Here is a 72,089-nt window from a genome sequence, read left to right on the forward strand (position 1 = left end):
ACAGCATTTTGATGCAAATGCAGAACAATTATTGCTCAATTTAAACATTTAAACTATCATAAATGTAAGCACAACTAAGTAAAATCAACCTACAGTAAAATTCTACATGGCACCTAGGAGTCTAATGACTCATTAATTCATTCCTGGTTTGCTGTCAAGCGCTGTTAATAGCAGTTTATGCTCTTAATAGCAGTTTCAAATAAGTAATTATTCATAAAAGCGATATTTGGCAGTGGCAAGGAATTTTGCCGCGCATCAGAACAAGATCTTAATCTCATTCAAACAGCACCGTCTAAAACAAACACAATTTACATATCAATAAATGGCCGCTTTCTCCTCTACTCTTTTGATCGACCCTGTTATTGATGAAAATCATTAAAGGATATGGTATTGATGTCAATAGTAACTTTATATCCCCACTGGAAAATATATGCCTATCCATGATGTTTGGTTGAGTTTGCTGCATTATTTTATGATTTATTTTTAAAGAATGTTAGACAGACTGCCAGGTAATAAATTAGGTGCAAGTCTGAAGTCTCCCAAAAATGTGACATTATAGAAATCATTTGAAATTTCAAAAACAACTATTGAGTATGTGTGTTTTCACACCAGGAAACTGAATGAAATTCTGACTGCAACTATGAATAGATGACTTGACTTGTTAACATTTTGCTGACAGGCAGATTTGGTCGAGTGGTTTTGGACAACACTAGCAACAATGGTCAAACTTTTATGGGATTAATTTGCTTGCCACGTAAATAAGGCCAGTCATCTATATAGTATTTTACAATAAATAAACTTTTGTGATTTAGTTGTCTTATGTAAGTAAGTAGTATGTTATTTTTTACATTCTGTAATTCGACGAAAGTTCTCCAAAAGAAAAACACACTAGCTAATAGCTATGTTGACTAGACAGACTGTAGAACTGGACTGGCGTCCAGATCTCGATTAACCTAATCAACTAAAATCAGACTTCTACTTGACACATTTTCATTTGTTTTAGGCAGCTTGTAACTTATTGCCAAAGATTTTTTTAGTTACTAATGTGGTAAAGAAAACATTCTGATTCTGATATTCTTCTCAAGAACGCCGGCAGGATTTAGTATTGTGGGTAGGCAAAACACTCCGTAATATTACTTACACATATCACGAACTGTTTTATTTAACTGATAATTTCAAGATAAATATAAGAAGACCTTCGTATGAGAAATATTGTGGAGGGCAGTCTCCCCTCCCCTCACTTGTTGGTTCCTCCTCGTTTTGTATACTTGGTCATGAAAACGTGGTGATTTGTTGTATAGTGGAAACACGTTAAAGTTTTAATACTTTACAAAAATAATTTGAATGAAACGAAAAATAAGTTTAAATTATATCAATCTCACACAAGATCTCGTTTAACACAATAATAATACTTAAAATGTTTATAAAAGGATTTATTACAAAGATGAATTAAAGTAAACCAAAATTCTCCTTTCTCGTAGATATTTTCACAATAAAAAAAATAAGAATAATTATTTGTATGTCATCATGAAATCAAATGAAAAAAAGCGCTACTGAGTAATAAATTCCTTGTGTAAAACTTAATCTAGGTCTGTGAATGAAAACGCTTCAAATCCATATTAAGCATGATTGTTCATGATCTATTCTTCTATCTTGTCCATGTCATAAGGAAATGTTTCAATGTCTTATGTTTCGTTTCGTTCTTGGCCGTTTGCTGAGAGAAAGCTTGGACGCGTTATTGTAGAGGTTCCCCTGGAATATGGAGTGAAATGGCTGAAATCAGGAGGAGTAGGGAACGGATTTACTGGCTGCACTGGCTGTGGTGAAAACGAGGGATAAAAATATGGATTGCAGTGGTTATCATTGAATGGATTATGCCATATTAATGGATTGGCAATCACCACTGACGAGGGAGTTGGTAATGATGGCGGTGGTGGAGGCTCAAAGAGATTACGAGGGTTACGAGAGCGCAAATTCTTTAATATCAACTGCACGAAAACATCGTTATCACCATCACAAGATTCATAGATACACTGGAGATCACATATGTCTTCGTCAGGAAAGATATCAATCAGCTGCTGTACATCTTGTGGCGTTATTGTACTTCTTGTGTTGGTTAAATGGCGTCCAACAGAACCTCTACCTCTTTTGGCTTCTGGCTGTTCCCACTGTACAAGAAAATCTCGTCTTCTTTTCTCTGAAAACATACACCAGGGTCAAACATTAGTGTTTATTAGTAATCGTGGGACACATTTTGAGCTGAAAATCTATTTATAATGACTGACTAATGTTTATTTGGAGTAAATTTGTAATAATATCGAAGCTTTAGTGTAATTTTAAACCTTTCAAAACTTTGGGTTGAGATTTCATCGAAAATTTACCGATATATTACAAAATTGGTGTAGTGAGATAAGCGCACAATGTACACAAGCCCGATAAAGAAAGGCAAAGGAGGTTATACCTAGGGCCTCTTAATAGAATTTTTTTAAAGCCCGAAAAATGCAAATTTTCGTCTTGAAACATGTGCACACAAAATGCGCAAAGCATTCACTACTCTTTCTTACACTTTATGAGTTTTAGAGTCAGTGTTTTTCATGGGATATCCCATTACAAAGGATCATACAGCGGTTTTATTCATTATTTCTTTCATTGTTATTAATGTCCGCGTTATTGTTTAGTTTGCTAAGTTAAAGACGTCAATACTCAAAGTCGACAATTTCAGCAAGATCATATTCATAAATTACATTAACAATGTTTTTGTTAGCACAGTTGAAGTTTATACATACAAATGAAGAACAAACTCTGTTTGGTTTAAAATTTACGCGAAATAGAGCGTTGAGTTTATTTAAAGCCTTCGATATGAAGTTATTTCATAAAAACTGCATGACATTCATGTATTTTAGGTTCGATGTTAAAGTCATTAGAAAATAGAAAACGTTAACTGTCGAAAATTTACAGCAGTATCGTCTAACGAAATATCTTTACAATAATTTTCCTATTATGCTCGCTTTTTATAAATAAGATATTTCAAACCACATACCAGAAGTTTTAAAACGACTTTGAACGCAGGAAGAAGAGTTAACACCGCGTGTTTTTACAGTTGCCTTTTAAAACAATTGTATTGCAAGCAACTTGATTGTAATCATGAAATGATGCTTACACAAGAATATAGTTGTACGACATTGCTAAATAAATGTATCAATATCCAAATATGTAAGAGTACCTGATCGTCTAGGTGAATTCATTTGCAATCCACTCAATTCAGGGACATGTTCTTCGTCATAGCCATCGAACATTGGCTCAACAATTTCTTGCTCGTCTCTGTGTTCGGCAACAGGCTCTATTGAACGTTCTCTCGTTGGCCGTCTCGACACAATTTTGCATTTATTGCAAGGGCAATCTTTAAATTGACAGAATTTTTTGTGATTTCGTAGTGGCTTTATAATGCCATGATTGAAGCATTTAGCGCAATTATGTGTTCGTCGACCTGAAGATGAATTATCCATATCTGAACTACTCATCTTCTCTTTCTTTTATTAAGTGAAATTATACTTGACCGTCTTCCAATTAAGATCTTGCTGTGAGTAGCACCAAGCACATGTGTGGTAGATCTAGACGCAGTGCAATGTTATATCATCTTCCTAATTACGGAAGTTGCTTATGCATTGTGTTAAATTTAACATTATGACAGACCATATCATCAAACAGCGTCAGTTAACTTGATGTTGGAGGCAAAAGCCGAAATATTCATTGTTTTACATGATACATTTTACAACAAAACGCGTCATTTATACGCATCAAAACATATATTTAACAATCCAACGCTTTAATGGTATTATGCCAAATCTTGTATTTCCCGCATTCAATAAATTGATTGGTTCTTTTGCAACATAATTGCTTTTAATGGCGGGCGTACGTCGAATGTCAATAGAAAAATTACTTGCGAATTTATCAAAACTTAAAAGAAATCTTTATATTTTACAATTTTGTTCATCAAAATAACACATTGTAAAGAACTGCAAACATACACGCTAGAAAATTTACATTAGATTTTTGAAAAATTGAATCCTGTTCATTGATGGTTTTGATTATTATACGTACGAAAATGTATTCAGTAAAGTAAATGGTTCTCAAGACACTTCGCTAAAACTCTAAAAAACAGTCGCTTAAGTTAAAGTTTTTCCTTATTGAAAGAAGACACGCGTCAGCTTACAATAGAACAAATGGTAAAATTCAGAAGTAGGTAGTAACTAGAATCAACAACAATTATAAAATATTAGCAGCCTTTGTAAATGCAGAACAATTATTGCTCAATTTAAACATTTAAACTATCATAAATGTAAGCACAACTAAGTAAAATCAACCTACCGTAAAATTCTACATGGCGCCTAGAGTCTAATGACTCATTGATTCATTCCTGGTTTGCTGTCATGCGCTGTTAATAGCAGTTTATGCTCTTAATAGCAGTTTCGAATAAGTAATTATTCATAAAAGCGATATTTGCAACAGTGGCAAGGAATTTTGCCGCGCATCAGAATTAAGAGCTTAATCTAATTCAAACAGCACCGTCTAAAACGAACACAATTTACATATCAATAAATGGCCTTTCTCCTCTAGTCTTTTTGATCGACCCTGTTATTGATGAAAATCATTAAAGGATATGGTATTGATGTCAGTAGTAACTTTATATCCCCACTGGAAAATATATGCATATACATGATGTTTGGTTGAGTTTGCTGCATTTTTATGATTTATTTTAAAGAATGTTAGACAGACTGCTAGCTAATAAATTAGGTGCAAGTCTGAAGTCTCCCAAAAATGTGACATTATAGAAATCATTTGAAATTTCACAAACAACTGTAGTATGTGTGTTTTCACACCAGGAAACTGAATGAAATTCTGACTGCAACTATGAATAGATGACTTGACTTGTTAACATTTTGCTGACAGGCAGATTTGGTCAGTGGTTTTGGACAACACTAGCAACAATGGTCAAACTTTATGGGATTAATTTGCTTGCACGTAAAGAAGGCCAGTCATCTATATAATATTTTACAAAAATAAACTTTGTGATTTAGTTATCTTATGTAGGTAAGCAGTATTTTATTTTTACATTCCGTAATTCGACGAAATTTCTCAAAAGTAAAACACATTAGCTAATAGCTATGTCGACTAGACAGACTGTAGAACTGAACTTGGCGTCCAGTTCTCGATTTACCTAATCAACTAAAATCAGACTTCTAATTGACACATTTTCATTTGTTTTAGGCAGCTTGTAACTTATTGCCAAAGATTTTTTTAGTTACTAATGTTGTAATGAAAACATTCTGATTCTGATATTCTTCTCAAGAACGCCGGCAGGATTTAGTATTGTGGGTAAGCAAAACACTCCATAATATTACTTACACATATCACGAACTGTTTTAACTGATAATTTCAAGATAAATATGAAAGACCTTCGTATGAAATATGGAAAGCATTCTCCCCTCCCCTCACTTGTTGGTGCCTCTTCGTTTTGTATACTTGGTCATGAAAATGTGGTGATTTATTGTATAGTGGAAACACGTTAAAGTTTTAATACCTTATAAAAATAGTTTGATGAAACGAAAAAAGTTTAAAATATATTAATCTCACACAAGATCTCGTTTAAACAATAATAATACTTAAAATGTTTATAAAAGTTTATTACAAAGATGAATTAAAGTAAACCAAAATTCTCCTTTCTCGTAGATATCTTCACAATAAAAAAATAATACTTATTTGTATGTTATCATGAAATGAAATGAAAAAAGAGCTACTGAGTAATAAATTCCCTTGTGCTAAAATAGTTAAAGTGCTATTGTGTAAAAGTTAATCTAGGTCTGTGAATGAAGCAACTTAAAATCAAATTAAGCGTGATTGTCCATGACCTATTCTTCTATGGTGTCCATGTCATAAGGAAATGTTTCAATGTCTTGTGTTACGTTTCGTTCTTGGCCGTTTGCTGAGAGAAAGCCTGGACGCGTTATTGTAGAGGTTCCCCAGGATATGAGGGTAATTGCTGAAATCAGGAGGAGTAGGGAACGGATTTACTGGCTGCACTGGCTGTGGTGAAAACAGAGGTAAACATATGGATTGCTGTGGTTATCAATGGATGGATTATTCCATATCCCTGGATTGGCAATGTCCACTGACGAGGGAGTTGCTGATGATGGCGGTTGTGGAGGTATAAAGACATAAGGTTATGAGAGCGTAAAGACGTTGTTATCACCTGCACAGCAAACATTTATATCCATCACAAGCTTCATAGATACACTGGAGCACATATGTCTTCGTTAGGAAAGATATTCATCATCTGCTGTACATCTTGTGGCATTATTGTGTTTCTTGTGTTCGTTGGTGGAAACTGACAGGGCTTCTGCCTGTTCTCCTCTTCAAGAAAATCTCGTCTTCTTTCTTCTGAAATTAAACACAAATTGCAAACATTAGTGTTTATTAGTAATCGTGGGACACATTTTGAGCTAAAATATCTATTTATAATGATGCTGACTAATGTTTATAACAAGTAAATTTGTAATAAAATATAAATGTCGAGCGTAAATGTAATTTTAAACCTTTCAAAACTTTGGGTTGAGATTTCATCAAAATTTACATATATTTGCAAAATTGGTGTAGTGAGATAAACGCACAATGTACACAAACCGGATAAAGAAAGGCAAAGAGGTTATACCTAGGGCCTTTTAATTGAAATTTTTAAAGCACAAAAACGCAACTTTTCGTCTTAAACATGTGCACAAACGCTGCGCAAAGCATTCACTCCTCTGCTTACACTTTATGAGTTTTGAGTCAGTGTTTTTCATGGGATATCACATTACAAAGGATCATACAGTGGTTTTATTCATTATTTCTTTCATTGTTATTAATGTCCGCGTTATTGTTTAGATTGCTGTTAAAGACGTCAATACTCAAAGTCGACAATTTCAGCAAGAATAAATCCTTTCAGCAATGTTTTGTTAGCACAGTTGAAGTTTATACAAACAAATGAAGAACAGACTCTGTTTGGTTTAAAATTTACGCGAAATAGAGCGTTGAGTTTATTTAAAGCCTTCAATATGAAGTTATTTCATTCATGTATTTTAGGTTCGATTTTAAAGTCATTAGAAAATAGAAAACGTTAACTGTCAAAATTTACAGCAGTATCGTCTAACGAAATATCTTTTATAATCATTTTCCTATCATGCTCGCTTTTTATATATAAAATATTTCAAACGATACATCAGAAGTTTTAAAACAACTTTGAATTGACGCAGAAGAAGAGTTTCTGCACGTGTTTTTAAAGTTGCCTTTTGAAACAATTGTATTGCATGCAACTGATTCATCATGAAATGATGCTTCTGCTTGACACAAGAAATATAGTTGTACGATATTGCTGAATAAGTATGTCAATATCCAATCATGTAAGAATACAAAATATCAAACTCGATTTACCTGATCTTCTAGGTGAATTCATTTGCAATCCTGCAAATTCAGCGACAGGTACTTCGTCATAGCCATCAAACATTGGTTCAACCATTTTTGCTCGTCTCTGTATTGGACAACAGGATCTCTTGAAGATTCCCTCCTGGCTTGTCTTGACAAAATTACGCATTTATTGCAAAGGCAATATTTAAATGGACAGTAGTGATTTCGTAGTGGCTTTATTGCCTGATTTCATGTTCTTCTAAGATGAATTTATCTCCATCTATCTTTTCATGTGAAATTATTCCGTCTTCCCATGTGTAGACCACATGTGTGTAGATCTAGAAGTTATTCATATTCCTAATTACACTATTATTGCATTATGACAGACCATATCATCCGTCAGATTGATGTTAAGGCAAAAGCCGAAATTATTTTTTACATGTACATTTTACAAACAATCCATTTATACGCAAACATCACATTATTTCAACCAACTTTAATGGTATTATGCCAAATCTTGTATTTCCCGTCATTCAATAAATTGATTGGTTCTCTTGCAACATAATTGCTTTTAATGGCGGGCGTACGTCGAATGTCAATAGAAAAATTACTTGCGAATTTATCAAAACTTAAAAGAAATCTTTATATTTTACAATTTTGTTCATCAAAGTAACACATTGTAAAAGGAACTGCAAACATACACGCTAGAAAATTTACATTAGATTAATTTGAAAAATTGAATCATGTTCATTGATGGTTTTGATTATTATACGTACGAAAATGTATTCAGTAAAGTAAATGGTTCTCAAGACACTTCGTTAAAACTCTAAAAAACAGTCGCTTAAGTTAAAGTTTTTCTTATTAAGAAAAGACAAGCGTCAGCTTACAATAGAACAAATGGTAAAATTCAGAAGTAGGTAGTAACTAGAATCAACAACAATTATAAAATATTAGCAGCATTTTGATGCAAATGCAGAACAATTATTGCTCAATTTAAACATTTAAACTATCATAAATGTAAGCACAACTAAGTAAAATCAACCTACCGTAAAATTCTACATGGCGCCTAGGAGTCTAATGACTCATTGATTCATTCCTGGTTTGCTGTCATGCGCTGTTAATAGCAGTTTATGCTCTTAATAGCAGTTTCAAATAAGTAATTATTCATAAAAAGCGATATTTGCAGCAGTGGCAAGGGAATTTTGCCGCGCATCAGAACAAGATCTTAATCTCATTCAAACAGCACCGTCTAAAACAAACACAATTTACATATCAATAAATGGCCGCTTTCTCCTCTAGTCTTTTTGATCGACCCTGTTATTGATGAAAATCATTAAAGGATATGGTATTGATGTCAGTAGTAACTTTATATCCCCACTGGAAAATATATGCATATACATGATGTTTGGTTGAGTTTGCTGCATTTTTTTATGATTTATTTTTAAAGAATGTTAGACAGACTGCTAGGTAATAAATTAGGTGCAAGTCTGAAGTCTCCCAAAAATGTGACATTATAGAAATCATTTGAAATTTCACAAACAACTATTGAACATGTGTGTTTGCACACCAGGAAACTGAATGAAATTCTGACTGCAACTATGAATAGATGACTTGCCTTGTTAACATTTTGCTGACAGGCAGATTTGGTCAGTGGTTTTGGACAACACTAGCAACAATGGTCAAACTTTTATGGGATTAATTTGCTTGCACGTAAAGAGGCCAGTCATCTATATAATATTTTACAAAAATAAACTTTTGTATTTTAGTTATCTTATGTAGGTAAGCAGTATTTTATTTTTACATTCTGTAATTCGACGAAATTTCTCAAAAGTAAAACACATTAGCTAATAGCTATGTTGACTAGACAGACTGTAGAACTGAACTGAGTCCAGTTCTCGATTTAACCTAATCAACTAAAATCAGACTTCTAATTGACACATTTTCATTTGTTTTAGGCAGCTTGTAACTTATTGCCAAAGATTTTATTAGTTACTAATGTTGTAATGAAAACATTCTGATTCTGATATTCTTCTCATGAACGCCTGCAGGATTTAGTATTGTGGGTAGGCAAAACACTCCGTAATATTACTTACACATATCACGAACTGTTTTATTTAACTGATAATTTCAAGATAAATATAAGAGACCTTCGTATGAAATATGGGAGGCAGTCCCCTCCCCTCACATGTTGGTTCCTCCTCGTTTTGTATACTTGGTCATGAAACGTGGTGATTTATGTATAGTGGAAACACGTTAAAGTTTTAATACTTTACAAAAATAATTTGAATGAAACGAAAATAAGTTTAAATTATATCAATCTCACACAAGATCTCGTTTAACACAATAATAATACTTAAAATGTTTATAAAAGGATTTATTACAAAGATGAATTAAAGTAAACCAAAATTCTCCTTTCTCGTAGATATAAGAATAATTATTTGTATGTCATCATGAAATCAAATGAAAAAAAGCGCTACTGAGTAATAAATTCCTTGTGTAAAAACTTAATCTAGGTCTGTGAATGAAAACGCTTCAAATCCATATTAAGCATGATTGTTCATGATCTATTCTTCTATCTTGTCCATGTCATAAGGAAATGTTTCAATGTCTTATGTTTCGTTTCGTTCTTGGCCGTTTGCTGAGAAAGCTTGGACGCGTTATTGTAGAGTTCCCCTGGAATATGGAGTGAAATGGCTGAAATCAGGAGGAGTAGGGAACGGATTTACTGGCTGCACTGGCTGTGGTGAAAACGAGGGATAAAAATATGGATTGCAGTGGTTATCATTGAATGGATTATGCCATATTAATGGATTGGCAATCACCACTGACGAGGGAGTTGGTAATGATGGCGGTGGTGGAGGCTCAAAGAGATGACGAGGGTTACGAGGCGCAAATTCTTTAATATCAACTGCACGAAAACATCGTTATCACCATCACAAGATTCATAGATACACTGGAGATCACATATGTCTTCGTCAGGGAAGATATCAATCAGCTGCTGTACATCTTGTGGCGTTATTGTACTTCTTGTGTTGGTTAAATGGCGTCCAACAGAACCTCTACCTCTTTTGGCTTCTGGCTGTTCCCACTGTACAAGAAAATCTCGTCTTCTTTTCTCTGAAAACATACAGGGTCAAACATTAGTGTTTATTAGTAATCGTGGGACACATTTTGAGGTGAAAATCTATTTATAATGATGCTGACTAATGTTTATTTGGAGTAAATTTGTAATAATATTGAAGCGTTAGTGTAATTTTAAACCTTTCAAAACTTTGGGTTGAGATTTCATCGAAAATTTACCCATATATTACAAAAATTGGTGTAGTGAGATAAACGCACAATGTGCACAAGCCCGATAAAGAATGGCAAAGGAGGTTATACCTAGGGCCTCTTAATAGAATTTTTTTAAAGCCCGAAAAATGCAAATTTTCGTCTTGAAACATGTGCACACAAAATGCGCAAAGCATTCACTACTCTTTCTTACACTTTATGAGTTTTAGAGTCAGTGTTTTTCATGGGATATCCCATTACAAAGGATCATACAGCGGTTTTATTCATTATTTCTTTCATTGTTATTAATGTCCGCGTTATTGTTTAGTTTGCTAAGTTAAAGACGTCAATACTCAAAGTCGACAATTTCAGCAAGATCATATTCATAAATTACATTAACAATGTTTTTGTTAGCACAGTTGAAGTTTATACATACAAATGAAGAACAAACTCTGTTTGGTTTAAAATTTACGCGAAATAGAGCGTTGAGTTTATTTAAAGCCTTCGATATGAAGTTATTTCATAAAAACTGCATGACATTCATGTATTTTAGGTTCGATGTTAAAGTCATTAGAAAATAGAAAACGTTAACTGTCGAAAATTTACAGCAGTATCGTCTAACGAAATATCTTTACAATAATTTTCCTATTATGCTCGCTTTTTATAAATAAGATATTTCAAACCACATACCAGAGTTTTAAAACGACTTTGAACGCAGGAAGAAGAGTTAACACCGCACGTGTTTTTTTACAGTTGCCTTTTTAAAACAATTGTATTGCAAGCAACTTGATTGTAATCATGAAATGATGCTTACACAAGAATATAGTTGTACGACATTGCTAAATAAATGTATCAATATCCAAATATAAAGTACCTGATCGTCTAGGTGAATTCATTTGCAATCCACTCAATTCAGGGACATGTTCTTCGTCATAGCCATCGAACATTGGCTCAACAATTTCTTGCTCGTCTCTGTGTTGGGCAACAGGCTCTATTGAACGTTCTCTCGTTGGCCGTCTCGACACAATTTTGCATTTATTGCAAGGGGCAATCTTTAAATTGACAGAATTTTTGTGATTTCGTAGTGGCTTTATAATGCCATGATTGAAGCATTTAGCGCAATTATGTGTTCGTCGACCTGAAGATGAATTATCCATATCTGAACTACTCATCTTCTCTTTCTTTTATTAAGTGAAATTATACTTGACCGTCTTCCGATTAAGATCTTGCTGTGAGTAGCACCAAGCACATGTGTGGTAGATCTAGACGCAGTGCAATGTTATATCATCTTCCTAATTACGGAAGTTGCTTATGCATTGTGTTAAATTTAACATTATGACAGACCATATCATCAAACAGCGTCAGTTAACTTGATGTTGGAGGCAAAAGCCGAAATATTCATTGTTTTACATGATACATTTTACAACAAAACGCGTCATTTATACGCATCAAAACATATATTTAACAATCCAACGCTTTAATGGTATTATGCCAAATCTTGTATTTCCCGCATTCAATAAATTGATTGGTTCTTTTGCAACATAATTGCTTTTAATGGCGGGCGTACGTCGAATGTCAATAGAAAAATTACTTGCGAATTTATCAAAACTTAAAAGAAATCTTTATATTTTACAATTTTTGTTCATCAAAGTAACACATTGTAAAAGAACTGCAAACATACACGCTAGAAAATTTACATTAGATTAATTTGAAAAAATTGAATCCTGTTCATTGATAGTTTTGATTATTATACGTACGAAAAATGTATTCAGTAAAGTAAATGGTTCTCAAGACACTTCGCCAAAACTCTAAAAAAACAGTCGCTTAAGTTAAAGTTTTTCCTTATTAAGAAAACAGACACGCGTCAGCTTACAATAGAACAAATGGTAAAATTCAGAAGTAGGTAGTAACTAGAATCAACAACAATTATAAAATATTAGCAGCCTTTTGATGCAAATGCAGAACAATTATTGCTCAATTTAAACATTTAAACTATCATAAATGTAAGCACAACTAAGTAAAATCAACCTACCGTAAAATTCTACATGGCGCCTAGGAGTCTAATGACTCATTGATTCATTCCTGGTTTGCTGTCATGCGCTGTTAATAGCAGTTTATGATCTTAATAGCAGTTTCGAATAAGTAATTATTCATAAAAAAGCGATATTTGCAACAGTGGCAAGGAATTTTGCCGCGCATCAGAATTAAGAGCTTAATCTAATTCAAACAGCACCGTCTAAAACGAACACAATTTTCATATCAATAAATGGCCGCTTTCTCCTCTAGTCTTTTTGATCGACCCTGTTATTGATGAAAATCATTAAAGGATATGGTATTGATGTCAGTAGTAACTTTATATCCCCACTGGAAAATATATGCATATACATGATGTTTGGTTGAGTTTGCTGCATTTTTTATGATTTATTTTAAAGAATGTTAGACAGACTGCCAGGTAATAAATTAGGTGCAAGTCTGAAGTCTCCCAAAAATGTGACATTATAGAAATCATTTGAAATTTCACAAACAACTATTGAGTATGTGTGTTTTCACACCAGGAAACTGAATGAAATTCTGACTGCAACTATGAATAGATGACTTGACTTGTTAACATTTTGCTGACAGGCAGATTTGGTCGAGTGGTTTGGACAACACTAGCAACAATGGTCAAACTTTTATGGGATTAATTTGCTTGCACGTGAAGAAGGCCAGTCATCTAGATAATATTTTACAAAAAATAAACTTTTGTATTTTAGTTATCTTATGTAGGTAAGCAGTATTTTATTTTTACATTCCGTAATTCGACGAAATTTCTCAAAAAGTAAAACACATTAGCTAATAGCTATGTTGACTAGACAGACTGTAGAACTGAACTTGGCGTCCAGTTCTCGATTTACCTAATCAACTAAAATCAGACTTCTAATTGACACATTTTCATTTGTTTTAGGCAGCTTGTAACTTATTGCCAAAGATTTTGTTAGTTACTAATGTTGTAATGAAAACATTCTGATTCTGATATTCTTCTCATGAACGCCTGCAGGATTTAGTATTGTGGGTAGGCAAAACACTCCGTAATATTACTTACACATATCACGAACTGTTTTATTTAACTGATAATTTCAAGATAAATATAAAAAGACCTTCGTATGGGAAATATGGAAAGCAGTCTCCCCTCCCCTCACATGTTGGTGCCTCTTCGTTTTGTATACTTGGTCATGAAAATGTGGCGATTTTTGTATAGTGGAAACACGTTAAAGTTTTATACTTTACAAAAATAGTTTGAATGAAGCGAAAAATAAGTTTAAGATATATCAATCTCACACAAGATCTCGTTTAAAACAATAATAATACTTAAAATGTTTATAAAAGGATTTATTACAAAGATGAATTAAAGTAAACCAATATTCTCCTTTCTCGTAGATATCTTCACAATAAAAAATAAGAATACTTATTTGTATGTTATCATGAAATGAAATAAAAAAGAGCTACTGAGTAAATTCCTTTGTGCTAAAATAGTTAAAGTGCTATTGTGTAAAAAGTTAATCTAGGTCTGTGAATGAAACAGCTTAAAATCAATATTAAGCGTGATTGTCCATGACCTATTCTTCAATCGTATCCATGTCATAAGTAAATGTTTCAATGTCTTATGTTTCGTTTCGTTCTTGGCCGTTTGCCGAGAGCTTGGACGCGTTATTGTAGAGTTCCCCTGGAACATGGAGTGAAATGGCTGAAATCAGGAGGGTAGGGAACGGATTTATTGGCTGCACAGGCTGTTGTGAAAACAAGGGGTAAAAATATGGATTGCTGTGGTTATCGTTGGATGGATTATGCCATATCATTGGATTGGCAATCACCACTGACGAGGAGTTGGTAATGATAGGCGGTGGTGGAGGCTCAAAGAGATGACGAGGGTTACGAGCGCAAATTCTTTAATATCAACTGCACGAAAACATCGTTATCACCATCACAAGCTTCATAGATACACTGGAGCACACATATGTCTTCGTCAGGAAAGATATCAATCAGCTGCTGTACATCTTGTGGCGTTATTGTACTTCTTGTGTTGGTTAAATGGCGTCCAACAGAACCTCTACCTCTTTTGGCTTCTGGCTGTTCCCACTCTACCAGAAATTCTCGTCTTCTTTTCTCTGAAAACATACACCAGTGGCAAACATTAGTGTTTATTAGTAATCGTGGGACACATTTTGAGCTGAAAATCTATTTATAATGACGCTGACTAATGTTTATTTGGAGTAAATTTGTAATAATATCGAAGCGTTAGTGTAATTTTGAACCTTTCAAAACTTTGGGTTGAGATTTCATCGAAAATTTACCGATATATTACAAAAATTGGTGTAGTGAGATAAGCGCACAATGTACACAAGCCCGATAAAGAAAGGCAAAGGAGGTTATACCTAGGGCCTCTTAATAGAATTTTTTTAAAGCCCGAAAAATGCAACTTTTCGTCTTGAAACATGTGCACACAAAATGCGCAAAGCATTCACTACTCTTTCTTACACTTTATGAGTTTTTGAGTCAGTGTTTTTCATGGGATATCACATTACAAAGGATCATACAGCGGTTTTATTCATTATTTCTTTCATTGTTATTAATGTCCGCGTTATTGTTTAGTCTGCTAAGTTAAAGACGTCAATACTCAAAGTCGACAATTTCAGCAAGATCATATTCATAAATTACATTAACAATGTTTTTGTTAGCACAGTTGAAGTTTATACATACAAATGAAGAACAAACTCTGTTTGGTTTAAAATTTACGCGACATAGAGCGTTGAGTTTATTTAAAGCCTTCGATATGAAGTTATTTCATAAAAACTGCATGACATTCATGTATTTTAGGTTCGATGTTAAAGTCATTAGAAAATAGAAAACGTTAACTGTCGAAAATTTACAGCAGTATCGTCTAACGAAATATCTTTACAATAATTTTCCTATTATGCTCGCTTTTTATAAATAAGATATTTCAAACCACATACCAGAAGTTTTAAAACGACTTTGAACGCAGGAAGAAGAGTTAACACCGCACGTGTTTTTACAGTTGCCTTTTAAAACAATTGTATTGCAAGCAACTTGATTGTAATCATGAAATGATGCTTACACAGAATATAGTTGTACGACATTGCTAAATAAATGTATCAATATCCAAATATGTAAGAGTACCTGATCGTCTAGGTGAATTCATTTGCAATCCACTCAATTCAGGGACATGTTCTTCGTCATAGCCATCGAACATTGGCTCAACAATTTCTTGCTCGTCTCTGTGTTGGGCAACAGGCTCTATTGAACGTTCTCTCGTTGGCTCTCGACACAATTTGCATTTATTGCAAGGGCAATCTTTAAATTGACAGAATTTTTGTGATTTCGTAGTGGCTTTATAATGCCATGATTGAAGCATTTAGCGCAATTATGTGTTCGTCGACCTGAAGATGAATTATCCATATCTGAACTACTCATCTTCTCTTTCTTTTATTAAGGAAATTATACTTGACCGTCTTCCGATTAAGATCTTGCTGTGAGTAGCACCAAGCACATGTGTGGTAGATCTAGACGCAGTGCAATGTTATATCATCTTCCTAATTACGGAAGTTGCTTATGCATTGTGTTAAATTTAACATTATGACAGACCATATCATCAAACAGCGTCAGTTAACTTGATGTTGGGCAAAAGCCAAATATTCATTGTTTTACATGATACATTTTACAACAAAACGCGTCATTTATACGCATCAAAACATATATTTAACAATCCAACGCTTTAATGGTATTATGCCAAATCTTGTATTTCCCGCATTCAATAAATTGATTGGTTCTTTGCAACATAATTGCTTTTAATGGCGGGCGTACGTCGAATGTCAATAGAAAAATTACTTGCAATTTATCAAAACTTAAAAGAAATCTTTATATTTTACAATTTTGTTCATCAAAATAACACATTGTAAAAGAACTGCAAACATACACGCTAGAAAATTTACATTAGATTAATTTGAAAAATTGAATCCTGTTCATTGATGGTTTTGATTATTATACGTACGAAAAATGTATTCAGTAAAGTAAATGGTTCTCAAGACACTTCGCTAAAACTCTAAAAACAGTCGCTTAAGTTAAAGTTTTTCCTTATTAAGAAAAGAGACGCGTCAGCTTACAATAGAACAAATGGTAAAATTCAGAAGTAGGTAGTAACTAGAATCAACAACAATTATAAAATATTAGCAGCCTTTTGATGCAAATGCAGAACAATTATTGCTCAATTTAAACATTTAAACTATCATAAATGTAAGCACAACTAAGTAAAATCAACCTACCGTAAAATTCTACATGGCGCCTAGGTCTAATGACTCATTGATTCATTCTGGTTTGCTGTCATGCGCTGTTAATAGCAGTTTATGCTCTTAATAGCAGTTTCGAATAAGTAATTATTCATAAAAAGCGATATTTGCAACAGTGGCAAGGAATTTTGCCGCGCATCAGAATAAGAGCTTAATCTAATTCAAACAGCACCGTCTAAAACGAACACAATTTTCATATCAATAAATGGCCGCTTTCTCCTCTAGTCTTTTGATCGACCCTGTTATTGATGAAAATCATTAAAGGATATGGTATTGATGTCAGTAGTAACTTTATATCCCACTGGAAAATATATGCATATACATGATGTTTGGTTGAGTTTGCTGCATTTTTTATGATTTATTTTTAAAGAATGTTAGACAGACTGCCAGGTAATAAATTAGGTGCAAGTCTGAAGTCTCCCAAAATGTGACATTATAGAAATCATTTGAAATTTCACAAACAACTATTGAGTATGTGTTTTCACACCAGGAAACTGAATGAAATTCTGACTGCAACTATGAATAGATGACTTGACTTGTTAACATTTTGCTGACAGGCAGATTTGGTCGAGTGGTTTTGGACAACACTAGCAACAATGGTCAAACTTTTATGGGATTAATTTGCTTACGTGAAGAAGGCCAGTCATCTAGATAATATTTTACAAAATAAACTTTTGTATTTTAGTTATCTTATGTAGGTAAGCAGTATTTTATTTTTGTTCCGTAATTCGACGAAATTTCTCAAAGTAAAACACATTAGCTAATAGCTATGTTGACTAGACAGACTGTAGAACTGAACTTGGCGTCCAGTTCTCGATTTACCTAATCAACTAAAATCAGACTTCTAATTGACACATTTTCATTTGTTTTAGGCAGCTTGTAACTTATTGCCAAAGATTTTGTTAGTTACTAATGTTGTAATGAAAACATTCTGATTCTGATATTCTTCTCATGAACGCCTGCAGGATTTAGTATTGTGGGTAGGCAAAACACTCCGTAATATTACTTACACATATCACGAAGTGTTTTATTTAACTGATAATTTCAAGATAAATATAAAAAGACCTTCGTATGGGAAATATGGAAAGCAGTCTCCCCTCCCCTCACATGTTGGTGCCTCTTCGTTTTGTATACTTGGTCATGAAAATGTGGCGATTTTTGTATAGTGGAAACACGTTAAAGTTTTATACTTTACAAAAATAGTTTGAATGAAGCGAAAAATAAGTTTAAGATATATCAATCTCACACAAGATCTCGTTTAAAACAATAATAATACTTAAAATGTTTATAAAAGGATTTATTACAAAGATGAATTGTAAAGCCAATATTCTCCTTTCTCGTAGATATCTTCACAATAAAAATAAGAATACTTATTTGTATGTTATCATGAAATGAAATAAAAAAGAGCTACTGAGTAATAAATTCCCTTTGTGCTAAAATAGTTAAAGTGCTATTGTGTAAAAAGTTAATCTAGGTCTGTAGAATGAAACAGCTTAAAATCAATATTAAGCGTGATTGTCCATGACCTATTCTTCAATCGTATCCATGTCATAAGTAAATGTTTCAATGTCTTATGTTTCGTTTCGTTCTTGGCCGTTTGCCGAGAGAAAGCTTGGACGTTATTGTAGGGTTTCCCTGGAACATGGAGGAAATGGCTGTCAGGAGGAGTAGGGAACGGATTTATTGGCTGCACAGGCTGTTGTGAAAACAAGGGGTAAAAATATGGATTGCTGTGGTTATCGTTGGATGGATTATGCCATATCATTGGATTGGCAATCACCACTGAGGGAGTTGATAATGATGGCGGTGGTGGAGGCTCAAAGAGATGACGAGGGTTACGAGCGCAAATTCTTTAATATCAACTGCACGAAAACATCGTTATCACCATCACAAGCTTCATAGATACACTGGAGCACACATATGTCTTCGTCAGGAAAGATATCAATCAGCTGCTGTACATCTTGTGGCGTTATTGTACTTCTTGTGTTGGTTAAATGGCGTCCAACAGAACCTCTACCTCTTTTGGCTTCTGGCTGTTCCCACTCTACCAGAAATTCTCGTCTTCTTTTCTCTGAAAACATACACCAGTGGCAAACATTAGTGTTTATTAGTAATCGTGGGACACATTTTGAGCTGAAAATCTATTTATAATGACGCTGACTAATGTTTATTTGGAGTAAATTTGTAATATCGAAGCGTTAGTGTAATTTTGAACCTTTCAAAACTTTGGGTTGAGATTTCATCGAAAATTTACCGATATATTACAAAAATTGGTGTAGTGAGATAAGCGCACAATGTACACAAGCCCGATAAAGAAAGGCAAAGGAGGTTATACCTAGGGCCTCTTAATAGAATTTTTAAAGCCCGAAAATGCAACTTTTCGTCTTGAAACATGTGCACACAAAATGCGCAAAGCATTCACTACTCTTTCTTACACTTTATGAGTTTTGAGTCAGTGTTTTTCATGGGATATCACATTACAAAGGATCATACAGCGGTTTTATTCATTATTTCTTTCATTGTTATTAATGTCCGCGTTATTGTTTAGTCTGCTAAGTTAAAGACGTCAATACTCAAAGTCGACAATTTCAGCAAGATCATATTCATAAATTACATTAACAATGTTTTGTTAGCACAGTTGAAGTTTATACATACAAATGAAGAACAAACTCTGTTTGGTTTAAAATTTACGCGACATAGAGCGTTGAGTTTATTAAAAGCCTTCGATATGAAGTTATTTCATAAAACTGCATGACATTCATGTATTTTAGGTTCGATGTTAAAGTCATTAGAAAATAGAAAACGTTAACTGTCGAAAATTTACAGCAGTATCGTCTAACGAAATATCTTTACAATAATTTTCCTATTATGCTCGCTTTTATAAATAAGATATTTCAAACCACATACCAGAGTTTTAAAACGACTTTGAACGCAGGGAAGAGTTAACACCACACGTGTTTTTACAGTTGCCTTTTAAAACAATTGTATTGCAAGCAACTTGATTGTAATCATGAAATGATGCTTACAAAGAATATAGTTGTACGACATTGCTAAATAAATGTATCAATATCAAATATGTAAGAGTACCTGATCGTCTAGGTGAATTCATTTGCAATCCACTCAATTCAGGGACATGTTCTTCGTCATAGCCATCGAACATTGGCTCAACAATTTCTTGCTCGTCTCTGTGTTGGGCAACAGGCTCTATTGAACGTTCTCTCGTTGGCCGTCTCGACACAATTTTGCATTTATTGTAAGGGCAATCTTTAAATTGACAGAATTTTTTGTGATTTCGTAGTGGCTTTATAATGCCATGAACTAAGCATTTAGCGCAATTATGTGTTCGTCGACCTGAAGATGAATTATCCATATCTGAACTACTCATCTTCTCTTTCTTTTATTAAGTGAAATTATACTTGACCGTCTTCCGATTAAGATCTTGCTGTGAGTAGCACCAAGCACATGTGTGGTAGATCTAGACGCAGTGCAATGTTATATCATCTTCCTAATTACGGAAGTTGCTTATGCATTGTGTTAAATTTAACATTATGACAGACCATATCATCAAACAGCGTCAGTTAACTTGATGTTGGAGCAAAAGCCGAAATATTCATTGTTTTACATGATACATTTACAACAAAACGCGTCATTTATACGCATCAAAACATATATTTAACAATCCAACGCTTTAATGGTATTATGCCAAATCTTGTATTTCCCGCATTCAATAAATTGATTGGTTCTTTTGCAACATAATTGCTTTTAATGGCGGGCGTACGTCGAATGTCAATAGAAAAATTACTTGCGAATTTATCAAAACTTAAAAGAAATCTTTATATTTTACAATTTTGTTCATCAAAGTAACACATTGTAAAAGAACTGCAAACATACACGCTAGAAAATTTACATTAGATTAATTTAAAAATTGAATCCTGTTCATTGATGGTTTTGATTATTATACGTACGAAAAATGTATTCAGTAAAGTAAATGGTTCTCACGACACTTCGCTAAAACTCTAAAAAAACAGTCGCTTAAGTTAAAGTTTTTCCTTATTAAGAAGAGACACGCGTCAGCTTACAATAGAACAAATGGTAAAATTCAGAGTAGGTAGTAACTAGAATCAACAACAATTATAAAATATTAGCAGCCTTTTGATGCAAATGCAGAACAATTATTGCTCAATTTAAACATTTAAACTATCATAAATGTAAGCACAACTAAGTAAAATCAACCTACCGTAAAATTCTACATGGCGCCTAGGAGTCTAATGACTCATTGATTCATTCCTGGTTTGCTGTCATGCGCTGTTAATAGCAGTTTATGCTCTTAATAGCAGTTTCGAATAAGTAATTATTCATAAAAAAGCGATATTTGCAACAGTGGCAAGGAATTTTGCCGCGCATCAGAATTAAGAGCTTAATCTAATTCAAACAGCACCGTCTAAAACGAACACAATTTACATATCAATAAATGGCCGCTTTCTCCTCTAGTCTTTTGATCGACCCTGTTATTGATGAAAATCATTAAAGGATATGGTATTGATGTCAGTAGTAACTTTATATCCCACTGGAAAATATATGCATATACATGATGTTTGGTTGAGTTTGCTGCATTTTTTATGATTTATTTTTAAAGAATGTTAGACAGACTGCCAGGTAATAAATTAGGTGCAAGTCTGAAGTCTCCCAAAATGTGACATTATAGAAATCATTTGAAATTTCACAAACAACTATTGAGTATGTGTGTTTTCACACCAGGAAACTGAATGAAATTCTGACTGCAACTATGAATAGATGACTTGACTTGTTAACATTTTGCTGACAGGCAGATTTGGTCAGTGGTTTTGGACAACACTAGCAACAATGGTCAAACTTTTATGGGATTAATTTGCTTGCACGTGAAGAAGGCCAGTCATCTAGATAATATTTTACAAAAATAAACTTTTGTATTTTAGTTATCTTATGTAGGTAAGCAGTATTTTATTTTTACATTCCGTAATTCGACGAAATTTCTCAAAAAGTAAAACACATTAGCTAATAGCTATGTTGACTAGACAGACTGTAGAACTGAACTTGGCGTCCAGTTCTCGATTTACCTAATCAACTAAAATCAGACTTCTAATTGACACATTTTCATTTGTTTTAGGCAGCTTGTAACTTATTGCCAAAGATTTTGTTAGTTACTAATGTTGTAATGAAAACATTCTGATTTTGATATTCTTCTCATGAACGCCTGCAGGATTTAGTATTGTTGGGTAGGCAAAACTCCGTAATATTACTTACACATATCACGAACTGTTTTATTTAACTGATAATTTCAAGATAAATATAAAAAGACCTTCGTATGGGAAATATGGAAAGCAGTATCCCCTCCCCTCACATGTTGGTGCCTCTTCGTTTTGTATAATTGGTCATGAAAATGTGGCGATTTTTGTATAGTGGAAACACGTTAAAGTTTTATACTTTACAAAAATAGTTTGAATGAAGCGAAAAATAAGTTTAAGATATATCAATCTCACACAAGATCTCGTTTAAAACAATAATAATACTTAAAATGTTTATAAAAGGATTTATTACAAAGATGAATTAAAGTAAACCAATATTCTCCTTTCTCGTAGATATCTTCACAATAAAAAATAAGAATACTTATTAGTATGTTATCATGAAATGAAATAAAAAAAAAGAGCTACTGAGTAATAAATTCCCTTGTGCTAAAATAGTTAAAGTGCTATTGTGTAAAAAGTTAATCTAGGTCTGTGAATGAAACAGCTTAAAATCAATATTAAGCGTGATTGTCCATGACCTATTCTTCAATCGTATCCATGTCATAAGTAAATGTTTCAATGTCTTATGTTTCGTTTCGTTCTTGGCCGTTTGCCGAGAGAAAGCTTGGACGCGTTATTGTAGAGGCTCCCCTGGAACATGGAGTGAAATGGCTGAAATCAGGAGGAGTAGGGAACGGATTTACTGGCTGCACAGGCTGTGGTGAAAACAAGGGGTAAAAATATGGATTGCTGTGGTTATCGTTGGATGGATTATGCCATATCATTGGATTGGCAATCACCACTGACGAGGGAGTTGGTAATGATGGCGGTGGTGGAGGCTCAAAGAGATGACGAGGGTTACGAGCGCAAATTCTTTAATATCAACTGCACGAAAACATCGTTATCACCATCACAAGCTTCATAGATACACTGGCTGCCTCACACCAGAAATTCTCAGTCTTCTTTCTTCTGAAAACATGGCTTCCAGAGAACAGTGGCAAACATTAGTGTTTATTAGTAATCGTGGGACACATTTTGAGCTGAAAATCTATTTATAATGACGCTGACTAATGTTTATTTGGAGTAAATTTGTAATAATATCGAAGCGTTAGTGTAATTTTAAACCTTTCAAAACTTTGGGTTGAGATTTCATCGAAAATTTGCCGATATATTACAAAAATTGGTGTAGTGAGATAAGCGCACAATGTACACAAGCCCGATAAAGAAAGGCAAAGGAGGTTATACCTAGGGCCTCCTAATAGAATTTTTTTAAAGCCCGAAAAATGCAACCTTTCGTCTTGAAACATGTGCACACAAAATGCGCAAAGCATTCACTACTCTTTCTTACACTTTATGAGTTTTTGAGTCAGTGTTTTTCATGGGATATCACATTACAAAGGATCATACAGCGGTTTTATTCATTATTTCTTTCATTGTTATTAATGTCCGCGTTATTGTTTAGTCTGCTAAGTTAAAGACGTCAATACTCAAAGTCGACAATTTCAGCAAGATCATATTCATAAATTACATTAACAATGTTTTTGTTAGCACAGTTGAAGTTTATACATACAAATGAAGAACAATCTCTGTTTGGTTTAAAATTTACACGAAATAGAGCGTTGAGTTTATTTAAAGCTTTCAATGTGATGTTATTTCATAAAAACTGCATGACATTCATGTATTTTATGTTCGATGTTAAAGTCATTAGAAAATAGAAAACGTTAACCGTCGAAAATTTACAGCAGTATCGTCTAAAGAAATATCTTTACAATATTTTTCCTATTATGCTTGCTCTTTATAAATAAGATATTTCAAACCACATACCAGAAGTTTTAAAACGACTTTGAACGCAGGAAGAAGAATTACCACCGCACGTGTTTTTTTTACAGTTTTTTTTACAGTAATCATGAAATGATGCTTTTGCTTCACACAAGAATATAGTTGTACGACATTGCTAAATAAATGTATCAATATCCAAACATGTAAGAGTACCTGATCGTCTAGGTAAATTCATTTGCAATCCACTGAATTCAGGGACATGTTCTTCGTCATAGCCATCGAACATTGGCTCAACAATTTCTTGCTCCTCTCTGTGTTCGGCAGCAAGATCTCTTGAACGTTCTCTCGTTGGCCGTCTCGACACAATTTTGCATTTATTGCAAGGGCAATCTTTAAATTGACAGAATTTTTTGTGATTTAGTAGTGGCGTTATAATGCCATGATTCAAGCATTTAGCGCAATTATGTGTTCGACGACCTGAAGATGATTTATCCCTTTCTGAACTACTCATCTTCTATTTCTTTTATTAAGTGAAATTATTGTTGACCGTCTTCCGATTAAGATATTGCTGTGGTAGCACCAAGCACATGTGTGGTAGATCTAGACGCAGTGCAATGTTATATCATCTTCTAATTACTTAAAGAAGTTGCTTATGAATAGTGTTTAGTTACTTACACTATGACAGACCAAATCATCAAACAGCGTCAGTTAACGTGACGGTTTGAGGCAAAAGCCAAAATATTCATTGTTTTACATGATACATTTTACAATAAAACTTGTCATTTAACATGTAACATACATTTAACAATACAACGCTTCAATGGTATTATGCCAAATCTTCTATTTCCCTCAAGGAAAAAATTGTTTGGTTCTCCTGTAACATAATTGCTTTTTAATGGCGGGCGTAAATCGAGTGTCGAATGTCGATAGGAAACTTACTTGCAAATTTATCAAAACTCAAAGGAAATCTTTATATTTTACAATTTGTGTTCATCAAAATAACGCATTGTAAAAGAACTGCAAACTTACACGCTAAAAAATTTACAGTAGACTAATTTGAAAAAATTGAATCCTGTTCATTGATGGTTTCGATTATTATACTTATGAAAAGTATTCTGTAAAGTAAATGCTTCTCAAGCCACTTCGCTAAAACTCTAAAAACAGTCGCTTAATTTGAAGTTTTTCCTTATTAAAGAAAACAGACACGCGTCAGCTTACCATAAAACAAATGGTAAAATTCAGAATAGGAAGTAACTTGAATCAACAACATTTGTAAAATATCCACAGCATTTTGAGGCAAATGCAGAACAATTAATAATTAATTTAAACCCTTAACTTCTCGCAACTGTTACAAAATAACAAAATAACATCAAATGACGCCGAGGAGATTAATTCCTGGTGCGCTATTAAGCGACTTTAAAGTCGCGTTTCACGATCTATTGGTCGGATTCTAAAAACGGATCGTGTTAACATATAATGTTTCCATTATTTCGTAAAAGCACTATTGCCAATGCACATTTAAGATAAACGACATGTTTTTTGAAAATAGACATGTTTCGACATCTCATGATGCCATCTTCAGTATGAGTGAAATGATAGGTGATACAAGGTTTATATAAAAGTAATATGATACAGAAATTATAACAATAAAAAGGAAATAAGATAAATTAATGGGGAGCGTCCGAGCGTATTATAAACTAAATATTGTATTGAATTCAAAAACTTGAATATTGAGGACAGGGTTAGTTTTGTTAATGTGGAGTGCTTCTTTGATTTTAAGGGTGAATGATGTGTCGGCAGTGTCGATGATTTTGAAGGAAGAGGGTGAATAGTTGATTTTAGTTGAGTGAGATTTTAGAAGGTGTCGATAGATATGAGAGTTTTTGTCTATTGTGGTATGTTCCCTGATTCTGTTGGATAAATGGCGCGAAGTTTCGCCAATGTATCGGGAATTTTCATTTCCAAAATAACAACTCTATACTTCAAACTACCATACATCAGGCGTAACCAGGACAAGCAGACAATTTCAAATAATACAAAATAAAATAAATTCCGAAGAGGGACATCTCGCTTTCTTGATATTGAAGATATTACAAGAGTTTGAAACAAAGATTGTGTAATATTTCGTCTTTATTCCAAAGACATCATCAGACTTATATTTTACAATGCAGGCTGCGAAACTCTTATATATTTACAAGCGGAAATGACAGTTATGTAATTAGAGAACTATAAGACCAAACAATCAGGCAGTATACTTACATTAATAGTTTCTTACGAGCTTTTAGACCACTATTAAGTTGTGGCATATTGCGTTTTATCAAAAGTGCTTCTAAGATGAAAGTTGATTAGGATTATTATTTTTACAGCGATATAAGATTTTGGTGTTACTTGGAATCAAATTACAAGGATTAAGTGGCACGCGTGTGAGATCGGGGTCGGAATCAACGTCAGGAAGTGAGAAAAGGTGTGAGATGTAGTTGGCGTCTGGACAAATGAGTGAATGTTGTGAGATAGCACTAGAATTATTGTAATTAGTGGCATGTTGGGTTAGTCTTGTGTGTAGGTTTCGTTCAGTTTTGCCTATGTATGTATGACCACAGCCTGGACATTTGAATTCATATATAACATTGGCTTTAGAGAGTTCCGTAAATTTGTCATTTTTGGGACAGAAAATTGATGTCTTTTTTGTTTCATATATAACTATAGGTTTGATGGGAATTTTTAAGCTACGGCGAATTTTACGAAGAAGATTGAAAACCAAACGTTCATCCTGTTTGCCTAGATATGGTATTCTAATGAAAATTTTACGAAGGTCATTCTCAGTATTTTTGTTCAGGGGTTATTTTAGCTATGATTTTGGTTTTGAGTTTATGAATCAAGAATTTCCGGACTGTAATAAGGAAACCATTCCATGACATAAAAAACTGGAGTGTTTGAATTTGTTTTTTGAATAGCGTTTGGTTAGAGCAAATCTTAAATGCGCGAAAAAATGGGCATTACTCACGACACACACAACGCAGACTTACAAACATTATGAAACTCTTCTGTACAGATATTGACATTCGACTAATTTTCACATCATTCAAAATCAAAAACCTTTTCTCATTCAAAGACCCAATCCCTGATTCAATTAAATCTATGCTGGTATATGAATTCAATTGCGCGGGATGTAATTCCCGATACATTGGCGAAACTTCGCGCCATTTATCCACCAGAATCAGGGAACATACCACAACAGACAAAAACTCTCATACCTGCAGACACCTTCTTAAATCACACTCATGTAAAACCAACTATTCACCCTCTTGCTTCAAAATCATCGACACTGCCGACACCTCATTCACCCTTAAAATCAAAGAAGCACTCCACATTAACAAAACTAACCCTGACCTCAATGTTCAAGTTTTTAAATTCAATACAATATTTAGTTTATAATACGCTCGGATGCTCCCCATTAATTTATCTTATTTCCTTTTTATTGTTATAATTCTGTATCATATTACTTTTATATAAACCTTGTATCACCTATAATTTCACTCATACTGAAGATATCATGAGATGTCGAAACATGTCTAAAAACTTGTCGTGTATATTAAATGTACATATAATGTTAGCCTTCGAGAGTCGGTTTGTGACAGTCGGATCTTTATTTCAATCGATTTGAAAAGACTTTTATCGAAAATTTTGAGATATGCTGAATGGCCTTAAGAATGATAAAATTTAAGACAACGAACTACGCAGAGTGACATATTGAACAGCCCCATTCAAATAAGAAATATAGGTCATAAAAAAGTATTTTTACAACGGCAGCCAGGAATTTTGGAGCGCATCAGACGAAAAGCTTAATCTCATAAACACAGTTTACATAACAACACTCCATTGAATTTTTCGTGCCACGCATATCTTATTACGCATGTGATAGCATATTGGCAGCCAGTAAATTGCATTGTGACCAATAGAGTCCTTAAGTGGTGACGTCACGTTTCCATGGTGCTAAAATCTCAGTTCCAAACAAGCGCCCATTCGATTCAAAATGGAGACATTATCCATCGCTTCGCTTTTCTTTCTTCTCAGAAGAAAGAAATCTATAAAAAGGGGAAAACCACTTAATTCAGATCACATTGAAGCATTTACTTACCAGCAGAGTGTTTTATGAGGAGAAGTACGCAAGAATGAAACAAAAGGTTTATAAAGTGACGGTGAATGCCAAATGTCAAGATAAAGTTTTACACTGTTTTGTTGCCCAAATGAACACGAGGGCGTGATTTTCTCTTCAAGTGAAATAAAAGGCTTTTAATGAACGATTTGTTTTAAAAATAATGATACTCGTCGGTTTTCAGTACTCAAATTGACCTACCACTACTAGTTTGGTGTGAGGAGTTGTGGTAACAGGCTATACATATATTTTTTTATTAATAAACACAAGGATAACATGGTATTTAAAGACATGGAAATATGGTACATCATTTAATGTTGTTTTCCTGGGGAAGGGAAATTCCCATATAAAAGTGATGGGATGCTCATGGAAATGTTCAGAAAGACTCCTTAAGGGTAACTGTGGACAGTACTTGCTTTTATTTTTATTCCCAAAAGACATCCATTGTAAAACATGCGTCAAAACTTCTTTTAACTTCTGTTCTCCTAAACATGATAAAAATTCTCGCAGTGATCTAATTTGACACCCTATGTACACCCAGGCTATACCATACCAGATGATAAATATTGTAATCCCTAGGGTAAAATCATCCCTTTACTGTTATATTAGAATGCTCCCCACACCCCTCTAGCTGTATTTTCTTCTAAGTAAGCCTCAGTCTACAAATTATTTTATTTCTATTTTAACAACAATAATTATTAAAAAACTGTCCAATGTAGTCTTCAAGCATAAAACTACTCAAAAACCATATCTTCACATCCCTCTTTGATGAGAGGAAATTGCAAATTTACAAGTGCTGCACATAACTGAAACAAAATGCAGCATAGCAGTGCAAATACAAAGGAATGACGCCTAAAATTTTGAAGTCTTTCAGCCTAGCATTGGCTCTTCGACATGAATCCGTGCTTTAGCCTTGGCTTTTGTTTTCTTGACCTCACTCTCTGTGAAAGTTCCATTATTCAGAAAAGGTGGAATATTGGCAAAGACACCATGTGGTACAACATCCTGGATAAGGAAACCCTTGTCCGCCAGAATCATATCTCCAGCTGTCAAGTGATTAAGCAGTCCAGACTGTTGCACAATGGCCTTGTCTGAAATAGAACCCGGATACAGCCGACTGACATTAGTAATGACTCCATTTGGTGCAACACCAACTATTATCTTAAAGGAATTCATTCCTCTGTATGATAAATAGGTTGCATTTTGCTGACTCATCAATCCCAGTGCAGCAACCTCAATATCTGTGCAGTCTATAACAATCCGACAGGATTCAAATTGCCCTGAAAGAGGAGGTGCAGAGATCTTGTTTTATTCCGGGATGGAATCGACGTCATTAGGTCAAACAAAATTTCATGCAAAACATGAGTGAATGTTATAACAATGTAAGAAATTGTGGCCACACTACAATGAAACAATTGGGCTAGGTGAAGCTGTGTGTAGTTCTGTCGTACTTTCATTAACGTGATAAAAATTTGATCCTCAAAATTGATGGATTATATACCTTCAAAACATTAAGATTTAAGGTTTTGGCTACGGAAAATACAAAGCGACCGTTAAAAAGACAACTAGCTGAAGCTTCTATAATTCAGTATTCGATGATTCTCCCTCATGTCCTGATGTCAACTCTTCACCTGAAGAGAGTTCGTAAATCTCACTTAAAATCTCGTAATTCATCAAATTTTCACCGATTAAGGAATTTTTTTGAATATCAGTTCACATACCTTATGAGTCGAACCCATCTCTTGTACTCGTCGTTCAGCATTGTAGCGCTTGGAAAAGAAGAACTTGCAAGTGTTGCCTCCGACGAATGGCCACATGTAGAACAAAACAGTAAACCATTTTGCCCGTTTGACCCGCGTCCTTTACACTTCTTAAAGAAAAGTTGATCCCTTGGATGACCCTTTAACCTTTCCTGGTTTCTTTTATTGTCTTTTGTGGGATTACACTGGATAATTAAAGCTTTAGACATTCAAAACAAAGGAAGCGTGTTCAAAGCGCTCGCATAAGATATTTTGTTTAGAACTGCATTTTTAGCGCCATGGTAACGTGACGTCACACTTAAGGACTCTATAGGATTAACGATATGGCAAACGACAGCCAGTAAACTAATTAAATACACAGCAGCCACATGCTCAGCAAAGTGGCTCTAGTGTATATTCCTATACTGTAGCGATATTTTACTGGATAAAAGAACGAGAAAAGTTGATTCATCTTCGGGTCGCTGAACACATGCTAATTGCTTGAAGGATGGCCAACTCGTGCCCTACGAAATCACAGACAAAGCGGTAGATTTAAACATTGCGATTGCAATAAAAGCAAAATTGTATCGGGATGACCAAAGAGATCGGGATGTCCAGAGATCAGTCCTGTGTTACAAACACAAAGAAGGGGAACTAATGGTTCAACCAATGTTCTATGGCTCTGACGAAGTACTGGAACGTGAATTGGTTTGATTACAGTTAAATTCACTTAGAAAATCAGGTGTATCGAGTTCAATATTTTGTATTCTTACATGTTTAGAAATATATATATAAATTCATTTATGTCGTATAAATATTAGTTCTTTGGTGAGCACACGTATCATTTGATGATTGCGATCAAGTTTCTTGCCATATCATTGTATAAGAATGGCTACTACAAAAATCCGTGCATTTATACTCTTCTTCTTGCGTTTAGAAATCTTCTAAATAGTGCATCGTTTGTTTTCTCAAACTGTTATATAATATATATAGGAAAAACGTTTTATGCCATAAACTTTAATCGTGATTGCAAAAAGAATAAAAAGGTATTTCATCAAGATGATTTTGCTGTAAATTTTCGACAGTTTAGCATACACTAATGGCCGGAATTTAGCATCGGAACTAAAATATACGAATGTCAGTTTTTATGAAATAAGTCCTTATTGAATCATCAGCACTGGAGACAACAACGCTCTACCGTCTCTTATTTTAAATCAAACATTGTTTAAAAACATACAAAACATTAAATGTGCTTGAGATGCTGGCAAAGTTTTAATTGCCCAAAGGTGAATCGTGTTAGTAGTTATAATATTCATGAGGAAACATTTTTATCGTAGCACGAGACAAGGGATTAAGTATTGACGTCTTTAACAAGGCAAACTAAAAATAACGCGGAAATCGACAACTTTGAAAAAAATAATGAACAAAACCGCTAAGTGAAAAACACTTATTCAAAAACTAAAAAGTAAGACTAATTCATGCTTTGCACTTTATGTCCAACACGAGAAGTTACGTTTTGGGCTTTAAAATTCTATTAAGAGGCCCTAGGTATATAACATCTTTTACCTTTCCTTATCTGGCTTGCGTACATTTGCGCTTATTTTACCACTCCGACTACTTGTAAATTTTCGTTCAAATCTCAACCCAAAGTTTTGAAAGGTTAAAAATTACATTTAAGTACGCTTCGATATTTACGTTTTCTTACAAATTTAATCCCAATAAACATTAGTCGGCAACATTATAAATAGATTTTTATCTCAAAATGTATCTAACGATTACTAAGAAACTCTAATGTTTGCATTTTGTGTATGTTTTCAGAGAAAAGAAGACGAGATTTTCTTGTGAGATTGAACAGCTGCAAGCCATGCAGAAGAGGTAAAGGTTTTGTTAATATACATTCAACAAACACGAAAAATTCAATACTATCAACAGAAGTACATCATAACAAATATCTTCCCTAATGAAGACACAACTGTGCTCCAGCATATCTATCAAGCTTGTGATGGTGATGTAAATGTTGCTATCAAGTGGTGACAAAATCTGTGAGCTCTCATGTCTTTGTGCCTCCACCACCACCATTATTCACAATTCCCTCGTCAATGCTCACTTCCAATCAATGGGTACCGTATAATCTATTCAATGCTTACTGCAACAATCTGTGTTTTTACTCTTCACTTTATACTGCAACCAATAAATCCATTTCCTGCTACTTGTGATTTTAGCTATTTCACCCCATATTCCCGGGAACCTCTACAATAACGCGTGCTAGAGTTCTATCATCAAAGACTAAGGAGCAAACGTAAAACAAAACATTGGAAAACTTCCTAATGACCAGGACATGATAGAAGACTAGGTCATAGTCTCCTGATTTGACGCCTATTCCTTTCGGCTACACTGCAAGAAATTCAAGAGTTCGGAATGAATTTGAGGTGTTGCAAATGCTTGGGAAAAGGAGGATTTGCGTCAGTTGTCAAGGTAACTTTTTATTACATATATTGTTCAAATAGACGGTAATTTGGTCATGTGAAGGAAATTTTGTACGTGATTTAGAAATGCTTTATATACGCTTAAGCCCAGTCAAACGAGCGCAACATTTTGATCCAACATCATCCAACTTTGTTGTCACAAAATGTTGGCCCCGTTTGACCACCCTATAATGTTGCATGATGTTGGACTATGTTGCATGGAATTTGATTGTAGTCAAATTTTTATCCAACAAATTATGCTAATTTTGCATGTTGCGATCGTTTGACCTGGCGTTAGCAACAATGTTGGTCATACGCATGCGCAATATACGTTTAGCTTGATAATAAACATGGCGGACGAAATAGCAAATTTAAGTGACGAAGAAGTAATTGTAGAAGAATATAATACCAAAAAGAAAAAAGCAGTTAGAAAGTGGACCACGAATGAGACCAACACCTTGATTGACTTGTTCGAAGAAAGACCTTGTCTGTGGGACGTATTTCAAAAGGACTACCACTGCCGAGATGTAAAGGAACTAGCTTACGAGGAAATGAAGAATATATTGGGGATTAGCGTGAAAGATATTAAAGCTAGACTTGTTTCACTAAGGGCGCAACTTGGCCGAGAAATCGCGAAAACAAACAAAACGAAATCTGGTCAAAGTTCGAGTCAGAACTATTCATCGTCGTGGGCTTATGGGACCGATTACAATTCCTTCGTCCGGTTATGAACGCTGGCAAAAGTAAGACAACCTTTCAAAGCATTCATCTTCAAATATATCTCCTCGTCTTGATTCTGTTGATGATGAGATGGATACAGGATTGGATTCGGAGTCGGTTTCATCCAAATCATCACGTGGCAGTTATAAAACACCCACTAGGATACGAGCTGAAGCAGAAGAAGAAAGAGAGACCTTATTACTACTTGCATTGACGTTTTAAAAGAGCCAATGCCTGCTTCAAATAGTGTTAGTCAGTGTCTATTTTCAATGTATGAGGCAGAGAAGTTATCAAAATTTCCACCAAGAACCAGAATAGTTGCTGAAAAACGCATCACAGATATAATTTTTGAGCTGGAAATAAATGAAATGAATAGTTCGACATCCCATCCAACACTTTTTTATTCAAATCATACAAATGCAAATCAAAACATTGGTCAGCAATTCACAGAAGAACGTCCGTATGAAATGCAGTTAAATCCACAAGTGACTACAGAAACTGAAATCCGCATTCCATTTTTAAAAATGCTGTGCAATATTAAGGAAGCTTTCTATGTATAGCAAATAATAAGTTCCATGTTTAGTATTCTACTGTTGCTATTGTTGTAATTGAGGATGACAGAATGAGGTAGAAAAATTTTGTATTTTACTTAAAATAGATGTGTTATTTTAAAAAATAGACAGCTTGCAACATTTTCATCAACTTCATATCACCTTTGTATAGTGACTAAAATTTACTTAGTTTTGTTTTGCAAAATTGCATGAAATTGAGTTTGTTGATGAATTATCAATGTAATGGCTATTCAATATTTTAGTAAATAGTAACTAGCATCTTTCCCATTGCCATTCTATAGCACCATGAGTGCAAAAATATTCCATAAATGCATTCCTAATTGATTTTGCAAGATTTGAAGAGTTATGACCAGATGATGATACACTGAGTGATGTAAGTATAGCTGAATTGTCTTGTCGCCATTGACCAGGAATGAGTTTACCACTTGAATCTTCAGCATCACATAAACCAGGTGGACAATAATCATTTCTGGAGGCACCTTTTCTCAAGAAATTATGAAGTACAAATGCAGCTTTGATTAAGGATTCCACAGTTTCTGGTGGTAGCTGAAGTGTTGTCCTCAAAATCTCCATCTGTTAACTACAATTCCAAAGAGGTTTTCAGATATGCTAGCTCTACTATGTCGATAATTATACACTCTCTTTCTATGGAAAGACCTTGTTGGGGTATGGTTTCATAAAGTCACGGTTTCAGAGCAAATGCATCATCACCCACCAAAACAAATTGTTCACTTGAATAATTGTTCACAGTCATGGCGACGACTAACTAGATGCACTTGCACTACATTTGGGGCACTTAGGTCACTTTGTCGCAAATTATTAAAGAAATAATCTGAGCATGCGCACTAGTGACTTTAATAATACCACAACTTTCGTAAGCCTTTGAATTTTTGTATATATATATATACAAAGCTAAAACTTCGTATAGTAGATGTCAACTAGCAGTGGAAGCTGGGTGCGACTAGGTATGCAGTGGCTTAGGAGCCCACACTTCGGTGGCGACCGCACTCTCCCTGCGTACCCCGAGCAAAGCCTATCGCAGGTGATCTCAGGGTCTGATGGGCGGAAGCTTGCTATTGCATCTCCCAAGTAGGATAGCGTGGAGGGGCCGAAATCTCCTACCGAAACGTTAACATGCGGCGGTCTAGTGCCTTGCGCATAAGAAGATATCGGGAAGCATGGACCGAAAACGGGGTTTTTTCTTTCGAAATTTATCTTTTTAAAATAAAATAAACCAAACAATGCTTCAATTAAATTCTTCTGAAACTGTCCCTTTTTATGACACTTACAATTCAAGATAACTTTAAACATGTTTTATACAATTTTTATTGGTTTATATCTTTCTGATTTAATTCTGTGATTTACTGTTTCTCATGTATCACGAGCAAACCATCCATGGACTTCATGGCAAACAAGATTATCTTGTTTCCTTAACTAACATGCGATGCTCTAGTGCTAAACTATCTCGGGGTATCGACAGGCATGGATCGAAGACGGGATTTTTTGTTTTCAAAATTTGTTTTTTTTCTTTACAAAAATTCCTCTCATAAAAGAAACTAGAACTTCGAATAATACAGCAAAGGTTCAAACAACTTCTGCCTTTTTGACAAATAATTTAAACTAACATAAAGCATGTTTATACTTTTCCTTACTTGTTACCTTTTATAATGTATTTTTCTCATAATTCTCTCATCATTAACGAGAGAATCCATGGGCTTCATGGGATTATCTACTTTTATAATAGTTTCTACAAAGATAACATTTAATAAGCTGGGAAAGCAGTTTGTATCGTCTAAATTGAACCTCGCTTTCAACTTTTTATGTTATAAAAGTTTGATTTATTTTTGATAGGAAATTTGTTTTTTCATGATTCAATCTAGAATATAACTTCTCTTCTCGAGTAATATTGCGATTAAACAGCACACTTTTCGGATTCAAAGAGCTCTTTTGATCGTATAGAGAAAGTCTTCCAATTTATTACGTACCTAAAGCCCTGGTCAAACGAGCGCAACATTTTCAACTAACACCATCCAACTTTGTTGGAAGATGTTGAAAGATGTTGTGCCCTACTGGTCAAACGAAAACAACATTTTATATCATTGATGATTAAACATTACGCAATTCGAATAAATATGGCGGCCACTAATTTTGAAATTCATCAATATCACAAAATTCGTCGTTGTGTAGCTGCCTTATGTGTAGTAGAACTTCTAGAGGAAAACAAAAGAAGTTGGACAAGAGGAAAAACAAGACCATGGATGAAGAAAAGAAAAGAAAAGGGCTATTTTACCAACATTGTTAAGGAATTAAGAATGGAGGATACCGCAGGATATAAAGAAATGATGCGAATGAGCTATGACGACTTTCAAACGTTATTACGATATATTGAAAAAGACATTACGCCGTGTCAGGTCTCTGGTGGTCACAAAGTAATCACAGCTGCAGAAAGATTAACATTGATCATACGTTTTTTGGCCACTGGGGAATCATATAGATCATTAAGTTTTCAGTTTCGAATATCAAGTTCTGCAATTTCATATATTGTAAAAAATGTTTGTGATGCTATAAACGATCATGTTCAACCAGATTATATGAAAGTACCATCCAAAAAGCGAGAATGGTTGCATATTGCCAAAAATTTAATGAGAAGTGGCAGTACCCTCATTGCCTTGGAGCCATTGATGGCAAACATGTAGTTGTACAACAACCACCAAATTCAGGCTCCTACTTCTACAATTACAAGCACACTCATTCTATAGTTGTCCTTGCTGTAGCAGGACCTGATTATGAGTGTTTGTATGGGGACATTGGCACAAATGGTCGTGTATCCGATGGCGGAATATGGAATAAATGTGGATTGGCATTGGCTATTGAGGACAATAAATTATCCTTACGAAGTCCTGAATATCTTGCCGGATGTTCAGAGTGTTTACCTTTTGTTTTGGTGGGTGATGATGCATTTGCTCTGAAACCGTACTTTATGAAACCATACCCCCAACAAGGTCTTTCCATAGAAAAGAGAGTGTATAATTATCGACATAGTAGAGCTAGGCGCATATCGAGCGCATGCGCAGATAATTTCTCTATTGAATTGTTATTAAACATTGCTATTTACTTTAAGATCGGTGTCAATAGATGCAGTTGGTCGTTACCATGACCATGAACTTAGACAGTTGGTCCAGTCGACTGTGCATGCGCAAATGATTTATTTGAAAATTTGTGACTGAGCGAGCTAATTACTCCATAATCGGTACTAGCACATACATTTGGTCGTTGCCATGACCGTAAACTTGGAGATTAGGTGGAGTTGATTAGGCATTCTCAGACTAAATCTCAATTAATTTGTAACGGAGCGAGCGCTGAATTTACTGCTTGCCTATATGCCCTTAGCAAATTTTCAATCATATGTTTTTGGCATGCTCTTTGTCTTTTTAAGCTTGTTTTGACAAATGCATATGATACTCATCAACACTTTGTTAGGACACTCGTATTATCCGTGACCATGTTAGAGATGTTTTTGCTGTTCTGCATAAATTTGTATCTGCGTATTTTGTGCATAAACAATGCTCTAATTTTTTTCGACAGATATTATAATTTATGGATTGAGGTAGAAGAAATACTTGAAAATGAAACTTCCAAAAGCGAAACAAAATCCAAGCATGACAGAGGATAAACAACGATGCCAGTTTTAAGATAGATTGATGAAATTCAACGTGGTTAAAGCACCTAGCGTACGCTAGAGAGTTGATGAGGACTCGATGACCAATCAAAACACAAATGATTCCAAAAGAAATATCGATGAATCACATATACATTTTGGAAGCTCGTTGGCTCACGTGATATAATGGTGTGTGAACCTCTCATGATGTTGCTGAAGATATGTAAAAATTATACCAGTGTCCGTTCCTTTAGGACGAGAAATCTGATTTCGAAAGTGAAAAGGAAGCAATCATCACAGGAGATTTGCAAGAAGATTCAAAGTGTATTCTGCACGTTTTGCGTATGCAGATGTTGTATTGTGAGAAGAGTACTCTAAGAATGTTATTGACGAGGGATAGTACAAGCACCAACAGAGAATGTGGCGGCTTCTCCGTGATATTATAGAAGGATTAGTTCACGTTCATTCGCAGGTAGAAACTTTCGGTTATTGTATTTGCTAACTGTATGTATGTGTAACTAAACATGAAAAAAATATGAAAAAGTTTCGTTTAGCTCAGTAAATATATATAAAGACTTATTATTTTCTATTTTTCTCTAATTTTTGCCGGAGGGGTATGATTCAAGTCAACGCGTTTCGACATTTTTGGTTTTCTATTGTTTTATGTTTGAGGTGTTTTCTTTAAAAAGTCAACTAATGGGAAGGAAAAAGAGTTTGGTCTTTGGATGAATTGAATAAAGTTATACTTTTACTGTATACATATACTTTGTTTAGACGTCTATCTCCGGAGATCGGTAACCAATGCTTAGCACAGCAGCTTCTTGGACATCCTGTTATCTCTCCAAATGTCATTTCGCACGGTTTAAGCAATAACATCACTTCAGATACGCTTGACGCTGAAAAAGATCACGGTTGAAATCAAAATAGCTGTGATGATGGAGATGAGTATTTTGAAATGATGCCTAATCTTTCGGCTACTCTGCGAAAAATTCAAGAATTCGGAATGAATTTGAGGTGTTGCGAATGCTTGGAAAAAGGAGGGTTTGCTTCAGTTGTCAAGGTAACTTTTTATTACATACATCGTTTAAAGAGACGGTAATTTGGTCATGTGAAGGAAATTTTTTACGTGTTTTGAAAATGCTATATATACGCTTAGGTTCGTAATAAATTGTACGGCTGTCTTTATGCGATCAAAAAATTCCTTTGAATTCGAAAATTGTGCTGTTTAATCGCAAAATTACTCGAGAGGAGAAGTTACTTTCTAGATTGAATCATGAAAATATCATGAAGGTAAAAAGAAATTTACAATCCAAAATTAGTCAAAATTTTATAACATAAGGTCGAAAGGGAGGTTCGATTTAGAAGATACAAATTCCTTGGCTTATTAAATGTTTTCTTTTGTAGAAACTATTATAAATGTTTAGATAATCCCATTTTTCCATGAATCCCATGGATGCCTTCGTTCAAGACGAGAGACTTATATTGTATAAGGATCGAGGCTCTCTTTCATCACGAGAGAGTTCTGAGAAAGCTACATTAAAAAACGTAACAAGTAAAAAACTTATTAACTTGCTTAGAGTCGGTTTAAATTATAAATCAAAAAGGCAGAAGTTGTTTGAACTTTTGCTGTATTATTGGATGTTCTAGTTTCTTTTATGAGAGGAATTTTTGTAAAGAAAAAAGACAAATTTTGAAAACAAAAAATCCCGTGTTCGATCCATGCCTCCGAATACCCCCGAGATAGTTTAGCACTAGAGCGTCGCATGTTAGTTAAGGGAACAAGATAATCTTGTTTGCCATGAAGTCCATGGATGGTTTGCTCGTGATACATGAGAAACAGTAAATCACAGAATTAAATCAGAAAGATATAAACCAATAAAAATTGTATAAAACATGTTTAAAGTTATCTTGAATTGTAAGTGTCATAAAAAGGGACAGTTTCAGAAGAATTTAATTGAAGCATTGCTTGGTTTATTTTATTTTAAAAAGATAAAATTCGAAAGAAAAAACCCCGTTTTCGGTCCATGCTTCCCGATACCTTCTTAAGCGCAAGGCACTAGAACGCCGCATGTTAATGTTTCGGTAGGAGATTTCGGCCCCTCCACGCTATCCTACTTGGGAGATGCAATAGCAAGCTTCCGCCCATCAAACCCCGAGATCACCTGCGATAGGCTTTGCTCGGGGTACGCAGGGAGAGTGCGGTCGCCACCGAAGTGTGGGCCCCTAAGCCACTGCATACCTTATCGCACCCAGCTTCCACTGCTAGTTGACATCTACTATACGAAGTTTTAGCTTTATATATATATATACAAAAATTCAAAGGCTTACGAAAGTTGTGGTATTATTAAAGTCACTAGTGCGCATGCTAAGAATATTTCTTTAATAATTTGCGACTAAGTGACCTAATTGCCACAAATATAGTGCAAGTGCACAATTATTCAAGTGGACTGTGAATGCTCGAGCGTATGCGCAGATGATTTCTCTATTAAATTGTTATTAAACATTGCTATTTACTTTAAGATCGGTGTCAATAGATGCAGTTGGTCGTTGCCATGACCATGAACTTAGACAGTTGGTCCAGTCGACTGCGCATGCGCAAATGATTTATTTGAAAATTTGTGACTGAGCGAGCTAATTACTCCATAATCGGTACTAGCACATACATTTGGTCGTTGCCATGACCGTAAACTTGGAGATTAGGTGGAGTTGATTAGGCATTCTCAGACTAAATCTCAATTAATTTGTAACGGAGCGAGCGCTGAATTTACTGCTTGCCTATATGCCCTTAGCAAATTTTCAATCATATATTTTTGGCATGCTCTTTGTCTTTTTAAGCTTGTTTTGACAAATGAGCATATCAAACTCATCAACACTTTGTTAGGTCACTCGTAATATCCGTGACCATGTTAGAGATGTTTTTGTTTTTCTGCATAACTTTGTATCTGCGTATTTTGTGCATAAACAATGCTCTAATTTTTTTCGACAGATATTATAATTTATGGATTGAGGTAGAAGAAATACTTGAAAATGAAACTTCCAAAAGCGAAACAAAATCCAAGCATGACAGAGGATAAACAACGACGCCAGGTTTAAGATAGCTTTATGAAATTCAACGTAGTTGAAGCACCTAGAGTACGCTCGAAAGTTTTGGATGAGGACTCGTGGACCAATGAAAACACGAATGAATTGGAAACTGTTTACATAGTTTCGTAAAAGCACTATTGCCAATGCACATTTAATATAAACGACAAGTTTTCTGAAACATGTCGAAACATGTCTATTTTCAGGAAACTGTTTAATACTTATCATAAGATAAATCTTCTCGAGCAATTTCACAATATTCTGATGTAATAACTACCCAAAACATTTAAAATTTAAACAACTAATTTGGCCTAATTTGAGAATTTCAACATGAATGATTTGTGGCACTCGAATTTCGAGCATGCGCAATGGACACGCGCGAGGATACGGACTTTTCAAGCACCGGAAAAACGAAGAATGTTTTTGGCCACTTTACTTCTTCAATTTTTTTTCAGAGAGCGTAATGCTAGTTTCGAGGTATTAATGAAAATCCGAGTTAATGCACCCTTCCATTGTTTTGAGATTATGTTATTTTTTAAGGGTCTCAGAAGACACACGCCGAGGTATATCAACGACAAAAGCCTAGTTTCAGTGCCAATTTCGGCCAAACATAGTGAAGAGTACAGTGGTTTCACTTTATTCGTTCTTACAACAACAAAATTCATCCCGTGCTTTTTTATTATTTTCTGAACTGTAAACGTAAAGAACACACAGATCTTTGTATGGATAAGGAATTATGGTATCGTAGAAGTATTGTTCTTAAACGTCCGGTAGTATTAGTTTCGTATGGTAGTCACTCCTCCATGTGTGTCTTATCAAAAAACGTCTTAAACGTCCGGTGATAAGTATTAATGCTTGACGACCATTAAGAGTTAACTTATAAGGCATGTGAAATGGCAGCCAACGATACGGCCAGGCGTTTGATAAAAATACTTCAATGATATGAGATATGTGTATTCTATGTATGTTTACATTTTGGAAAATAATAAAAAGAACGTCGGGGATGCAATTTGTTGCTGTAGGAAGCAACTGACTAGTGCGTTTTTTAACTGACACGAAAACTAGACTTTTGCCGTTTTTTAAGACAGCCGAATCCATGACAACCCGTGCAAGAGTTTATGAACAGATTTGTAGTTTAGGGACACCCGAAGCGCTAATATGCGGATCGCAGGCTCATTTTTGGTTAGGATTAAAGGGTTAGGGTTTGGGTCAGCGTCCAAGGTGTCCGCTAAGTTGCAGTAGTCCCTAGTTTATAATAGATTTAAATTCTTTATTTGGATTAAAAGCACTTAAAAGAAAACGAGAAACAAACACAGAATTACCGTAAATAGTATACCCATATAGTACAAAAGCCATGTAGTCATATAGTTACATTCACGTGACTACTAAGACCACAATGCGTCATGACGTCAATGACGTCATTACGTCTATATGAACACAGGGAGACCATCTAAGAAACAAAGTCGCGGATCTTGACGAGAAGTGAGTCGTTAAAAGAAACGTTAAAGGTGCTCATTTCATTTCTTATTTTCGTAAATACATGTTTTCAAGATGTGAAAAAATCTGGCAAAAAGGTTAGTAGAATTAAATGTAGAGACTTCTATTAAGACTGTGTTTTTAAGAACATTTGAAGAATAAGGTGATAAACAATCTCAATTAATATATGCCAAAGAGCAAATGGCAACTTTATATATATCAATTTATTTATCCTATATATTACTTACGAGTCCGCGGATGGGTATCCCGAAGGTGCGAGTTCAAATCTCGTCCAAGTCCCATGTTTTTCATGTGCATATTAAAAACCGTGTTAGGATTAATATATTAGATATACTCTAGGTAAAAGCACTTTCCGGCATATCTCATGTAGCAAATGATTAATACTTAAATCATATCTCACGATGGGTTTTTCGGGTCACTTGGGTTGAGGCATTTGGTGTATGTCCCACCATCCATTATTTGCTAGAAGAAAAGTGTTTAATTTTCCTGGTAGCATTTTAATAACCAGATTTGAATATAGATGCAATTTATATTTGTGCGATTTTCGGGGTTTTTTTGTGATTGTGAACTAACTGACTACATGATCCTTATCAAGTTAAATAAGATTCAATATTATCTATTAAATCCTTTTCCTAAATTGCACAAATTGAAATTCTCTATGTCATTTTTATACATAGTCGGACGAGTCTAGCGATTAGCAGTGCTGAAACACGTTTTAATAATTACCCTTTGTGTAAATGATTTGAAAAATAAATTTTATTGTATTGCAGGCATTTTATTACATGGCGCGCTTTGATTGGCTCAGAAACATTTTGCCGGTCCGTTATTTTCCCGTAATCGACCACGGTCCAAAACGCGTAATTTTACAGTAAAATGTACACTTGCAGCAAAAAAAACAAAAAACCACAAACAAATGTGAGTCGAAGGAAAAACACTCGGACAACAGTTTAACTATCCAGAAAATACAATTTGAAACGATTTCTTTTCTACTGAAAAAAAATTAGTAAAGTGAAAGGCAGCCCGTACAAAGCAGCAAAGACAAGAAAGAAAGCAAGTTTCGTTTCAGGTCAAATAATGCCAAGTAGTAAACTTTTTAATAATCTCGGTTTCGCGGTGTTTACGGTCTTTCTCTGTCTTTTTGTACAAACCTTGGTCTGATATTTCTCCGTAAAGACTTCGAGCTCGGTTATTAAGGACTTATTAATCTCACACAACGCATGTTTAAAACAGCAATTTAGAGGCCTATCAGGTGTCTAAAATAGTCCTGAGAAGGACTGGACACACAATACAATGTAGATGGACATGTGTACAGGACATGTGTACAGGAAATGTGTATTGTCATTGTGAATTATTGTGAAGTGAAATATTTTTGTTGTGATGTGTGATATAGGTGTGATGTTTTTAGTTGTAATGTGTGGGTGTCAATTGTGTATTGTCATTGTGAATTAGTGTGAAGTTTAATGTTTTTAGTTGATCGCTTGTTTGTATTGTGAATAAGTCGTTTCTAAGGTGCCGGTAATTGCTGTGATCTGTTCAGGGGGGGTTTGTTCCAAGTTGGTATACCAACTTTCTAATGTAAGCCGTTGTCTATAGTCAGTACTCTAAGTAATGCATTTTGCCGAGTCCAAGTCTATGTTGTGCTTTGTGACTCGGTGATGTTCGGCAATGTGATTAGTTTTGTCTTGTTTCTTAGTAGCTCGTTTGTGTTCAGTAAGTCTTATGTTTAAGTTCCTGCCAGTTTCCCCGACATAGGAGGCGTGGCAGTCGGAGAAGTTTATTTTGTAAACTGCACCTTGTCGTTCGTTGGCTTGTTCTTTGTCCTTTATGTTCGTTAGTACTTGTCGTAACGTTGTGATTGGTTTATGTGCGACACGGGTTTGTAAGTGAACCCAACGAAACGAACAACTCAGTGACAACAGCAGCGATACCTTACATCAAAAGTACGTCTGAGACTATCTCACGTATCTTACGACCATACAACATACGCTACGGAGTTATACGAAATTGATACGAGATACCGCCGACCACTCGCCGATAACCAATTGTGCTGCGCCTCCTTGTGATGGGCGATACCGATAGTAACGATTCGATACGATACGGATTACTTTTATCTAAAAAGCCGGGTTCACAGCTACCGGGGTTCTACCTGCGAGCACACTGGCGATTTCTTTGGCGATGGTCTAAGGTAGTTGTAAACGCGTCACCGCAGGTAAGTACAGTCACCACAGCCTTACCGCAGGTACTGCCGCCAATATACGGGCAAACTTGAAGAAAGGCACGTCGGCTGCCCTTCCAACTACCTGCGATGAAATTTTTTTGCTGTGAACATTGTTCGGCGGTAATTGCAAGTTGAAATGTAGCGCGCAATCCATATATTTCCTACATCTCAATATTTAAAATGGCATGAGAACGAGTGAGAAAAATAGAAAAAACGATAGCATGTAAGGAGGTTAATATTGACATTTTAAGAGCGAAATTAAAAGATATTACAATCTGAATCGACTCGAAAATGTTATTATTGTGGCGGTCCACACCCACATTAAGGCGTTTGCCCGGCGAAAGGAAAAACCTGCCACAAATGCGGTAAACAAACCACTTTTTGAGCGTGTGTCACAGTAAGCCCAAACGAGATAATTCAACACAAGATCAAAGTAAAGAACACGTTAATACTTCCAGCAAACGACCCTTAAATGTGACAGGAGAATGAATCACATTCTTAAAAAACATGAAGAGGTTTTTCGTGGTTTGGGTTAAGCTGACAGGACAACAGATAAAATTAAACATCAATGAATCACACGCACCTAACGCTCAGCCACAAAGGCGTATTCCCTTCCATGTACGTGAGAAAGTCTCAGTTGAATTTAAACAGTTAGAACGTAGTGACATCATCGAGCGAGTACCAGAAACCCAAGCGACTCCATGGATTTCACCTATTGTCGTTGTACCTAAAAAGGATGGAGGAGTACGTCTCTGTGTAGACATGAGACAAGTAAATTCAGCAATTTACAGAGTCAGACACCCAATACCAACAGTGGATGACATCCGACTTGAATTAAATGGTGCAAAATGGTTTTCGAAATTGGATCTCTCTCAGGCATATCACCAATTGGAGTTAGAAGAAAATAGTCGCTATATTACGACTTTCATTACACATAAGGGATTATTTAGATACAAAACGCTTAAATTATGAAACAAACGCAGCGGCTGAGATTTTTCAGTTCACACTACAGGAACAACTACGTGGTTTACCAGGCGTTAAAATATCGCCGATGATATCATTGTAGTATATGGCAGAATAAGAGAACACGATGAGAATCTTGACAAATGTTTGCAACGGATTTATGACAAAGGATTGCGACTTAATCAATCAAAATGTACTTTTCTAAATAAAAGCTTGGAATTTTTCGGACAATTTTTTACCGAAGAGGGAACACGACCATCTATTACTTCATGTACACCATGTTGATGAATTTTATATATGTAAGTTATTATTTCCCAAACCAACAATGTTTTACTGATATTCTTTAGGCAGGGACTGATAATTTTGAAGCAACAACTTTGCACGTGGTCGAATAAGCCAAGTAAGTCAGTCCCCCTGTGGCGGACCTTAGGTAGCTCCTATGTCGGGAAATTCTTAGTGCTACCCCTGCATTCACTGAGAATAGAAGCATGACGTATAGCACTTATAGATGCTCCTATAAAAACAAACGTTCTGAAAAGAAATATTTACTTTTATCCCTGAAGATGACTTAGGCGTAATCGCCGAAAGTCAAAACGTAAAATGATTGAATGTTTTGTTTACTTTGACTTTGACTTTGCGTCTACTTTCTAAAAAGTATTAATTGTTTATGTAGTTTATACTGAGTAAACATAGAGAAAAGTATAACATATCACTGTCACTATCACTGCAGTTATTGTTTCTTTGCAAATTTTATTATTAAAGGTAAATTTTCTTGATGATTTTTAACTAGCATCAAAAATGTGCTTTGTCATACCTGTTACATGCCAGTAGTTTAAGAATGGCAACAAACGCATGCGCAACAGTTTAAAGTCACGTATAATAGTACGTATTACTTTTTTTTGACCTTTTGGATCACTGATCACTGTATAAACTTACATCGTAAGATAAACTGATATGGAAGGAAAGCAAAGAAAAGTCGTACTCGTTATCGTACCGCACATTTTTCTGATATTGAATTATCTAAGTTGATAGTCTTATCGATAAATATTATGTTTATGTCAATATTGCACTAGTCTAGCACCTGATTTTCACCTGATTTTTACCTGTTTTTTGTTTCAATTTGCAAATGGGGGTGTTACACACCCCTACCTCTCGGTAGCGACGTTCCTGCTTCCTTTGGTCTGCAAAAGACGGGGGGAAATTGGGCATGCATATAGATACAAATAATCATATTAATACACTTGAACTGAAAGCAGCATTGCTGGCATTAAAGTCTTTCGAGTCTCATGTAAAAAGACAAAAACATGTCAAAATAATGATTGATAACAGTGCAGCGGTGTATATGATTAACAACATTTGGGCTAAAGCCACACTGAGATTGGAAATTGCATTGTTGTGAAAATCTAGGAATTTTGCATCACAGTAAATATTTTTGCTGACAGCAGCACGTTTGCCTGGAGTTTTGAATGTAGTAGCTGATCATGAATCTCGTCGCACATATCGAGATTCAGAGTGGATGTTAGGAACCACGCATAGAACGTGTGTTTGTGAAGCCTCCGTTAATAGTTCTACCGTACAAAAGGAATTTGACACCCCCAGCAATGCCATACAAGGTCCATCCCTTGTAGTCCATCCCTTGTATCGCAAGTTAGAGCTCAAAATATGTCATGTGTCAAGACGAAAATAGAATCCTTATGATCGTCAAATTCAGCTGTGAGTACTATTATGGCGTCATGAAGAAAAGGCACTCAGACAAACTACCAAACCAACCTAACAAAATGGTTAATTCTTTTACCACAAACAACTTCAGGATAGTTCATTTAATTTTGTATCTTCTATTCTAAATACTATAAAATAAGAGTCAATTGCTCTAAAAGTTTTGCTTTTTGAGAAAGTGTTCGCAACTTCTCTTATGTAATAAATGTTGTCGTTTTTTGCTTCTTTCAGCTTTGAAATCTCGTATTAATTCCGTACAACTCCGTAACGACCGTAGGCTGATGACGTAGAAGAATTTAAAAATTCAACGAGACTTACCTTTAAAGGTGAAGTTGGATTTGGATTCTACAAGTCATCAGCCAGGGAGTGGAGGAGTTGCACACCCTCCTTTGATTAAACATAGCAAATATGATATTTAGTTTTAGGTATTGTATAATGAAATTTATCTCACCTCCCACAGCTCCGTCACTCTTTACCGTTATATAAGTCTTTCGTATGAGCTCCGAGCGTGAGTCAACGTATAAAAGATCAAGTGCGTAAGTTTAAATTATGTGTTTAAGTGAAACTAGGATAGGCTATTTCCTTTAATGTCAATATATTATTCTTGAGAAAATATTATACGTACGTTATGTACGTCACTACAATTCCATGCATGGAGCAAAAATTCAAGCTACGAAATTTGTCTGTCGACGAGTGGTCGGCGCTATTTCGTATGAATTCCGTGCAACTCTTGTACTCCCTGGTTGATGACTTGTAGAATCCAAATCCAACTTCACATTTAAAGGTAAGTCTCGTTGAATTTTTAAATTAAATTGTAGCTATAGTTACTGATGAATCATTGAAGGAGGAATTATTGATGATAATGATGAAGGTATAGACTCATGTGAATGGGATGAGTTTATAATTTATAAAACCATCACAACCTCGACGGATCTGCACTAGAACAGTTGCATCATCACCATCATTGGGAATATAATTGTAATCAGCTGTACATCAGTGATGGCAATGATTATTGCATTCCTCGTGTTTGATGATTAGAGTCTAAAAACCTTCGTCGAGGTCTTTCCAATGGGCTAATTATTTCTGTAGCGTTGTTATTAATAAATACCACTGTGATAAGGTTAGCACTATTTTCCACCAGCAAACCGCCCTTTACTCTGAAATATAATATTTTACACAATATAATATTTTACACAATCTAATATTTTACACAATATAATATTTTATATAATATTTTACACAATCGTCGAAAAACGACATATTTTCCAGCATGGATTATAAGTTTATAACTTAAGGTGGTTGCATGAAAATTTATACTGCAACATTTATCTGTAAATATTTTCATATGTTGATATTAAAAACTGTATTATAAAAATATAAAATTACTCGCCATCTCAAAACGACCTAGCACCAGTGCATGCATGGTTTCCTTTTAGCTTTTGGTTCTTTCCCATTAGCCGCCATCTTTAATTTATTTCCGATTGTGTAAAGTAAAGGGCGGTTTGCTGGGTGGAAAATAGTGCTAACCCTGTGATAAGGGATAACCCATTTCTTTTTCCCCTATCTGTGTATAACCGCTGACTCAAGTCATTTTCACATTCATATCAGTGCTCTCACTTTTAAGGAATTATCCTTAAAAATAGAATATTCTAAAGGTTTTACCTTTAAATTACTTAATAATATTTAATTTTTATTTACAAATACAACGTTGAAAAACTTGAAAACAGCAAAAAAGGAGGAAAAACCATGAAAAAACTCTTTTTGAGCCCATGCGACACGCCTTGTAGTAATTTTTACAAATTTAAGGAATTTAATGGAAACTTGAGGAATTTTTAGCACTTTCTAAGGAACTAGGAAATTTGATTGTGAGAGCACTGATTCTGAGAGCACGCAATATGGCTGAATTCATATGTTTTTTGCAAGACTGCAACTGCAACGTCTTGTCTTGATTATTTTGCAAAATATCCTGGAGGTGTAACCCCAGTACCTTGGGAAAAGGTTTGTTTTATAATTGAACATTCTAACTGTATTTGAAATACACATGTAACTCTTAAATTGTATTATTTGTGACTCTCACTTTGTATACAAAACAAGATAAAACAAACTCCAAAAATTGACTTTCGACATTCTTTCGTATCATTTTTCTGATTATTCGGAATTTTTGTACATTCTTAAGTCTGCTTGTACTGATTAGTGTATCTTTGAATTAAATCAATTAAATGAAGGTATGATCTTCGCACTTTTGCTGGACAATTTAAGCAATTGTCTCATAAACCTGAAAAATTCAGGTGACTCAACGGGATTCGATGAATTTTTCAGGTTTATGAGACCATTGCTTAAATTGTCCAGCAAAAGTGCGAAGATCATATCTTCATTTAATTTCAAACACCGCACTGCATATAACATTCTTTCATTTGAATTAAATCCTCATCAAAGTTTTTCCATTTAACATAAAAACAACAGAGCCACCGCTCTCAGGTTCTCTTTTAAATTCCATTATTTCAGTAAAGTACTGACAGTATCTTTTTTGATCAGTTTACAGTTACAAAATGAATCCAGCATGAGCATGGTGGTTACAGTGATTTAGTTTCCATATATATATTACCTACTGCTTTGATCTCGTAGCAATGATACTTATGCATAGATGACTTACCTTGTTTACATTTTGCTGGCAGGTAGATTTGGTCAAGTGATTTAGGACAACACTAGCAACAATGGTTGACCTCTCTTGGGATCAATCTGCCTGCCAGCAAAACGTAAACAAGGCAAGTCATCTATTGTATTTGTGGTCAGAAGAATGGCTTGTCTTTATCGTAAAGTGTCATCAAATGGACCATCAAGTGCTGTACTGTAACATTAGAAAAGCGACATGTTGATGCAGTTCTAGCTTTTCAAATATTTCTTATAGAATTGAAACTTCCACAAAATAATGGGATACTACCATTACTCTTAAATGTTTTGAAGTTTTTACCTTCAATAAAATTTAACAAAGCTAGTGAATTGAGAAGAATTTCTAAAGGCTGTCTTGTTGAAAAATTCTCCTATCATTTTGTGTTGCTTTTCATTATATATGTATTCATTGCTAATTCATAGTTACCAACATAGATGATGATATTTCATAGTTACCAATGTAGATGATGATATTTCATAGTTACCAATGTAGATGATGATATTTCATAGTTACCAACATAGATGATGATATTTCATAGTTACCAACGTAGATGATGATATTTCATAGTTACCAATGTAGATGATGATATTTCATAGTTATCAACATAGATGATGATGTTTCATAGTTACCAACGTAGATGATGATATTTCATGGTTACCAATGTAGATGATGATATTTCATAGTTACCAATGTAGATGATGATATTTCATAGTTACCAATGTAGATGATGATATTTCATAGTTACCAATGTAGATGAGGATATTTCATAGTTACCAATGTAGATGAGGATATTTCATAGTTACCAATGTAGATGATGATATTTCATAGTTACCAACGTAGATGATGATATTTCATAGTTACCATAGTAGATGATGATATTTCATAGTTACCAGCGTAGATGATTTCATAGTTACCAATGTAGATGAGGATATTTCATAGTTACCAATGTAGATGAGGATATTTCATAGTTACCAACATAGATGATGATATTTCATAGTTACCAACGTAGATGATGATATTTCATAGTTACCAATGTAGATGATGATATTTCATAGTTATCAACATAGATGATGATATTTCATAGTTAACAAGCGTAGATGATGATATTTCATAGTTACCAATGTAGATGATGATATTTCATAGTTACCAACATAGATGATGATATTTCATAGTTACCAACGTAGATGATGATATTTCATAGTTACCAATGTAGATGATGATATTTCATAGTTATCAACATAGATGATGATATTTCATAGTTAACAACGTAGATGATGATATTTCATAGTTACCAACGTAGATGATGATATTTCATAGTTACCAACATAGATGATGATATTTCATAGTTACCAATGTAGATGATGATATTTCATAGTTACCAACGTAGATGATGATATTTCATAGTTACCAACGTAGCTGATGATATTTCATAGTTAACAACGTAGATGATGATATTTCATAGTTACCAACACAGATGATGACATTTCATAGTTACCAACGTAGATGATGATATTTCATAGTTATCAACATAGATGATGATATTTCATAGTTACCAATGTAGATGATGATATTTCATAGTTACAAACGTAGATGATGATATTTCATAGTTACCAACACAGATGATGATATTTCATAGTTACCAACATAGATGATGATATTTCATAGTTACCAATGTAGATGATGATATTTCATAGTTACAAACGTAGATGATGATATTTCATAGTTACCAACACAGATGATGATATTTCATAGTTATCAACATAGATGATGATATTTCATAGTTACCAATGTAGATGATGATATTTCATAGTTACCAACGTAGATGATGATATTTCATAGTTACCAATGTAGATGATGATATTTCATAGTTACAAACGTAGATGATGATATTTCATAGTTACCAACACAGATGATGATATTTCATAGTTACCAACATAGATGATGATATTTCATAGTTCCCAACGTAGATGATGATATTTCATAGTTACCAACGTAGCTGATGATATTTCATAGTTAACAACGTAGATGATGATATTTCATAGTTAACAACGTAGATGATGATATTTCATAGTTACCAACGTAGATGATGATATTTCATAGTTACCAACATAGATGATGATATTTCATAGTTACCAATGTAGATGATGATATTTCATAGTTTCCAACGTAGATGATGATATTTCATAGTTACCAACGTAGCTGATGATATTTCATAGTTAACAACGTAGATGATGATATTTCATAGTTAACAACGTAGATGATGATATTTCATAGTTACCAATGTAGATGATGATATTTCATAGTTAACAACGTAGATGATGATATTTCATAGTTACCAATGTAGATGATGATATTTCATAGTTACCAACGTAGATGATGATATTTCATAGTTACCAATGTAGATGAGGATATTTCATAGTTACCAATGTAGATGAGGATATTTCATAGTTACCAATGTAGATGAGGATATTTCATAGTTACCAACGTAGATGATGATATTTCATAGTTACCAACGTAGATGATGATATTTCATAGTTACCAACACAGATGATGATATTTCATAGTTACCAACGTAGATGATGATATTTCATAGTTACCAACGTAGATGATGATATTTCATAGTTACCAATGTAGATGACGATATTTCATAGTTAACAACGTAGATGATGATATTTCATAGTTAACAACGTAGATGATGATATTTCATAGTTACAAACGTAGATGATGATATTTCATAGTTACCAATGTAGATGATGATATTTCATAGTTACCAACGTAGATGATGATATTTCATAGTTACCAACGTAGATGATGATATTTCATAGTTACCAATGTAGATGAGGATATTTCATAGTTACCAACATAGATGATGATATTTCATAGTTCCCAACGTAGATGATGATATTTCATAGTTACCAACGTAGCTGATGATATTTCATAGTTAACAACGTAGATGATGATATTTCATAGTTAACAACGTAGATGATGATATTTCATAGTTACCAACGTAGATGATGATATTTCATAGTTACCAACATAGATGATGATATTTCATAGTTACCAATGTAGATGATGATATTTCATAGTTCCCAACGTAGATGATGATATTTCATAGTTACCAACGTAGCTGATGATATTTCATAGTTAACAACGTAGATGATGATATTTCATAGTTAACAACGTAGATGATGATATTTCATAGTTACCAACACAGATGATGACATTTCATAGTTCCAACGTAGATGATGATATTTCATAGTTACCAACGTAGATGATGATATTTCATAGTTACCAACGTAGATGATGATATTTCATAGTTATCAACATAGATGATGATATTTCATAGTTACCAATGTAGATGATGATATTTCATAGTTACAAACGTAGATGATGATATTTCATAGTTACCAACGTAGATGATGATATTTCATAGTTACCAATGTAGATGATGATATTTCATAGTTATCATATAGATTGATTCTAGATATCAAGTGTAACATGGTGTGATGATATTAGTATGTTAGATGATGATTTTCATAGTTATCATGATGATTATTCATAGTTACCAATGTAGATGAGGATATTTCATAGTTACCAACGTAGATGATGATATTTCATAGTTACCAATGTAGATGATGATATTTCATAGTTACAAACGTAGATGATGATATTTCATAGTTACCAACACAGATGATGATATTTCATAGTTACCAACATAGATGATATTTCATAGTTACCAATGTAGATGATGATATTTCATAGTTCCCAACGTAGATGATGATATTTCATAGTTACCAACGTAGATGATGATATTTCATAGTTAACAACGTAGATGATGATATTTCATAGTTACCAACACAGATGATGACATTTCATAGATCACAACGTAGATGATGATATTTCATAGTTACCAACGTAGATGATGATATTTCATAGTTACCAACGTAGATGATGATATTTCATAGTTATCAACATAGATGATGATATTTCATAGTTACCAATGTAGATGATGATATTTCATAGTTACAAACGTAGATGATGATATTTCATAGTTAACAACGTAGCTGATGATATTTCATAGTTAACAACGTAGATGATGATATTTCATAGTTACCAACACAGATGATGACATTTCATAGTTACCAACGTAGATGATGATATTTCATAGTTATCAACATAGATGATGATATTTCATAGTTACCAATGTAGATGATGATATTTCATAGTTACAAACGTAGATGATGATATTTCATAGTTACCAACACAGATGATGATATTTCATAGTTTACCAACATAGATGATGATATTTCATAGTTACCAATGTAGATGATGATATTTCATAGTTACAAACGTAGATGATGATATTTCATAGTTACCAACACAGATGATGATATTTCATAGTTATCAACATAGATGATGATATTTCATAGTTACCAACACAGATGATGATATTTCATAGTTACCAACGTAGATGATGATATTTCATAGTTACCAACGTAGATGATGATATTTCATAGTTACCAATGTAGATGAGGATATTTCATAGTTACCAATGTAGATGAGGATATTTCATAGTTACCAATGTAGATGAGGATATTTCATAGTTACCAACGTAGATGATGATATTTCATAGTTACAAACGTAGATGATGATATTTCATAGTTACCAACACAGATGATGATATTTCATAGTTACCAACATAGATGATGATATTTCATAGTTCCCAACGTAGATGATATATTCATAGTTACCAACGTAGCTGATGATATTTCATAGTTAACAACGTAGATGATGATATTTCATAGTTAACAACGTAGATGATGATATTTCATAGTTACCAACGTAGATGATGATATTTCATAGTTACCAACTTAGATGATGATATTTCATAGTTACCAATGTAGATGATGATATTTCATAGTTCCCAACGTAGATGATGATATTTCATAGTTACCAACGTAGCTGATGATATTTCATAGTTAACAACGTAGATGATGATATTTCATAGTTAACAACGTAGATGATGATATTTCATAGTTACCAATGTAGATGATGATATTTCATAGTTAACAACGTAGATGATGATATTTCATAGTTACCAATGTAGATGATGATATTTCATAGTTACCAACGTAGATGATGATATTTCATAGTTACCAATGTAGATGAGGATATTTCATAGTTACCAATGTAGATGAGGATATTTCATAGTTACCAATGTAGATGAGGATATTTCATAGTTACCAACGTAGATGATGATATTTCATAGTTACCAACGTAGATGATGATATTTCATAGTTACCAACACAGATGATGATATTTCATAGTTACCAACGTAGATGATGATATTTCATAGTTACCAACGTAGATGATGATATTTCATAGTTACCAATGTAGATGACGATATTTCATAGTTAACAACGTAGATGATGATATTTCATAGTTAACAACGTAGATGATGATATTTCATAGTTACAAACGTAGATGATGATATTTCATAGTTACCAATGTAGATGATGATATTTCATAGTTACCAACGTAGATGATGATATTTCATAGTTACCAACGTAGATGATGATATTTCATAGTTACCAATGTAGATGAGGATATTTCATAGTTAACAACGTAGATGATGATATTTCATAGTTACCAATGTAGATGATGATATTTCATAGTTACCAACGTAGATGATGATATTTCATAGTTACCAATGTAGATGAGGATATTTCATAGTTACCAATGTAGATGAGGATATTTCATAGTTACCAATGTAGATGAGGATATTTCATAGTTACCAACGTAGATGATGATATTTCATAGTTACCAACGTAGATGATGATATTTCATAGTTACCAACACAGATGATGATATTTCATAGTTACCAACGTAGATGATGATATTTCATAGTTACCAACGTAGATGATGATATTTCATAGTTACCAATGTAGATGACGATATTTCATAGTTAACAACGTAGATGATGATATTTCATAGTTAACAACGTAGATGATGATATTTCATAGTTACAAACGTAGATGATGATATTTCATAGTTACCAATGTAGATGATGATATTTCATAGTTACCAACGTAGATGATGATATTTCATAGTTACCAACGTAGATGATGATATTTCATAGTTACCAATGTAGATGAGGATATTTCATAGTTACCAACATAGATGATGATATTTCATAGTTCCCAACGTAGATGATGATATTTCATAGTTACCAACGTGCTGATGATATTTCATAGTTAACAACGTAGATGATGATATTTCATAGTTACCAACGTAGATGATGATATTTCATAGTTAACAACGTAGATGATGATATTTCATAGTTACCAACGTAGATGATGATATTTCATAGTTACCAACATAGATGATGATATTTCATAGTTACCAATGTAGATGATGATATTTCATAGTTCCCAACGTAGATGATGATATTTCATAGTTACCAACGTAGCTGATGATATTTCATAGTTAACAACGTAGATGATGATATTTCATAGTTAACAACGTAGATGATGATATTTCATAGTTACCAACACAGATGATGACATTTCATAGTTCCCAACGTAGATGATGATATTTCATAGTTACCAACGTAGATGATGATATTTCATAGTTACCAACGTAGATGATGATATTTCATAGTTATCAACATAGATGATGATATTTCATAGTTACCAATGTAGATGATGATATTTCATAGTTACAAACGTAGATGATGATATTTCATAGTTACCAACGTAGATGATGATATTTCATAGTTACCAATGTAGATGATGATATTTCATAGTTATCAACATAGATGATGATATTTCATAGTTACCAATGTAGATGATGATATTTCATAGTTACAAACGTAGATGATGATATTTCATAGTTACCAACACAGATGATGATATTTCATAGTTATCAACATAGATGATGATATTTCATAGTTACCAATGTAGATGAGGATATTTCATAGTTACCAACGTAGATGATGATATTTCATAGTTACCAATGTAGATGATGACATTTCATGATTACAAACAGATGATGATATTTCATAGTTACCAACACAGATGATGATATTTCATAGTTACCAACATAGATGATGATATTTCATAGTTACCAATGTAGATGATGATATTTCATAGTTCCCAACGTAGATGATGATATTTCATAGTTACCAACGTAGATGATGATATTTCATAGTTAACAACGTAGATGATGATATTTCATAGTTACCAACACAGATGATGACATTTCATAGATCACAACGTAGATGATGATATTTCATAGTTACCAACGTAGATGATGATATTTCATAGTTACCAACGTAGATGATGATATTTCATAGTTATCAACATAGATGATGATATTTCATAGTTACCAATGTAGATGATGATATTTCATAGTTACAAACGTAGATGATGATATTTCATAGTTAACAACGTAGATGATGATATTTCATAGTTAACAACGTAGATGATGATATTTCATAGTTAACAACGTAGATGATGATATTTCATAGTTAACAACGTAGATGATGATATTTCATAGTTACCAATGTAGATGATGATATTTCATAGTTAACAACGTAGATGATGATATTTCATAGTTACCAATGTAGATGATGATATTTCATAGTTACCAACGTAGATGATGATATTTCATAGTTACCAATGTAGATGAGGATATTTCATAGTTACCAATGTAGATGAGGATATTTCATAGTTACCAATGTAGATGAGGATATTTCATAGTTACCAACGTAGATGATGATATTTCATAGTTACCAACGTAGATGATGATATTTCATAGTTACCAACACAGATGATGATATTTCATAGTTACCAACGTAGATGATGATATTTCATAGTTACCAACGTAGATGATGATATTTCATAGTTACCAATGTAGATGACGATATTTCATAGTTAACAACGTAGATGATGATATTTCATAGTTAACAACGTAGATGATGATATTTCATAGTTACAAACGTAGATGATGATATTTCATAGTTACCAATGTAGATGATGATATTTCATAGTTACCAACGTAGATGATGATATTTCATAGTTACCAACGTAGATGATGATATTTCATAGTTACCAATGTAGATGAGGATATTTCATAGTTAACAACGTAGATGATGATATTTCATAGTTACCAATGTAGATGATGATATTTCATAGTTACCAACGTAGATGATGATATTTCATAGTTACCAATGTAGATGAGGATATTTCATAGTTACCAATGTAGATGAGGATATTTCATAGTTACCAATGTAGATGAGGATATTTCATAGTTACCAACGTAGATGATGATATTTCATAGTTACCAACGTAGATGATGATATTTCATAGTTACCAACACAGATGATGATATTTCATAGTTACCAACGTAGATGATGATATTTCATAGTTACCAACGTAGATGATGATATTTCATAGTTACCAATGTAGATGACGATATTTCATAGTTACCAATGTAGATGAGGATATTTCATAGTTACCAATGTAGATGAGGATATTTCATAGTTACCAACGTAGATGATGATATTTCATAGTTACCAACGTAGATGATGATATTTCATAGTTACCAACACAGATGATATTTCATAGTTACCAACGTGATGATGATATTTCATAGTTACCAACGTAGATGATGATATTTCATAGTTACCAATGTAGATGACGATATTTCATAGTTAACAACGTAGCTGATGATATTTCATAGTTAACAACGTAGATGATGATATTTCATAGTTAACAACGTAGATGATGATATTTCATAGTTACCAACGTAGATGATGATATTTCATAGTTACCAACATAGATGATGATATTTCATAGTTACCAATGTAGATGATGATATTTCATAGTTCCCAACGTAGATGATGATATTTCATAGTTACCAACGTAGCTGATGATATTTCATAGTTAACAACGTAGATGATGATATTTCATAGTTAACAACGTAGATGATGATATTTCATAGTTACCAATGTAGATGATGATATTTCATAGTTAACAACGTAGATGATGATATTTCATAGTTACCAATGTAGATGATGATATTTCATAGTTACCAACGTAGATGATGATATTTCATAGTTACCAATGTAGATGAGGATATTTCATAGTTACCAATGTAGATGAGGATATTTCATAGTTACCAATGTAGATGAGGATATTTCATAGTTACCAACGTAGATGATGATATTTCATAGTTACCAACGTAGATGATGATATTTCATAGTTACCAACACAGATGATGATATTTCATAGTTACCAACGTAGATGATGATATTTCATAGTTACCAACGTAGATGATGATATTTCATAGTTACCAATGTAGATGACGATATTTCATAGTTAACAACGTAGATGATGATATTTCATAGTTAACAACGTAGATGATGATATTTCATAGTTACAAACGTAGATGATGATATTTCATAGTTACCAATGTAGATGATGATATTTCATAGTTACCAACGTAGATGATGATATTTCATAGTTACCAACGTAGATGATGATATTTCATAGTTACCAATGTAGATGAGGATATTTCATAGTTAACAACGTAGATGATGATATTTCATAGTTACCAATGTAGATGATGATATTTCATAGTTACCAACGTAGATGATGATATTTCATAGTTACCAATGTAGATGAGGATATTTCATAGTTACCAATGTAGATGAGGATATTTCATAGTTACCAATGTAGATGAGGATATTTCATAGTTACCAACGTAGATGATGATATTTCATGATTACCAACGTAGATGATGATATTTCATAGTTACCAACACAGATGATGATATTTCATAGTTACCAACGTAGATGATGATATTTCATAGTTACCAACGTAGATGATGATATTTCATAGTTACCAATGTAGATGACGATATTTCATAGTTAACAACGTAGATGATGATATTTCATAGTTAACAACGTAGATGATGATATTTCATAGTTACAAACGTAGATGATGATATTTCATAGTTACCAATGTAGATGATGATATTTCATAGTTACCAACGTAGATGATGATATTTCATAGTTACCAACGTAGATGATGATATTTCATAGTTACCAATGTAGATGAGGATATTTCATAGTTACCAACATAGATGATGATATTTCATAGTTCCCAACGTAGATGATGATATTTCATAGTTACCAACGTAGCTGATGATATTTCATAGTTAACAACGTAGATGATGATATTTCATAGTTACCAACGTAGATGATGATATTTCATAGTTAACAACGTAGATGATGATATTTCATAGTTACCAACGTAGATGATGATATTTCATAGTTACCAACATAGATGATGATATTTCATAGTTACCAATGTAGATGATGATATTTCATAGTTCCCAACGTAGATGATGATATTTCATAGTTACCAACGTAGCTGATGATATTTCATAGTTAACAACGTAGATGATGATATTTCATAGTTAACAACGTAGATGATGATATTTCATAGTTACCAACACAGATGATGACATTTCATAGTTCCCAACGTAGATGATGATATTTCATAGTTACCAACGTAGATGATGATATTTCATAGTTACCAACGTAGATGATGATATATTTCATAGTTATCAACATAGATGATGATATTTCATAGTTACCAATGTAGATGATGATATTTCATAGTTACAAACGTAGATGATGATATTTCATAGTTACCAACGTAGATGATGATATTTCATAGTTACCAATGTAGATGATGATATTTCATAGTTATCAACATAGATGATGATATTTCATAGTTACCAATGTAGATGATGATATTTCATAGTTACAAACGTAGATGATGATATTTCATAGTTACCAACACAGATGATGATATATAGTTATCAACATAGATGATGATATTTCATAGTTACCAATGTAGATGAGGATATTTCATAGTTACCAACGTAGATGATGATATTTCATAGTTACCAATGTAGATGATGACATTTCATAGTTACAAACGTAGATGATGATATTTCATAGTTACCAACACAGATGATGATATTTCATAGTTACCAACATAGATGATGATATTTCATAGTTACCAATGTAGATGATGATATTTCATAGTTCCCAACGTAGATGATGATATTTCATAGTTACCAACGTAGATGATGATATTTCATAGTTAACAACGTAGATGATGATATTTCATAGTTACCAACACAGATGATGACATTTCATAGATCACAACGTAGATGATGATATTTCATAGTTACCAACGTAGATGATGATATTTCATAGTTACCAACGTAGATGATGATATTTCATAGTTATCAACATAGATGATGATCATAGTTACCAATGTAGATGATGATATTTCATAGTTACAAACGTAGATGATGATATTTCATAGTTAACAACGTAGATGATGATATTTCATAGTTAACAACGTAGATGATGATATTTCATAGTTAACAACGTAGATGATGATATTTCATAGTTATCAACATAGATGATGATATTTCATAGTTACCAATGTAGATGATGATATTTCATAGTTACAAACGTAGATGATGATATTTCATAGTTAACAACGTAGATGATGATATTTCATAGTTAACAACGTAGATGATGATATTTCATAGTTAACAACGTAGATGATGATATTTCATAGTTAACAACGTAGATGATGATATTTCATAGTTACCAATGTAGATGATGATATTTCATAGTTAACAACGTAGATGATGATATTTCATAGTTACCAATGTAGATGATGATATTTCATAGTTACCAACGTAGATGATGATATTTCATAGTTACCAATGTAGATGAGGATATTTCATAGTTACCAATGTAGATGAGGATATTTCATAGTTACCAATGTAGATGAGGATATTTCATAGTTACCAACGTAGATGATGATATTTCATAGTTACCAACGTAGATGATGATATTTCATAGTTACCAACACAGATGATGATATTTCATAGTTACCAACGTAGATGATGATATTTCATAGTTACCAACGTAGATGATGATATTTCATAGTTACCAATGTAGATGACGATATTTCATAGTTAACAACGTAGATGATGATATTTCATAGTTAACAACGTAGATGATGATATTTCATAGTTACAAACGTAGATGATGATATTTCATAGTTACCAATGTAGATGATGATATTTCATAGTTACCAACGTAGATGATGATATTTCATAGTTACCAACGTAGATGATGATATTTCATAGTTACCAATGTAGATGAGGATATTTCATAGTTAACAACGTAGATGATATTTCATAGTTACCAATGTAGATGATGATATTTCATAGTTACCAACGTAGATGATGATATTTCATAGTTACCAATGTAGATGAGGATATTTCATAGTTACCAATGTAGATGAGGATATTTCATAGTTACCAATGTAGATGAGGATATTTCATAGTTACCAACGTAGATGATGATATTTCATAGTTACCAACGTAGATGATGATATTTCATAGTTACCAACACAGATGATGATATTTCATAGTTACCAACGTAGATGATGATATTTCATAGTTACCAACGTAGATGATGATATTTCATAGTTACCAATGTAGATGACGATATTTCATAGTTACCAATGTAGATGAGGATATTTCATAGTTACCAATGTAGATGAGGATATTTCATAGTTACCAACGTAGATGATGATATTTCATAGTTACCAACGTAGATGATGATATTTCATAGTTACCAACACAGGATGATATTTCATAGTTACCAACGTAGATGATGATATTTCATAGTTACCAACGTAGATGATGATATTTCATAGTTACCCAATGTAGATGACGATATTTCATAGTTAACAACGTAGCTGATGATATTTCATAGTTAACAACGTAGATGATGATATTTCATAGTTAACAACGTAGATGATGATATTTCATAGTTACCAACGTAGATGATGATATTTCATAGTTACCAACATAGATGATGATATTTCATAGTTACCAATGTAGATGATGATATTTCATAGTTCCCAACGTAGATGATGATATTTCATAGTTACCAACGTAGCTGATGATATTTCATAGTTAACAACGTAGATGATGATATTTCATAGTTAACAACGTAGATGATGATATTTCATAGTTACCAATGTAGATGATGATATTTCATAGTTAACAACGTAGATGATGATATTTCATAGTTACCAATGTAGATGATGATATTTCATAGTTACCAACGTAGATGATGATATTTCATAGTTACCAATGTAGATGAGGATATTTCATAGTTACCAATGTAGATGAGGATATTTCATAGTTACCAATGTAGATGAGGATATTTCATAGTTACCAACGTAGATGATGATATTTCATAGTTACCAACGTAGATGATGATATTTCATAGTTACCAACACAGATGATGATATTTCATAGTTACCAACGTAGATGATGATTTCATAGTTACCAACGTAGATGATGATATTTCATAGTTACCAATGTAGATGACGATATTTCATAGTTAACAACGTAGATGATGATATTTCATAGTTAACAACGTAGATGATGATATTTCATAGTTACAAACGTAGATGATGATATTTCATAGTTACCAATGTAGATGATGATATTTCATAGTTACCAACGTAGATGATGATATTTCATAGTTACCAACGTAGATGATGATATTTCATAGTTACCAATGTAGATGAGGATATTTCATAGTTAACAACGTAGATGATGATATTTCATAGTTACCAATGTAGATGATGATATTTCATAGTTACCAACGTAGATGATGATATTTCATAGTTACCAATGTAGATGAGGATATTTCATAGTTACCAATGTAGATGAGGATATTTCATAGTTACCAATGTAGATGAGGATATTTCATAGTTACCAACGTAGATGATGATATTTCATAGTTACCAACGTAGATGATGATATTTCATAGTTACCAACACAGATGATGATATTTCATAGTTACCAACGTAGATGATGATATTTCATAGTTACCAACGTAGATGATGATATTTCATAGTTACCAATGTAGATGACGATATTTCATAGTTAACAACGTAGATGATGATATTTCATAGTTAACAACGTGATGATGATATTTCATGGTTACAAACGTAGATGATGATATTTCATAGTTACCAATGTAGATGATGATATTTCATGAGTTACCAACGTAGATGATGATATTTCATAGTTACCAACGTAGATGATGATATTTCATAGTTACCAATGTAGATGAGGATATTTCATAGTTACCAACATAGATGATGATATTTCATAGTTCCAACGTAGATGATGATATTTCATAGTTACCAACGTAGCTGATGATATTTCATAGTTAACAACGTAGATGATGATATTTCATAGTTACCAACGTAGATGATGATATTTCATAGTTAACAACGTAGATGATGATATTTCATAGTTACCAACGTAGATGATGATATTTCATAGTTACCAACATAGATGATGATATTTCATAGTTACCAATGTAGATGATGATATTTCATAGTTCCCAACGTAGATGATGATATTTCATAGTTACCAGCTTAGTAGCTGATGATATTTCATAGTTAACAACGTAGATGATGATATTTCATAGTTAACAACGTAGATGATGATATTTCATAGTTACCAACACAGATGATGACATTTCATAGTTCCCAACGTAGATGATGATATTTCATAGTTACCAACGTAGATGATGATATTTCATAGTTACCAACGTAGATGATGATATTTCATAGTTATCAACATAGATGATGATTTCATAGTTACCAATGTAGATGATGATATTTCATAGTTACAAACGTAGATGATGATATTTCATAGTTACCAACGTAGATGATGATATTTCATAGTTACCAATGTAGATGATGATATTTCATAGTTATCAACATAGATGATGATATTTCATAGTTACCAATGTAGATGATGATATTTCATAGTTACAAACGTAGATGATGATATTTCATAGTTACCAACACAGATGATGATATTTCATAGTTATCAACATAGATGATGATATTTCATAGTTACCAATGTAGATGAGGATATTTCATAGTTACCAACGTAGATGATGATATTTCATAGTTACCAATGTAGATGATGACATTTCATAGTTACAAACGTAGATGATGATATTTCATAGTTACCAACACAGATGATGATATTTCATAGTTACCAACATAGATGATGATATTTCATAGTTACCAATGTAGATGATGATATTTCATAGTTCCCAACGTAGATGATGATATTTCATAGTTACCAACGTAGATGATGATATTTCATAGTTAACAACGTAGATGATGATATTTCATAGTTACCAACACAGATGATGACATTTCATAGATCACAACGTAGATGATGATATTTCATAGTTACCAACGTAGATGATGATATTTCATAGTTACCAACGTAGATGATGATATTTCATAGTTATCAACATAGATGATGATATTTCATAGTTACCAATGTAGATGATGATATTTCATAGTTACAAACGTAGATGATGATATTTCATAGTTAACAACGTAGATGATGATATTTCATAGTTAACAACGTAGATGATGATATTTCATAGTTAACAACGTAGATGATGATATTTCATAGTTAACAACGTAGATGATGATATTTCATAGTTACCAATGTAGATGATGATATTTCATAGTTAACAACGTAGATGATGATATTTCATAGTTACCAATGTAGATGATGATATTTCATAGTTACCAACGTAGATGATGATATTTCATAGTTACCAATGTAGATGAGGATATTTCATGGTACCAATGTAGATGAGGATATTTCATAGTTACCAATGTAGATGAGGATATTTCATAGTTACCAACGTAGATGATGATATTTCATAGTTACCAACGTAGATGATGATATTTCATAGTTACCAACACAGATGATGATATTTCATATTTACCAACGTAGATGATGATATTTCATAGTTACCAACGTAGATGATGATATTTCATAGTTACCAATGTAGATGACGATATTTCATAGTTAACAACGTAGATGATGATATTTCATAGTTAACAACGTAGATGATGATATTTCATAGTTACAAACGTAGATGATGATATTTCATAGTTACCAATGTAGATGATGATATTTCATAGTTACCAACGTAGATGATGATATTTCATAGTTACCAACGTAGATGATGATATTTCATAGTTACCAATGTAGATGAGGATATTTCATAGTTAACAACGTGATGATGATATTTCATAGTTACCAATGTAGATGATGATATTTCATAGTTACCAACGTAGATGATGATATTTCATAGTTACCAATGTAGATGAGGATATTTCATAGTTACCAATGTAGATGAGGATATTTCATAGTTACCCAATGTAGATGAGGATATTTCATAGTTACCAACGTAGATGATGATATTTCATAGTTACCAACGTAGATGATGATATTTCATAGTTACCAACACAGATGATGATATTTCATAGTTACCAACGTGAGATGATATTTCATAGTTACCAACGTAGATGATGATGATTTTCATAGTTACCAATGTGGTGACGATATTTCATAGTTAACAACGTAGATGATGATATTTCATAGTTAACAACGTAGATGATGATTTTCTTAGTTACAAACGTAGATGATGATATTTCATAGTTACCAATGTAGATGATGATATTTCATAGTTACCAACGTAGATGATGATATTTCATAGTTACCAACGTAGATGATGATATTTCATAGTTACCAATGTAGATGAGGATATTTCATAGTTACCAACATAGATGATGATATTTCATAGTTCCCAACGTAGATGATGATATTTCATAGTTACCAACGTAGCTGATGATATTTCATAGTTAACAACGTAGATGATGATATTTCATAGTTACCAACGTAGATGATGATATTTCATAGTTAACAACGTAGATGATGATATTTCATAGTTACCAACGTAGATGATGATATTTCATAGTTACCAACATAGATGATGATATTTCATAGTTACCAATGTAGATGATGATATTTTGTAGTTCCCAACGTAGATGATGATATTTCATAGTTACCAACGTAGCTGATGATATTTCATAGTTAACAACGTAGATGATGATATTTCATAGTTAACAACGTAGATGATGATATTTCATAGTTACCAACACAGATGATGACATTTCATAGTTCCCAACGTAGATGATGATATTTCATAGTTACCAACGTAGATGATGATATTTCATAGTTACCAACGTAGATGATGATATTTCATAGTTATCAACATAGATGATGATATTTCATAGTTACCAATGTAGATGATGATATTTCATAGTTACAAACGTAGATGATGATATTTCATAGTTACCAACGTAGATGATGATATTTCATAGTTACCAATGTAGATGATGATATTTCATAGTTATCAACATAGATGATATTTCATAGTTACCAATGTAGATGATGATATTTCATAGTTACAAACGTAGATGATGATATTTCATAGTTACCAACACAGATGATGATATTTCATAGTTATCAACATAGATGATGATATTTCATAGTTACCAATGTAGATGAGGATATTTCATAGTTACCAACGTAGATGATGATATTTCATAGTTACCAATGTAGATGATGACATTTCATAGTTACAAACGTAGATGATGATATTTCATAGTTACCAACACAGATGATGATATTTCATAGTTACCAACATAGATGATGATATTTCATAGTTACCAATGTAGATGATGATATTTCATAGTTCCCAACGTAGATGATGATATTTCATAGTTACCAACGTAGATGATGATATTTCATAGTTAACAACGTAGATGATGATATTTCATAGTTACCAACACAGATGATGACATTTCATAGATCACAACGTAGATGATGATATTTCATAGTTACCAACGTAGATGATGATATTTCATAGTTACCAACGTAGATGATGATATTTCATAGTTATCAACATAGATGATGATATTTCATAGTTACCAATGTAGATGATGATATTTCATAGTTACAAACGTAGATGATGATATTTCATAGTTAACAACGTAGATGATGATATTTCATAGTTAACAACGTAGATGATGATATTTCATAGTTACCAATGTAGATGATGATATTTCATAGTTAACAACGTAGATCATGATATTTCATAGTTACCAACGTAGATGATGATATTTCATAGTTACCAACACAGATGATGATATTTCATAGTTACCAATGTAGATGATGATATTTCTTGTATTAACTAGAGCTCGTTTTTCTCCATTTCAAATTGAGAGGGATGCGGCAAATTACATGCTGAAAGTCATAAGTGATTCATATCTTAATCCGAGGCAAGTACAGTGATGCTTTTTAATATGTATGTGTTATAAGTTATAGGTTCTGGTGACACTTCACACATTATAATGTCAGTTTTGGAAAACTTTATGGCACTTTGCTTATTTTTTACCGTTACTGAATTGCATAAGCGATGTTTAGTATTGTCTTACAAAGTCTTCCCACCTTCTTGTTTTTATATTCAAACTCGTAGTTAGACACGATACATACATGATTGGTGATTTGTAGTTGTCTATTTTAGGACCAAACTTTATGGCATGATTCAGTTAGCACAAAATAAGATTCCTTATTGAATCTTTTTGGTCATTTTGATTCAACAGAAAAACGGTTTCGAATTTGGATGAAATATTTTTTTCCAAAACGCTACATAAAGGCTTCTGATGTGTTGGTATGTAAGTGTTTTCTTATGTTGCGTATTTGACAAACCACTGCGAGGTCTTCAAAAGACGCGCTTGTTGGTTAACACTTTAGCGTGAAAATATTGTGACCAACAAGTTAGTTAAATCCTTTGAGAAAAATACATTTGATTTAGCTAACTTGTATCCCTTTTCCCTGTATCCATTTGGACGAGTCTAATTGATAAGTAGACTGTAAGAAGTACTAGAGAAAGTAGGAATGTTTATACTTGGTGGAAAATCATGCAAGAACGAGTTTGTTTGCGTTGATTGCACTTACTTTTTATGAGTGACATGAACAAATAGAAAATTGCGCTGAAATAAATTAATAAATAATACTTGCAATAAAATAATAAAAAAATTAACAGTAAGATATAAATATGTCCTAAATAAAAACATTGAAATTGTTTTCAATGGGTTTTAAAGTGCTTTAAAGGTGACTTATTTTTTATCATCAGTTTAATCTAAGTACATGCATCAACACTATTATACCGTAGTGAACCCGAAATATATGGAAAAAATAAACTTTGTTTTGCATGCATAAATAAATAAAGTATAATTCCGGTGAATAAATATAATAAAATTCCGCCTGCAAAATGATCTTAAGTTTTAAATGTAATGTAATCATAGACAAAGTTGCTAAATGTCAACGATGCCATTTCATGCTTCACCATGAACTTACTTTGCATTTTCTTTATTCATCTATCGTTTCCTTGGCCATTTCTTCATTTCCATTTTTATTTCTCTCGTCATCGATGGCTGTGATAACTCTAGTACGAGTAAATGTCTTTGCTCCCAGGGAAAAAGGGGTTAAATAAGTCTTGTGAAAAGGTGGGGAAACTGGGTATGTTGTTTGTGTTGGATGCCTTGATAGTGATGTGGGTTGTTAAAGAACTGGTTGGTATAAAGCCGGTTGACCATTAATTACTTGTCTTGGTGAGTGGAAAGCTTCTTGATGGTTGTGGAACTAAGCGGCATCTTTTACTAGACCAACGATATAGTTGATGGTATACATAACGTTGCTACCGTTACGTTGAAGAATCATCTCGAGCCACTCAGCACGTTGGTTTGGAAATATTTTTACGAGCAGCTCGATATTCGTCGGAATTGGTTTTGGATTTATGACATACGTCGATTGTAAATCAGCTTAAACTTTATTGGTTGATTGGCTTTTAGAAGGTGGTGTTTTTCTCTTTCTCGATTTTTTTCTTTTTTTCAATATTTGGCTTTTTCAATTCTTTTATAAAAGATAAAATCACAAATTACAACTTGAGTTTTGTGTCACGTGATTGTTTTTACGCATCCCGCTTTTGTCATTACACACACAGGCATATGCTAACAACTATACACCTAGCGACAAAATTTCCCAAAAATAACACCATCGGTTATATACGTTCATGCAGATAATATTGACATGACAATAATGTACAACTGTAGTTTTTTCATAGGATATCGCGCACTTGACACATACATTTACATCCCATACAACCGGTTTGTTCATTATTTATTTTAAAGTTATCAATAATTCAGGGTTAAATAAATCGATCAGGGGTTGGATCGTAACTGTTTGTATGTTTTCAAAGTCTGTTTTAGAAACAATAGAGTATGAACTTCAATTGTTGAAGTTATTTCATCAATACTGACATTCGTATATTTTGGGCTTAATATAAAGTCATTAGGGAATGCAAAACTGTAGACAATTTTCAACAGGATTGTCTCAATAAATACCTACACTCTTTTGCTAGCACATCATGGTGAAATACCTTTATAATCTTTTATCACGCTCGCTGTTTATACATAAAATGTTTTGCTACATGATATAACAGTTTAAGAAAATAAATGATTCACCAGAAGCTTTAAAACAATTTGAACATATGAAGAACTATTGCACGTGTTTTAAAAGTTGCCTTTGTTGCTTCGTCCAACTTGATGGTAATCATGAAATGATGCTTCACACCGATCTTGACACAATTCTGCATTTATTGCAATCGCAATCTTTAAATTCTGGTAATGTGATTTCGCCTAGGAATTTTAATGCCATGATTGAAGCATTTAGCACAATTTTGTGCCGGCGACCTGAAGATGGTGCTCCTATCTGAATCACTCATTTTCTCTTCTTTTCTTTTTATCAAGTGAAATTATAGTTGACCGTCTTCCAATTAAGATCTTGCTGTGAGTAGCTCCAAGTACATGTGTGGTAGATCTAGACATGTTACCAAATCTTACATATTTCCGATTCCTCATAATTACTCATGAAGTCTTTTACGTTTAGTATTTAATTACTAACACTAAGACAGCCAGATTATCAAACCATTGTTGAACAGAATTGAAGGAGGCAAATATTTGACATAATTGGTTATTTGAGAATTTGAAATTTACCAAAACTTTCTGATAAAACTTCTTTGAACCATGCAGTTTTGTTTCACTTCGAATTCATTGCTTTTCATGATATATTTTTACCATGTAACGCTTCATTGGCATTATGCCAACTCCTTTATCTCTCAAAATTCAAGTAATAAATTGACTGGATGCTCTTGTAAGTTGTAACGTAATTGCTTTTAATGTTGTGTGAAATTGAATGTCGATTTTGAATAAAAAAACTGCTTGAAAATTTATCAAAACACAAATGAAATCATTATATTTTACAGTATTTGTTCATTAAACAACACATTGTAAAAGAACTGCAAACTTACACGCTAGAAAATACAGTGACTAATTTGAAAAAAATTGAATCCTGTTCATTGATGGTTCCGATTATATACGTATGAAAAGTATTCAGTAATTAACGTAAATGCTTCTAATGACACTTCGTTAAAACTGTAAAAACAGTTATTCCAAGACACACTATTTCTTTATCATTAAGAGAAAGAGACACGTCAAACACAATAGAACAAATGGTAAAATTCAAAGTAGGTAGTAACTAGAATCAACAACAATTATAAAATATTAACAGCATTTGAAGTGCAAATGCAAACAATTATTGCTCAATTTAAACATTTTAAACTGTATCATAAATGTAAGCACAACTAAGAGTAAAAATCAACCTACCGTAAAATTCTACATGGCGCCTAGGAGTCTGACTCATTGATTCATTCCTGGTTTGCTGTCATGCGCTGTTAATAGCAGTTTATGCTCTAGCAGTTTCGAATAAAAATTATTTATAAAGCGATATTTACAATAGTGGCAGGAATTTTGCAGCGAATTAGAACAAGAGCTTAATCTCATTCAAACATCAGCACAGTCTAAATCAAACACAATTTACATAACAATAAATGGAACAGGACTTGGCGTGCAGTTCTCGATTTACCTAATCAACTAAGATCAGATTCTAATTGACACATTTTCATTTGTTTTAGTCAGCTTGTAACTTATTGCCAAAGATTTTGTTAGTTACTAAAATTATAAAGAAAACATCTTGATTCTGATATTCTTCTTAAGAACGCCGGCACGATTTAGTATTAGGGGTGGCTTAAACTCTCCCAAAATTTTACTTAGACATATCACGAACTGTTTTATTTAACTGATAAATTCAAGTATTATAAAAACATTCGTATGAAATATTGTTGATTGCTCAACATCTATTCTTCTATCATGTCCATGTCATAAAATGTTTCAATGTCTTATGTTTCGTTTCGTTCTTGGCCGTTTGCTGAAGCTTGGACGCGTTATTGTAGAGGTTCCCAGGATATAGGTAAAATGGCTAAAATCAGGAGGGGTAAGGAACGGATTTACTGGCTGCACTGGCTGTGGTGAAAACGGAGGGGTAAAAATATGGATTGCA

The 72,089-nt window shown here is 33.4% G+C and overlaps 1 protein-coding gene, 4 long non-coding RNA genes and 1 pseudogene across 7 annotated transcripts; 2 read left to right on the forward strand and 4 right to left on the reverse strand.

Moving 5' to 3' along the window:
- Window positions 1-18,886: 18,886 nt before the first annotated feature.
- On the reverse strand, window positions 18,887-25,184 carry LOC124459573 (doublesex- and mab-3-related transcription factor 3-like). Its single transcript, XM_047009037.1, has 2 exons — window positions 24,308-25,184; window positions 18,887-19,122 (listed from the first exon to the last, which is right to left on the reverse strand). Exons 1-2 carry the CDS (start codon window positions 24,603-24,605, stop codon window positions 18,887-18,889), a joined length of 534 nt encoding a protein of 177 aa, XP_046864993.1. The 5' UTR covers window positions 24,606-25,184.
- Window positions 25,185-28,048: 2,864 nt separating this feature from the next.
- Window positions 28,049-30,058, reverse strand: LOC124437549. Its single transcript, XR_006945757.1, has 2 exons — window positions 29,972-30,058; window positions 28,049-28,179 (listed from the first exon to the last, which is right to left on the reverse strand). It is a non-coding gene; the product is annotated as an uncharacterized LOC124437549 (long non-coding RNA).
- On the reverse strand, window positions 28,831-29,584 carry LOC124437541 (annotated as a pseudogene).
- Window positions 30,059-30,355: 297 nt separating the features above from the next.
- LOC124439799 lies at window positions 30,356-40,995 on the forward strand. Of its 3 annotated transcripts, none has more exons than XR_006946480.1 (7): window positions 30,356-31,864; window positions 31,956-32,109; window positions 32,212-32,464; window positions 37,332-37,593; window positions 37,659-37,876; window positions 38,179-38,464; window positions 40,391-40,995. It is a non-coding gene; the product is annotated as an uncharacterized LOC124439799 (long non-coding RNA). The 3 variants fall into 3 exon arrangements; XR_006946477.1 differs by lacking the exon at window positions 31,956-32,109 and having other exon boundaries at window positions 30,356-30,731; window positions 31,808-31,864; XR_006946474.1 differs by lacking the exon at window positions 31,956-32,109.
- A 113-nt stretch (window positions 40,996-41,108) lies between these two features.
- LOC124438087 lies at window positions 41,109-45,279 on the reverse strand. Its single transcript, XR_006945972.1, has 3 exons — window positions 45,206-45,279; window positions 44,778-44,783; window positions 41,109-41,119 (listed from the first exon to the last, which is right to left on the reverse strand). It is a non-coding gene; the product is annotated as an uncharacterized LOC124438087 (long non-coding RNA).
- A 3,482-nt stretch (window positions 45,280-48,761) lies between these two features.
- Window positions 48,762-49,874, forward strand: LOC124442626. The gene is made up of 2 exons (XR_006947305.1): window positions 48,762-48,877; window positions 49,555-49,874. It is a non-coding gene; the product is annotated as an uncharacterized LOC124442626 (long non-coding RNA).
- Window positions 49,875-72,089: the final 22,215 nt, after the last annotated feature.

The sequence above is a fragment of the Xenia sp. Carnegie-2017 genome, unplaced genomic scaffold (genome assembly GCF_021976095.1).
Source record: "Xenia sp. Carnegie-2017 unplaced genomic scaffold, XeniaSp_v1 HiC_scaffold_1, whole genome shotgun sequence".
Lineage (NCBI taxonomy): Eukaryota > Metazoa > Cnidaria > Anthozoa > Malacalcyonacea > Xeniidae > Xenia > Xenia sp. Carnegie-2017.

What these genes read in the sequence shown, in the direction of transcription:
- LOC124459573 (XM_047009037.1), bottom strand. Translation starts at nt 24,605, where the DNA reads ATGAGTAGTTCAGAAAGGGATAAATCATCTTCAGGTCGTCGAACACAT. An exon ending in GAATTTACCTAGACGATCAG is followed by an intron (nt 19,123 to 24,307) that starts GTACTCTTACAT and finishes GTATGTTTTCAG; the next exon opens with AGAAAAGAAGACGAGAATTT.